This window comes from Alosa pseudoharengus, unplaced genomic scaffold (assembly GCF_046254945.1).
Source record: "Alosa pseudoharengus isolate Yale_2024_CS ecotype anadromous, Long Island Sound unplaced genomic scaffold, YU_APseudo_1.1 YU_APseudo_1.1_scf_16, whole genome shotgun sequence".
NCBI classification, from domain to species: Eukaryota; Metazoa; Chordata; class Actinopteri; order Clupeiformes; family Clupeidae; genus Alosa; species Alosa pseudoharengus.
Genome location: NW_027468630.1, coordinates 21,946,644 through 22,018,732, shown reverse-complemented (window position 1 = coordinate 22,018,732; position 72,089 = coordinate 21,946,644). Strand labels below are relative to the sequence as shown.

At 41.7% G+C, this 72,089-nt stretch overlaps 3 protein-coding genes across 3 annotated transcripts in view; 1 reads left to right on the top strand and 2 right to left on the bottom strand.

Moving 5' to 3' along the window:
* LOC143125736 (semaphorin-7A-like) overlaps nt 1-12,304 on the bottom strand; it is a 12,568-nt gene extending 264 nt beyond the window's left edge. The window contains exons 1-13 of the mRNA XM_076287464.1: nt 11,716-12,304; nt 11,431-11,460; nt 10,926-11,018; nt 10,333-10,399; nt 9,934-10,041; nt 9,517-9,653; nt 9,148-9,326; nt 8,671-8,773; nt 7,214-7,412; nt 5,584-5,699; nt 4,076-4,227; nt 2,927-2,973; nt 1-2,434 (exon numbers count right to left, since the gene is read on the bottom strand). The exon at nt 1-2,434 is cut by the window's left edge and continues 264 nt beyond it. Coding sequence (XP_076143579.1) covers nt 2,067-2,434; nt 2,927-2,973; nt 4,076-4,227; nt 5,584-5,699; nt 7,214-7,412; nt 8,671-8,773; nt 9,148-9,326; nt 9,517-9,653; nt 9,934-10,041; nt 10,333-10,399; nt 10,926-11,018; nt 11,431-11,460; nt 11,716-11,853 — 1,737 coding nt within the window. The 5' untranslated portion in view covers nt 11,854-12,304 and the 3' untranslated portion in view covers nt 1-2,066. The remainder of the gene's footprint in view (nt 2,435-2,926; nt 2,974-4,075; nt 4,228-5,583; nt 5,700-7,213; nt 7,413-8,670; nt 8,774-9,147; nt 9,327-9,516; nt 9,654-9,933; nt 10,042-10,332; nt 10,400-10,925; nt 11,019-11,430; nt 11,461-11,715) is intronic.
* Nucleotides 12,305-36,784: 24,480 nt separating this feature from the next.
* On the bottom strand, nt 36,785-54,085 carry LOC143125735 (semaphorin-7A). Its single transcript, XM_076287463.1, has 14 exons — nt 53,891-54,085; nt 53,177-53,328; nt 52,894-52,929; nt 52,524-52,619; nt 52,319-52,388; nt 51,535-51,630; nt 50,810-50,952; nt 49,965-50,143; nt 45,235-45,340; nt 44,702-44,900; nt 43,322-43,437; nt 42,768-42,919; nt 41,573-41,625; nt 36,785-38,454 (listed from the first exon to the last, which is right to left on the bottom strand). The coding sequence occupies exons 1-14, from the start codon at nt 53,982-53,984 to the stop codon at nt 38,117-38,119; spliced, it is 1,830 nt and encodes a 609-aa protein (XP_076143578.1). The 5' UTR covers nt 53,985-54,085; the 3' UTR covers nt 36,785-38,116.
* A 3,419-nt stretch (nt 54,086-57,504) lies between these two features.
* LOC143126256 (uncharacterized) lies at nt 57,505-69,132 on the top strand. The gene is made up of 5 exons (XM_076288157.1): nt 57,505-57,594; nt 58,867-60,005; nt 66,675-66,846; nt 67,136-67,302; nt 67,419-69,132. Exons 1-5 carry the CDS (start codon nt 57,576-57,578, stop codon nt 67,572-67,574), a joined length of 1,653 nt encoding a protein of 550 aa, XP_076144272.1. The 5' UTR covers nt 57,505-57,575; the 3' UTR covers nt 67,575-69,132.
* Nucleotides 69,133-72,089: the final 2,957 nt, after the last annotated feature.

The following is a 72,089-nucleotide window of genomic DNA, read 5'->3' as shown; positions in this document are numbered from 1 at the left end:
CGTCAACCCCTGCCATTCATACAGCTGTCGCCATCTCTTCCACCATCATCTCCTCCACCACCATGGCCATTTTTTATTCCTAACAACTTAACAGACCCTCATGTCTGTGTTTACGATGAAAACAGTCCTTGTTTTTCTGGTGCGAACTTTCCTTCCACTAGAGCCTAATATTCCCTGGACTGTTTTCTCTCTCAACACCTGACAGTCATGCAGGTCACGCCTCACACCACCCATTCAATAGGAATGCAGCTTTAGCAATCCACATCCTCATTGCCCCACTCCCTTGCTGTTTGATCTCGTTTTATGATACGATTATGAACACATTACACTACTTCTGTTTATTCTATCCCGATACAAACTCACGTTTGTGTAGTTGTGCAAATAAAATGCTCCCTAGAGGCTATACAGGCATTCGATTCACACTTTTCTCATCACTTGAAGATTTAGACTATGCAGATGATCTGGCTCTTCTCTCACATACTCATCAACACACGCAGGAGAAAACATCCCGCCTTAGTGACTTTGGTCAGAAGATTGGCTTAGAGATCAACCATAAGAAGACAGAAGTATTAACTCTAAACATTCCTAACCCCTCACCAATTGAAGTTAATGGAGAAGAGTATCCCCAAACTAAAGAATTCACATATTTGCACTATTAACAATGAGGGGGGTACAGACAAAGACATTAAGAATCGTCTCAATAAGGCAAGAAACGCTTTTTACATACTGAATAATACATGGCTCTCACAACAATACTCTACAAAGACCAAACTCAAATTATATCAGAGCTGTGTTTTATCCACCCTTTTGTATGGTTCTGAATGCTGGAGAAAGGTAAAAAGAGACCTCATCAGTCTGTCAACCTTCCACACCAAAAGTTTTTTTGGCCAAACACAATCTCAAATGAAGAACTGTATCAGATTTGTCAACAAGAATGCATCGCGACCATCTCTGCGACCATCTCCACCAAAGAAGGTGGAGATGGATAGGACATGTTTTGAGAAAAGATCCTACTGATATTACAAGAATAGCTCTACATTGGACACCAGAGAGGAAAAGAAAGAGAGGAAGACCTAAGAACACATGGAGAAGAACTGTGGCAAAGAAGATGCAGAGCCTAAACCACTCATGGGGCAATATTCAACGACTCGCCCAGGATAGGCTGGTGTGGAAAACGTTTGTTGCTGCCCTACATGCATGAAGGCATAAAGGGCAGTAAGTAAGTAAGTAGAGGCTATACGAAGTTATTACTAATATATTACATAGTATATTATTATCATTAGGCTATTATTATCAATATCAATATTATCATTGTTGTTTTATTTTAATGTATGTTATCATCATATTTTTATGTACATCATAAGTACCGGTATTTAGAAATATTTTCATGAGAAAACTTTTCAATGTGAAATACTATGTTATTATATTGCATTATTGGGCTTTGAAATATGCTATGTGAGAAATGTTTATATTTTGTGTAGACAAACATTCAGTCAATGGCTGTGAGAGGACAAGAATGTTCACCTGTGGTCAACAACTAGATTGAGTAAACCCAGACCAGGATTACCATTGGCCATCTTGTTGCCTCATGTCCAAACAGCTCTCCTATACCAACAGTCATAGCAAACAAGGGTGTGAGTTCATACGAATAAGGCCCTTAATCAGTGTTGGGTTACACATCATTGCAATGGATTCCTCTGTGCTCCAACACGGAGGCCAGCCTACCACACTGTAGTCATGCTTTCCTTGGAACAGATGATAAGCATAGTGTAGGAGATAGCAGATGACCTTAAATACAGCATTCAAATAGGATGGCCTAACAAAGGGTCACTATACTTTGTGGGCCTCTTCTGTGACACACCCAAGCCACAACAATATCAGCGGGTTATCAAGACTTATTCTCTCTCTCTCTCTCTCTCTCTCTCTCTAATAAATAAATAAATAAATAAGCTCCTCAAGAGATACATGCTGAACAGCTGTGAAGAACAACCTGATCTCAACACACGGATAAGGCAATAGAGAAGCACTCAGGACAGAACACAACACTGAGCAGGTGCAACAGGCCTCTAACATGTCAGAGTAAGCAGGAGCGCCAGCAAGGCTAACGCCAGTGGAGAGCTCTTCAGTCCTGCTGCCCCACTGGTCATCTTCAGCTGGTAGTAGGCCACTGTCCTCTGGTAGTCTCCCTCCTGTGCCACACACTTGTACCCGCCCTCATCTGCAGACCCCATGCCCTCTATCAGCAGCACTAACTGCTCCTGCTTCTCGTCCTCGAGTGACTGCCTCTCCTCTCCATCCTTCAGCCAGCGGTACGTGGCATGGTGGGAGTGAATGGGGCAGGACAGGTAGTGTCTGGACGACTCAGGCACATCCTTGGAAGGAGGACCAGGGACAGGCTTATCTACACCTGATCCAAAGGGAGCGCTGCGATACGCTACAAGGGCAGAGGACATATCTGGTTATTAATTCATCCATTTATTTATACATGTACTCGCTCATTCATTTAGATTCTGACTATCTTGTCTCTCTCTTCCTTATAATATGCTTTCCATCCTCCACGTCTTTCACCGTCGCCTTTCTCATCTGTTTCATATTGTCACCATGTTTCTTTATGCTAACAGAAATATATTGAAATGAAGAACATGTAAATCAGGTGCTTAAAAAAGCTGGTGACTCCTTACACATTCAAAAAAGATCATGTGCCTGCCAAGCAGCCTGCGTGGATGACTGAACACAAACAGGAACCAGACACCTAAATTCTGGTTAACACAGTCCCACCTGTGTGTTTGTGTGTGTGTGTGTTTGTGTGTGTGTGTGTGTTTGTGTGTGTGTGTGTGTGTGTGTGTGTGTGTGTGTGTGTGTGTGTGTAGGAGGGGGGTAATAAGGGAGAGGACCTGAGACAAGAGGGGGGCATGGAAGGACTTACGGGTGCAGTCATGGTAATTTCCGTTGAGAACATCCTGAGTCAGACCACTGTGGAGATAAAAGAGTAGAATTCCAAATTATGAGAAACAAAATGTCACTGTTTGCTTGTGGTGTTGGTAGAGCTTAATGGTGATGAATTAAATAGAATCACACGGTTGAACTTCCTGAACACTGAGAGGATGTGTGCTGTATCTTTGTGGGTGTTTGTGTGTCAATGGTTGTGGTTGTGTGTGGGTGTGTGTGTAGGGGGATGGGGCCGTATTCTGACAAAAAGTAATGTAGGCCTAAAGATAAGGTAGATTACTGAATATCCTCTTATATCATACTTCTCCTTTTCAGTTTCCAGAAACGTAGGTGTTAATTCCTTGCTTACAGGAGGAATTAAACAGTTCTAGAAGTTACAAATGAGTCATGACCATTATACAATGGGTCTCTCATTTTCACATTATTGTGATAAAGATCTGTAATATTATTATTATATTATAGAGGAAAAGGCAAATCACTAACGGGAAAATGAATGACGGAGTAATTAACCAATCACGTTGTCGGAATCGGAATGATGGACATTTTGTCTTACCATCACTATGGTAACATCCATGCTGCAATGGACCTCTGAAATTTGCCTACAAAAACGACTCAAAGCTGCCATCATTGCCCATATATGGAGATCCGTATCTCCTTATATGGGCAAAGATGGTACCCAGATCTCCTTAGATGGCAGCTTTAGGTTCTTTTTGTAGCCGAATTCAGAGGTCTATAACTGCCTGGAGGCGTTACCAAGATGGCCGCTGAGTGACACGACTGGCCTGAAAGGACTTTGGTAACAACCACTTCTCTTTGTCTCATTTCCCATGTGCACAACAAGGCAACGTATAAAGACTCACACATCAAGGTAACGTATAAAGACACACATCTCTTTCTGTAGCATGAATGCATTACTTCTGCAAAATAATTCTAATCACTACGGAAGCAGCACAACTCTTTTTGTGCCACCACTGCCAACAAGCCCACAATGTGACAATGTGTGATATGGTTCAGTTCTATGTAAGGACAACCACACATTTCTGAGTAATAAGACAGGACAACTAAATGTAGCAACTGTGAGAGAGAGAGAGAGAGAGAGAGAGAGAGAGAGAGAGAGAACTCTTACTCTGAATAAGGTGCACATGTCTTATGGCCGCTTTCCCAGCCACAGTAGGGATCTCTTGCTAAGACACAGTCAGCACACTGGTTCCCGTACACACTGCAGTTCCTCAGGTCAATCTGAACCACCTCATCACTGGAGCTCACGTAGAGTTTCTTCTGCAAAACGCCCAACAAATGGGGTGAACACTCTTATCTTCTGAGATGGAAGTGGAAGTGCACATTTATGTGTAGGGGTTTGTATAGCATTTAACTGGAAGCGAGAGAGAGGGAATGATAGACATAGCCAGGGTGAGATAAAGAGAGGGGTGTTTTAACACTGACACTCGATAAACAGATAAGAGAAAAGGCTAGAAATAGAAGTGGCAAACACATGACATACACAACAGGATGCTTTCTATCAGCTTTTTGTCACACACAATGAATATAATTAGTTTGATTACTTCAACACATTTGAGGTATTAGTCATGTATTAATTACTGGTGGACCAAGCAATTGTTCCTGTCCTCTCCAAAGTATAAAAAAGTGTGGGCTAAGACGATGGAGCCTTGGACTAACACTAATCCTTTTCACATGAGCGGGTGGTGGGCCACATGAGGAATGACCAGTGTGCTGGCATTCAAAATAGAGAAACAGTCAGACAGTCAAGTTGAACAGCACTGTTTTTTTTAAAAGGGCACTTATACTGTAAAACACATTGGCAAAAACATTGGCTTAGTACAGCCACCAAAACAATAACCATGGTGCGTCACATTTTTATCCCGAGCAACAAAATGCTTTTTTCCATATACCTTACTGTGCATAAACATCATTAAGGAGAGCCTTTTAATCTTTATTTACAATCGGTGTCTTTAGGAACGTGGTAAATGGTAAATGTGTTCTTCCGTGTTAACAGGATTATTACAGCTTTAAATGGGGCTTAGCATGCCCTCACTGTCAGCAAAGAGGTTTGCTGTATAGTTTTCGCAGTGATTAATTTAAAAATAGAATATTTCCCATTCAAGAAGTTGAATGCCCTATCGGTTATTCCTCTGGAGTTTTATTGACCACAAGTTTGGAGTTTTGGGTTATGTTTCGGTTAAAGGTCTTTATCTAGAAAGACCAGATTACAGTATCCTCTCCTCTTGCTCACTCCTCCCCCACCCTCAGTCTCGCTCTCCTAAGACTGGGCTCTCTCAGCTGACTACAGCATGCTACAGCAGAGTAGCAGTTTGTAGTCATATTTGTGGCCTATTATAGGTCAATTGTTTTGAGTGACATGATTATTTTTATTGTTGTGGAAATCCACTCCCAGATGATGACATTGACGTGAAACTAGAGTTTCCCAAGCATGTGTGTACACAAGTGTGCTGTGTGATACCCTTGCATTAGACATGTGGAAACCAGGGAATTATGAAATACGGGTTCCTGTTTCAGAGTTTCCTATTTACTGTCAGGGTCATAAACTCTAAAAGAACATCAATTGTAAGTAACCACTAGTGCTTTGCATGCTGGGATAGACTGTGGAGGACTCACCTCAGAACTGTCCAGTAACATGCTGAGGATCTGTGTTCCGGATTCAAATGGATGATACTCCGCGATGATGAAAGGTGAGGTGGAGTTCTCCAGGACTTTGTGAACCACACCGCTCTCTTTGGTGAACATCGGCAAAAACACAAACAAAAACAGCAAGTAACATGAGAGACATCACATGAGAAGACCACAGTTATATTGTTGTGATCAACTTGTGTGATATGGTGGTTTGGTGTTACACTGTCAACAAGCAAAATAAAGTGTTTAAAACGTCCTGAAGACTGGAAATGTTTCATGACTCATTACAGAATAACATGTGGGTTTGCATGAAGTTGTTTTCAAAACTGAGATTACAGAACATGGCAGCCAACATGGAAATTCTTTCAGGATTCAGGCATTACATCACACTAGAAAGAAAACCCTTCATACAGATACTGCTTCAAACAGAAAACATGTCACTGAGCTTTAAAGTCATATGCAGTGAGAACAAACCACAAACAGCTGATATCAATAACACAATAGTCATGACTGTCACAATCATATATGTAGCTTCTGTTTCATTGTGACTTGTGGACTCACTGGTCACCACTAGTGACAGATTACAGTTAAACGGGATAGTGAATTTGGCCACAACTTCAGAGAATACAAATGGCATGCTAGTTACGACTACTGTATGAGGGGGTCTTTGGAAAGTTTTCAATGCCACAATGGGTCCTCGGAACCAAAAAATTGAGAACACCTGGTCTAACAAGTATAGGAAAGTGGATGACATGAAGTGAAAGTACCACATTAAGATACACAAAAGTAAAAGTTCCCTTTGACATGGTTCAAATCCTGGTTCTGTTGTTTCTGAAAGTTTCTCCTATTGATGCACATAACCTCAATCTGGATTGTGTCTGCTTTTAAAAGGTGGAAGTGTGCTGGGTGGAAGGTGGAAGTATGCTGTTTTCATACATACATATGCCGGAATACCTTATCAATCGCTCTTAACACCTCTCACCTCCATGTTTTTGCACAATACTCCCACTTTTTCCTTAAAGGGACACCAGGCAAGCCTGATGCTTTTTCTCTACGAAACTCCCCCTCACTCAGTCTGAAGCTCTTTTCCTTTTCTTTGCATCTTCTGTCAAGGGTTTTCGCTGCTTCTTCGCCGGCTCTGCCATTATACACACGTTTGCAACAATTGCTAGCGTTTCGTTAGCCTGCCTCTGTGCTGTTGATGCAGCATGTAAACTGATCCTGCTTCGGTCGCCGGGTACGATACACTGAACTTGCAAGCGGGATATTCTTCCTACAGGCGAGAGAGTCTTCATTCGCCCTGTAATGAGCCATTTAACCATATACCAACTTATGAAGATGAGTAATTAACACGAAAACGTTGCCTGATGTGCCTTTAACCTACCCACAAATGCATGAGTAAGAGAAGCACAGCTTGCCTGACAGCTCGCCTTAGTTCCTCAAACCACCAACACTGTTGACTCATACATAAAATAGGCTTCTTGCTTCTGTACACATTGACCTTAACATGCAAAGATATACGTGCACTACAATAACAGCTGTTGTGACTAGTTTGGTACAGCTCTACGGCTATCTAAGTACTGTAGTGTTTTATGCAGGTGTTTTAGTCTCCTACCCATGGACAGCAGTAGGACGTTGTGTCCCTCCTGTCCCACTGTCCCTCCAACACGGTCCACCTGGATGTGGCTGTAGTGGCGGCGACTGACCAACAGGGGGTTGCTGTTTCCTATGGGCCTCACCCAATCCGACATCTCTGGATTCCTCTTCATGTACTTGAGCAAGTTAGAAGGTAGTCTCTTACTGTCCTGGACACACTGGGCAGAGAGAAGGCGTAGATGAGATGGTGATCTTCGACAATGTTTGTTAAAGGAACAGTCCTAGATCCTGGCTAAAGAATGTTGATATGTGAGATTAACAGCCAATCAAATGTACCCCTCCCTGTCATGATCCTGAAGCTACTTTGTTGACAGGCTTGGATACTGTGTGTGAAGAGCCTTGAATTTTAACAAACAAGTCAGCAGTGTAGTCAAAGGCAGTTTCTACCAATTAAGAACCATAGCCAAGCTGAAACCCATTCTGTCCGCAACTGATCTTGAAACCGTTGTCCATGCCTTCATCTCCTCCCGCCTAGATTACTGCAATTCTCTGTACATTGGCATGTCACAATCAAATCTAAATAAACTCCAGCTGGTACAAAACGCTGCTGCTAGGCTCCTCACCAACACCAAAAAGAGTGATCACATAACACCAATTTTAGCTCAGCTACTCTGGCTTCCGGTCAAATTCAGGCTTGAGTTTAAAATTTTACTTTTTGTTTTTAAAGCCCTTAAAGGTTTAGCCCCACCTTACATCTCTGAACTTCTGCCCCCACACTCTACTACCAGGTCACTCAGGTCACAAGACCAACTACTGCTTGCTGTCCCACGTACACGCCTTAAAACCCGTGACGACCAGGCTTTTTCTGTAGCTGCTCCAAAGCTCTGAAATACCCTCCCTCCACATATCAAATCCTCCCCTACAATTACCTCCTTCAAATCCAATCTCAAGACATATTTTTTCTCACTTGCTTTTAATACAGTATGATGTTTTTGGTCTTGTTTTAATTTTCTTATTTATTTGTATTTATCTTATCTATTTTCTTGTCACTGCTACTAATGCTGTCTTGCTACGAATAATCACACTTAGTTTGTGTAGATGTATGGCCTTTGTGTAGATGTATGGTCTTATTGTTATGACTTATTAGCTAACCTTTTCTTTGTGTTTGTTCAGCACTTTGGCTCAACCCCTGTTGTTTTTAAATGTGTAAATAAATAAATGACTTGACTTGACTTGAATAATATTTGTTGGTCTGAGCCTCTTTGTGTGTTTGCCATTTACAGAGCACTCTGTATGAAGGTCTTCTTGAGGGCACAACCAAAATGTTAACGACATTGAGATACATTCACAGAATTTTACAAAACATGTACTGAATTCATGTACTTTAATCAAGGGCTGCAGTTTTAAATATGTTTAGTGACCCTTGTGTAAAGGCCTAGAGTGCAGCATGGTCAAAAGTGCAAAAGGTCGTCCTACCTCTCCAGGATGTTTTGACAGAGTTTCTGTGGGTTCTGTTGTAGAGCTGGAGAAGGTGGAATCAATGTCCTTCATGGCATACACACACACTGCTCTCATGTCCCTGCATACACACACACACACACACACACACACACACACACACACACACACACACACACACACACACACACACACACACACATTTTCAGTCTCCATTTACAACCTGTTAAACCACTTCTTCACACATTTCTTTTACATATCAACATGCCCTCTAAAAAGGAAGTGAAAAGAATATCTAATTTAGACGTCAGGCGTCACTTGCTAAAATCGTCCACACTTCCCTCAAAGCAAGACGCAAACTAATCTTCTTCTTGCATGAACCTTGTAAACCTGAGGGCAAACTTCTGCTGCCTATTTTACTCCTCCTGTGAGTTTCTCTTCTCTCTGCTACTTTTAGCATGTCTGGTGAACTCAAATGGCCCCTGCGTAGCGTACCAGCCGTTTTTGAAGAGCCCGTAGACCCGGTCGTCTCCTCCGTCCTCAGACGGCAGCACGGCCACGTCCAGCAGCTCGGTGTAGTACAGCTTCCTGCTGGGGTCTCCGCAGGACAGCTGGCTGCTCAGCTGGGACGTCCACTGGAACTGCAGGGTGTCCTTTGAACCTCCGAGATCAGCCTGTAGAAAAACAGCTCAGATGAATCCCGTTCTGGGAAGCTTTGTTTGTGTTTCTCAAATGAAGGGCATTCCCTCTCCATGGGACAGATGCACTTTCTGGGATATTGTACTCACGTCACTTTCACTTGATTCTGTTCACTACTTTAATGGCCTGAGTAGTCATACAGTAGGTAAGGCAAGTTGTTCTTACCTTGCAGATCTGGGAGACACGTGGGGTGAAAATGTCAGATTTCTGGTCCTGATTCTTCTCTGTGTAGAATGCATACAGCTTATCTTGCAAGTCATCCTTTTTATTTCTTCTTTCTATAATCTTCACATACCTTTGATCTGTGGGACAGAAATGTATAGTTAATTTAGTTATTATGTCTCTTTGCCTTACTCAGTGCTGGTACAATGATACAGTTGTTCACTTTTTCTTTTTATGATCTTCACATAGGCCTATTATTGATCTACAAGGCAGAATTTGCATTTAATTTAGTTTCAATCGATCTAACAGCATCACTGATAGGCCACAACCAAAATGACATACTGTTTTCAGGAATACCAGTACAACACTGACATTTATGCTAACTTTATGCTTTTGTTGAATTTTACCCGAGCTGCTCACCTGAACGGCTTGAGGGAGGCGTCATATTGTCATTGTCAGTAGGTAAACGCTTTCTGTAGATGCCATCTTTATCCTTTACACCAGACAGTGTGGTGTAGAGAAAATCCCCTAAGGAATGAACACATCTGTATTGATTACTGTTCAATACACGCACACGCACACTCTCTATCTCTCTCTCTCTCTCGCTCTCTCTCTCTCCCTCTCACACATGCAAAAACCCTATCGTCATGTACTGACATAAGTAAAGTAGGGATTACAAAGTTCAGAGGGTTGCACCACAATGTTCCCTCTGCAGAGTAATTTATCTGTTTGTCAGTGGGGTTAGACTTGACACCAACAGAGCATTAGCCTACTTTATTTCCTGGAACAACAAACCCTAAGTCAGCAGCTTCAACCTACCAGTAAGAAGTGCTGGTTCTCCACCTCCATAGACGTCTGTACAATTGTGTGTTAAGCCATTGACATCCTATAAAACAAATACTCAAGTTCATGTGCATGGAGTTACCAATGAGCTAAAGTCCATTACTGTAACTTAGAGGTTATAGGCTGGGCACTCCCCTCAGGATTCTCTTCACAGTGCTGGTGAATTTGATGCTGTTACAAATATTTAAAATCAAGTAACTGAATTAAAACCAGAAAGAAAATAATGGATTTACTTGTGATACAGTCACAGTGCTCAACAAACCTATATTTATGTATGTGGGTAAACTAAAATACCGGACTCTGTCACAAGTTGACCTGTCCTAATTCACACTCTTCCAGCTGATGTTGCAAGTTTCACAAGTCTGAGTACGAGACTAACAGTGCAATGGTACAAGGCAGATAACATTTCCGTCTCCCTGTTATTTGAAGTATTCATCACTAATTGTCAACCAAATATTGTTTTACAAAGAAATAATAGTTGATGTTATCTATGATCATCCAACTTCTACCCTGTGCAGTTTTTCCAAATTTGCCACGCCATAATGAACCATGTAATTGTTACCCTGTACCTTGTAGCAGCAGTGAGCTCCCTCATCTTTCTCTGTGCACACAAACAGAGGGTATGCATCTCTCCCTGGCTGCATCACCGTGATAGGACAGCGCTGAATGGTGACACGAGATGGATCAATATTCAGACATCATCAGTTAAGTTATTGTACAGTCAAAAGTGTTTGCAATCAGTTAAACATTGAGGTAATTTCAAATGAAGTGAAATGTATGTATTTGGCACATTTAATATTTTGCAATACATTTTTATCAGTATGTGTCCTCCATGGGTGTTGAGCGGACTGCTCCTTTGGCTCTGTATGCCACATGCAGGAACCCTGTCCTCACATTATCCTTTGTTACGACCCTCCAGTGTTTTCAATGTGTATGTGTGTGTGTGTGTGTGTGTGTGTGTGTGTGTGTGTGTGTGTGTGTGTGTGTGTGTGTGTGTGTGCGTGTGTGTGCGTGTGTGTGTGCGCGTGTGCGCGCGCGTTTGTGACTTCTGGTGCAATACTTCACAATACTAACCTTGTCACACTCAATTGGAATTTTCTTCACCTAAACAGAACACACATGAGCAGAGTCTGCATAATCAAATCACTCATAATCAAATCACTCATAAGCAAATCAAATCATAATTTTGGAATGTACAAAAAGAAGTACAGTGCTTCTGTACAGTGCTTTGTCCTTTAACAAGTTGGCAAATCTCACACTATCACACAATGGAACTAGTGTCTCACAGGTTTCACAGTGCTCTAGACATGATCTCATGAAGGTTAGGTTACTGTGTATAAATACAACAAGTGCCCTCACCACTGCGTTCCTTTGATTCTCCGGAAAAACGAGGCGAGATAAATGTTGATCACCGCCAGCATAAATATCCCCTTGAGTTCCCAGAATCAGCTTCATCCTGGAGAGTGGTTTCTCCAGCTGCCCCCGTTTAAACGCCATACCTGAAAGGACAGGCACATATCAACACACCACAAGCTACGAGATTTATAAAGTGTGGAACCATCTGTATGTGAAGCCTCGCTGTAAAAACATATCTCATAGACAAGGTCAATTTTAAGCCGAGTTTGAAAGACTCGGGTAACTCAACTACGTAAAACAGTTGCACTCCACATCAATCCATAACATGCAGGCAATAAAAGTCCATTAGGCTCTCCAGTCTCCACGGCAACACTTCAACGCTTTAATTTAGTTTAATTTATGTACCATTAACAGTTAAAGGTAGGGTCCTCCAATCTCAAGGTACTTTAAAAAGCCTACACCTTGAGCCCCCTAGACCAAATACAAAGGTGATGTTAACAAGGAAGGGATCTTGAGCAGTACATGACTTCTAAGCAGTGATGCCAGTAACGCGTTACTTAGTAACGCGTTAGTCTATTTTTACCACTTTTTTCAGTAACGAGTAATCTAACGCGCTACTATTTACAAACCAGTAATCAGATTAAAGTTACTTATCTAAGTTACTGTGCGTTACTATTTTTGTCATGTTCCTTAATAAAAAGATATATTCTTTGCTTTCTTCTTGTCTTGGGTATTAATGTCATGTAGAGGCTATGCTCACGTTTTCAGCATGAGGACAATTCACGTGCAGCGACACAAACGTAAACAATGGAGGGATGCACATTTCATCAGTCATTACTTTGAGTTTGTGTCAGTTAAACATGACATCATTAAGGTACATTGTACATTCTGTGCTGGCGACAAAGTGCTGTCTAGCTAGACATCCCAAGTCTCCCGAAGTTTTGTGAGTCTCCCACATATTGATAGCGGCTTCCTGACGCCCGCAAATTACATAAAATCTCCCGGAACCTAGAGCGAACAAGAGCACGCAAGCCAGACCGGACTTCAAATCAAAGATTCTAGAATCTTTGCTTCAAATCGCGTGTGCATAGCTTAATGCGCACACAACGGAGAGGGAGAGAGAGAGGAGTGGTGCGTTTGTGTCTGAAGCGCATCCAAGACAGAGAGCATCCTGGTCTGTTTTGCTAAATCAACCAATCCGTTTTCAGTGTAAGTGCTTATATCTCTTTTCTCCCAAACATAATTAATCAGTTCAGTCAGTGTATCTAGGAACAGAAGCGTCATGGCAGCGTCAGTGCCCCTCAAAAAGATTTAAGACCCATTTCACATCAGACTACACAAAAGTACCCAATTGTCTCAAAAGATTAAAACATAATGATCATCTTGCACACTGCACTGTTTGTAACAGCAACTTTAGCATTGCTCACGGCGGGTTAAATGATTGCAAAGGACTTGTTGAGGTGAGTTTAACAAGTGTAATTTCATTTGCATATTATTCAGGCCTATAGGCTACAAGATGGCTAGTTGCCAAGGCTACATGAAAAAAAATCTACATATTTTACTATAACAGTTTCTATCAATAGGCCTTCCTTATTTGGTGTACTTAGACATTATTGAACAAATATCTGAATTTCAGTATCTAAGTAGGTTAGGTTGGGATGTCTGCTATACATTGCTGTTAAAATGCACTTCCAGTATATTGAGTATTGACAAAACCGTTATCATTTTTATGTTGAGGCGTTGGGGGTGTTGTCGGCAGCTGCTGAAAGTAACTAATAAAGTAACTTGTAATCTAACTTAGTTACTTTTAAAATCAAGTAATCAGTAAAGTAACTAAGTTACTTTTTAAAGGAGTAATCAGTAATCAGTAATCAGATTACTTTTTCAAGGTAACTGTGGCAACACTGCTTGGTTGGCATGTAACCCCACATGGATAGCATGGAACCTTCGTTTTTCGTTTTTATCTGTAGCCCCCCCGCTGGACTGGACCCCCCGAAAGGAGGGTAGGGCAGACACAGTTCTCTGTGAATATCTTGAGAACTGTAGGGACTAGGATGACCATTTTTTTCCGTATGTTTGCCTCCAGGGGTCATGTTAACCAATTTCATGTGCACACATGTGCACAAACAGATACACACACACACACATACATTCACAGTAATCATACGTATGACACATACTCACACAGTAGACATATGTACGCTTGCATGCACAGGCACATACGCAGGCACAGACACAAGCACACACACACACACACACACACATAACATAAACATGTACATGCACACATGCACACAATTCAAGAATTTCTCAGAATTATGAACAGGCAAGATGGAGGTGGGGTTGTATAAAATGAATTTTACATGTGAAATCTATGAACTAATCATGTTTTGGTACTTGTTGTCTAGCAGATATCAGTGAGAATTGAGTGTGGATAATGCAATTTAGTGAGACAGTTAGAATCATATAGGCCTTTTAGCGTGATTTATTTTTGTGGAAAAAATGTGCTGGACTGGGCGGCGGTCATATTTTGTACCGCTCTGCGGTACATCTAGTTTATACTTTGCATGCAAGTATAGTGCTTGTGTGTGTGTGTGTGTATGTATGTATGTATAATGTGTGCATGTTCGGATAGTTTGACTCAGAGCCATATAAAGGTAGAGTTGCGACAACTCCATTGTTCTATTTTGGCAGCTAATGGAAGCCTCAAATAGTTCCCCGAAGTTAACAATTACAGTTTTTTCTGATTGCTTAAGCACATTTTTTGTCACTATGGCTTTTTTTGCAAAACTCTACACACAAATGCCAAAACCTCTCACCCAATCAGCAAAACATTGTAGTTCTCTTGCAAAAGCTAACACACCTTGCTTAACTCTTCACACCTTCGTAAAAATGGTGTTTTCATATCTAACAGTAAACACAAGCCATCACAATAGTAAGCACACAATGTGCCAACAACACACTGATGGTATGAATAAAAAACACATCTGGCTTTTGCTTTCTCTGTGCACAAGGTAGACTATGTCAGTTTGAGGTCATACTTTTGTCATAGTTCTGTAAACATACAGGGATCCAAACTTCCAGTATTACAGTGTTTATTTACACACATCAAAACAAACACAAGTGTGTTTTTCCAAGTCAAAACACAAAATAGCATTTCACTGAGACAAAACAAATCAGTCTACATCGGGTCGTCTCTCTCAAAATTCTGTCTACATCACATGCAATGTCCTAGTCCAAGGCACCGGGAAAAATATATTCTGGAAAAATATATTCTGGAATGACGTATCCACGTATTTCTTTCCCTTCTCACTCTTCCTGCTCACTCCATTGTACCCATTGTACATTACCTGTGGCTTATTTATAGTGCTTAGGCTGATTGCAAAGTGAACTAATTATCTAAAACAGTTTTCACATGAGAAAGTGTGCCAGAGAGTTGGCAAAATAGTGTAAATAATAGCCATTGTGCCTACAGTTGTGCAAAGTGTGTGTTACAAAATTGCAAACTGAGTGCAAAGCAGTGTTTGTGCTTTTAGTTTTGCGAACTCAGTGAGTGGTTTTGCCATTTGTGTGTAGAGTTTTGCAAAAAAAGCCATAGTTACAAAAAATGTGTTTAAGCATTCAGAAAAAACTGTAAAGTAACCATATGTAAGATTGTGGCCAAAACCGGTATTGCAATCACTTTCAAATTACTGTAGAGCGGTGTATCCCCTCCCCCTCCCCCCTGACTCAAGGTTGCCAACCCAGGATGCCGAAACACTATGGACTTTGTGATTAGCAGTTAGGGGGAGGGTGGCGCATCAGGCCAAAACACGACATGACATGACAAAACACAACATCAACATCAGTTGAGGGCTGCAACTTCACTTTTTAAATGACAATATCCTGGCTGGACTACTGTTGTCAGTGATATAAGTATTTGAAATGAACATGATTTCTGTCTAGTGACATATCAGGGCTATTTTATGATGAATTGAAATACATTTCTTACATACGGTTCCTTTAACTAGATGTAAAATAAAAAATATGACCGCCGCTCAGTCCTGTACATCCATGCCGCGAAAATAAATCACACTTCAATTTGTCTCCATCTTCTACTCCATCCCCCACTCTTGAAACTTTTGTGTATGCTTGTTTGGCATGCCTGAGTGTGTGTGTGCGGCTGCACAGAAAGTAGCCTACTGGTGCTGAAAAGGTGAATAGATTGTAGAATAGCCAAAGAAGATGTAGCATTGTTATGAAACCTTTAAAATCTCTAAACAATCACAAGTAGGGCAGTTCATCACAGTTCATCCATTGCATCCACGCTCTTCCACGCTATTCTAAATGCAAAAATGCATCAGGGAATTATGACAAAACTGTAACTAACAAACTAGATCCTAATAGAAAGCTGTTAGCTTCCCTAAGCTACAGGTAGGCTTATAAGGTAGGCCTATTTACAACATAAATTGTCAATAGGCTATGCTGGCGACACAAATAAAATCTCCGTTGGAAACCAATGGCTTACGCCTTACAGTATCAAGCGGACTTAAACTGCCATATCGTGGCGAAAAGGTGTAATAAAATTCACGCACCTCCATGAGTCAAGGAAAGCGCGAATGAAGTAGCCACTTCTAAATGGGACTCACTACACAGTAGCTTAAGGTGTGTTGCTAAAGCAGCCATAATGAAATTAAGGTGTCATTGTTTGGATACTTCACACACACGTGCTTTTTAATTTCACAGACTACAACTACCAAGCTGGAATCAAAGCACATCGATTCCCCTCTCACACCCTGCACGCACTTAAAACAAAATAAACAGGCGTCTCAGTCTCACGCATGTATAGGCAAAACTGTATCAGACCGGTGTAACGTTGGTAAATCTTCCATTGCACAGAATGATTTTTGCAGCACGTGCAACAAATGACAGTCGAAAGATACAATTACAGTGCTGCTATCAATTTGCTTGGTATAACCGTATTTGTAGTTTTCTACAAATGCAATAAATTAAATTGGCCTCCATCACTCAACCAACGCTAACGGTAACATTACCTAGGTCCTTATTGATGTTATAAGATTAACGTACCTGCAGTAAAAACCAAGCATGTCCGATAAACATCCTCAGATTTATTTCGGCTTCAAGAAGAAATGGGAATTACATTTCATGTGAACATTGTCCTATCCTTATTAGACGTTCTCTGCGGTAAACAGTCCTTGTAGGAAGCGTCCATTGTTTTTCCAACCCACTTTCCAACTTCCAACAAAATTACGTCTCACTGCAACGATGCGCCATCTAGTGGACAAACGACTACTTATCGCCAATACTGGAAATGCAGCCATGATGATGATGATGAATATTTATTTTGGCTTTCTTTTAATCCTACTGAATTTGTAATTATGTATCGGCCGTTCTAATACCGATAGTATGTGGGTGCCTGTGTGTGTGTGCATGTGTATATGTGTGCACCGCCATCTACAGGCCAATGAGTGTGCAGTCACTAAATGTACACATAACCTAATTTTTTTAGGACCCCCCATGGATGAAATTCTACGAAACTTGGCATACCCCCAGAGAATGCCAGGTCAATCATACACATACACAGGTAGTTATTTAGGAAAAACTGCTTTTTTTGCGGTTCGGGGGGCCCAGCACGGGGGGAGTGGCCCCCGGGGACGAAACGAAATTTTTCCGTAAAAGTCTAGTGGGGCTACATACCCACCAAATTTCATGTGCCCCGGTGGTTCAGTGTCCCGGGTATCGTTGACCAAAAATTCAGGAAGTAGATGAGGGGAAAAAAAAAAAAAAAAAACTTTGACAATCCCTATATGACCGCTTCGCTAGCTTCGCTAGCGGCGGTCATAATAAACGATTTATGTATCGATTATGACTTTTCTGCTGCTCAGTCTATCAGTTTCTCATCAAATAAATTAAAAGAGGCTAAAAGCCCAATAAATGTGCCACACATAATAGCTGAATATAAGATAACCCTTGCCTATCCCATTGCAATTAGGCAGCACTACCACCACAAGCTGTCATTAAGTTTTTGCGTTTAGTAGGCCTACAACTTTTATGACGTGACGTTTCTTGGGCATTTAGCTTCACCATCACGTCAAGTTGTAACGTATGCGCAATGCTCATCTAGGCTATGGATTTAAGTGGCTTAAAGGCAGCAAAAGTGGGATATAGTGCAACTGCTTCCCCAAAACAATTCCTCCATAACTGTGTATTTAATCGTTTGATATTTGGATAACTTTCAGTGGACTAAACAAAAGGTAAAGATTTTGTTATCACAAGGCTAGCTGGTTCGTTATATGGCGAAGCATATAGCCAACTTTGTTTGCAGCAGTGAAGCTGAGTTTGTTGTTAACATTGTTGGTAACTGTCAGGGAATTTAAAACCAACAAGAACCACAACACATAGTATGAGCCTGCTAATGTAAGGAAGAATTCCTCACACCATCAGTCTCTGACTCTGCAGCCCAAAAGCTGTCTTTTATTGTAGGCCTACAGATGCACACAGAAAATAGGAAGCAAGACATACTGTAGCGACTTCATTGTGACATACTCTTATTTCTGCTTACACAATTGGTTATACAATGATGATAATTTCCTTACAGTAACGTAAACGTTTCTTCAGTTAGGAGCAGTAGCCTACTGTTTTTATTTTTATTTTTTATGTTGCATTCATTTTCATTGGCAAAAGCTAGCCTAATATGCACGAGAACATATAGATTTGAGGGAGCTGCATCAGCACGGTCATATTAACACAGCAGGCACTAGCCCAGTGAAGGATCGTGTAAACCCCATCCCCAGAAACCAGTTTCAAACCAAGCTTGCGCTGATATGATGCATGATCACTGATCAAATTGCTATTTTCTGACAGGATGAGCACAACATGCAGGTTCTCGAATCTCAAACTCTTTATGCTGTATTCACAGCACGGTGAATGACAAACGGTGACAAAATGCTGTTGTTTATGAGTTCATAGCCTGGTTATTTATCAAGGACTATATCACGTTTTATATGTTATTATGATCACTCGCATCGCATTACCATGGGGTTACTGTGCACTACTGCAACTGTGGCACAAGAATTTCACTATATTGCAAAGTATATGCAACAAGAAAAAACTTGAAACTTGATCACAAGACTGGACCACAAGGGATTCTGCTGATCTCATGTCAGTGTGCTAGTTTCTGCACTCTTCCTCAAGTCACATGAGGATGGCTATGATCTTTCATTTTTGATTCAGAGTCTGGTATGTTCAAACAGTTGGCCAACTGAAGGAAGTTAGTGGTAAATAATAATCCGATTTTGTCATGGACAATGGAACCGCTTTCCTTTGGTGGGGTGCCTAGGCACTCAGTCATTTAAAATTGATGCAGAAGTTTCAGTTTAATTTCTAAATGGATAGGGGTCTATAGAACCATTTTGGTTCGAGGGCCAAGCAAGCTTATCAAGAAATTACTCTCCAATTAGAAAATACTCTCCTGTAGATTTCCCATTAAAAATAATGTGATTTGTTGGATTTAGGCAAAAGTGTTTACAACCAATACATTTTAGTCTCTAAATAATGAAGGGGAAATTGATTCTACCATAGAAATCATATATTTCCCGAAAGCTTACACCCTCGGGATGTGATATGATATGAGGTATGTCCCACCTTCTCATTATTATGTAGCCCATAATAATAAATTGGCTGGAAAATTGGGGGTATGCCTGACAACATTTAGCCCAGCACCATAGGTGAAACAAATAAGACCTCATAAACATATATTTTCTGAAAGATTATAGGATACAGGATTCAGACCAAAAACATGTTTAACATGTCCCACCCCACTCTTATTTTTACAGTTTTTTCTGAATGCTTAATCACAACTGTGATTCTTATAGCACAATTTCTAAAACTATTAATACTTATAGCAAAACCACTCACTGAGTTCGCAAAACTAAAAGCACAAACACTGCTTTGCACTCAGTTTGCAATTTTGTAACACACACTTCACAACTGTAGGCACAATTCACTGCACTTACACTATTTTGCCAACTCTCTGGCACACTTTCTCATGTGAAAACTTTTAGATAATTAGTTTATTTTGCAATCAGCCTACAGTAAGCACTATAAATAAGCCACAGGTAATGTACAATGGGTACAATGGAGGGAACAGGAAGAGTGAGAAGAGAAAGAAATAGCCCTTTTACAGCCAAAAAAAAACAGTCTACATGTGGGGATATTGTCATGTCAGGCCAGGATACGTCATTCCAGAATATATTTTTCCCGGTGCCTTGGACTAGGACATTGCATGTGATGTAGACGGAATTTTGAGAGAGACGACCCGATGTAGACTGATTTGTTTTGTCTCAGTGAAATTGCTATTTTGTGTTTTGACTTGGAAAAACAGACGTGTGTTTGTTTTGATGTGTGTAAATACACACCAATACTTACAGTAAAGTTTGGATCCCTGTATGTTTACAGAACTATGACAAAAGTATGACCTCAAACTGACATACCTTGTGCACAGAGAAAGCAAAAGCCAGATGTGTTTTTTATTCAGACCATCAGTGTGTAGTTGGCACATTGTGTGCTTATTATTGTGATGGCTTGTATTTACTGTTTGATACGAAAACACCATTTTTACGAAGGTGTGAAGAGTTAAGCATGGTGTGTTGGCTTTTGCAAGAGAACTACGATGTTTTGCTGATTAGGTGAAAGGTTTTCCTATTTGTGTGTAGAGTTTTGCAAAAAAGCCATAGTTACAAAAAATGTGTTTACAGTTTTTTCTGAATGCTTAAACACAATTGTGATTCTTATAGCACAATTTCTAAAGCGATTAATACTTATAGCAAAACTACTCACTGAGTTCGCAAAACTAAAACCACAAACACTGCTTTGCACTCAGTTTGCAATTTTTTAACACACACTTTGCACAACTGTAGGCACAATTCACTGCACTTACACTATTTTGCCAACTCTCTGGCACACTTTCTCATGTGAAAACTGTTTTAGATAATTAGTTCACTTTGCAATCAGCCTAAGCACTATAAATAAGCCACAGGTAATGTACAGTACAATGGGTACAATGGAGGGAACAGGAAGAGTGAGAAGAGAAAGAAATAGCCCTTTTACAGACAAAAAAACAGTCTACTGTACATGTGGGGATATTGTCATGTCAGGCCTGGATACGTCATTCCAGAATATATTTTTCCCGGTGCCGGACTAGGACATTGCATGTGATGTAGACAGAATTTTGAGAGAGACGACCCGATGTAGACTGATTTGTTTTGTCTCAGTGAAATGTTATTTTGTGTTTTGACTTGGAAAAACACACTTGTGTTTGTTTTGATGTGTGTAAATAAACACTACTGTAATACTTGAAGTTGGGATCCCTGTATGTTTACAGAACTATGACAAAAGTATGACCTCAAACTGACATAGTCTACCTTGTGTACAGAGAAAGCAAAAGCCAGATGTGTTTTTTATTAATACCATCAGTGTGTTGTTGGCTCATTGTGTGCTTACTATTGTGATGGCTTGTGTTTACTGTTAGATACGAAAACACAATTTTTACGAAGGTGTGAAGAGTTAAGCAAGGTGTGTTAGCTTTTGCAAGAGAACTAAAATGTTTTGCTGATTGGGTGAGAGGTTTTGCCATTTGTGTGTAGAGTTTTGCAAAAAAAGCCATAGTTACAAAAAATGTGCTTTAGTAATCAGAAAAAACTGTAATTAATAATCGAATTAGTTCATAAATAATAAATAATTTCTAATCGGGTTATAATGATATGGAAACGTGAAATTAAAGGAAATCATTTGTAAACTCTATAGCAGGCTATGTTTTTGTTAAAAAATAAGCTACCCACAATGCATGATCTCCTGCGGGCAGCCAGAATAGCCTAATATCTGGCATGTTAGTTTCGTGGAAGTAGGCTATGTAGAAGGCTACGCAAACATGGAAAACTGGCTAAAACAGCGGCACTGTCCAAAAGGACTAATTAAAGCGATCGAAGAAGAGAAGCGAGAGAAACAGAGCAGGAGACAGGTAACGATTAAGAAATCATGTTCATTTCAGATACTTATATCACTGACAACAGTAGTCAGGATATTGTCATTTAAAAAGTGAAGTTGCAGCCCTCAACTGATGTTGATGTTGTGTTTTGTCATGTCATGTCGTGTTTTGGCCTGATGCGCCACCCTCCCCCTAACTGCTAATCACAAAGTCCATAGTGTTTCGGCATCCTGGGTTGGCAACCTTGAGTCAGGGGGGAGGGGGAGGGGATACACCGCTCTACAGTAATTTGAAAGTGATTGCAATACCGGTTTTGGCCACAATCTTACATATGGTTACTTTAAATGGTACTGGCCTAAATGTTTTTAGCCATACCCCAATTCACCAACACCCACTAACTGATTATGGGCTTCATAATGAGCAGAGATGTAAGTACAAATAAAAGTGCAGTATTTAAGTATGAATGGGGAGTATCTGTACTTTACTTGAGTTTTTATTTTTCTTCCTACTTTTACGTTTGCTTTACTACATTTTTTTTAATTAAATATATACTTTTAATCCACTACATTTTCATTAGCAGCTTTAAAGGGGAACTTGGCAACTATTTCAACGTAATAAACCCGTTTAGAAATCATTTGGATGGTTAAATGACCTTATCCGCTGCGCCTAGCGTCCTCAGGCGGAAAACCAACCTTGCAACATTGAGACTACCGTCCCGGAAAGAGAAGTGAGAAACAAGAAACTAGTTTTAAATCGTGTTTCTTACCTTGTAACATCCACATAGTTCTGCCAAACTTATGCTAACCGTTCGCTAGCTTGTAAACAAATCCATGTGCTTAATCCTTACCTTTTCCCACAGTTTGAAATAGCATAATGCACAATTTATCCAGCAGAGGGGGAAATCCTGCCAAGTTTCCCTTTAAGTACAAAGTCGGTTAAAATAATGCGCTAGTGAAAAGCCACAGTTTCCAATCAGCATGTTAATTTGTTGACCTGATGTCACCACGGGATTCAACAATGAATGAAGACAGAGTTAAGGCCTATATATGTATAGCTATAAGACATAGCACACCAACGCCTAATGTAGGCTGTTGTAAGGAGCTGAATTACAACCCCAAAACAGAAAAAGTTGGGACATGTAAAACGTGAATAAAAACAGAATGTAATAATCTGCAAATCTCTTAAACTCATATTTAGTTGCAAAAAGGACACAGGCAACATATCAAATGTTGAAAATGACAAATTTGACTATTTTGTGGAAAATATACACTAATTTAGAATTTGATACCAGCAACATGTTTCAAAAAAAGTTGGGACGGGGTAATAAAATGCTGGAAAAGTTATGTAATAATAAAGAAAACAAAGGGTAGAATGTTTCACAACTAATTAGGGTAAGTGGCAACACAATTGGGTAATAAAAAGAGCATCCCAGAGAGCCAGGGACTCTTAGAAGTAGAGATGTAGGGGTATTTATCACTCTGTGTAAACTTCTGTGCACAAATGATGAAACAATGTCATTTTAATGCTTCTTAACATGAAATTGTGAAGTATTTGGGAAGTTAATCATCTACAGGACATAATATTATTAAAACATTCAGAGAATCCAGAGAAATCTTTGCAAATAAGGGAAAGAGCTGAAAAACACATTGGATGGCCGTGGTCTTTTGGACCTCAGATGGCATTGCATTAATACCAGACCTGTTTCCAGACCTGTCATTGTATGGGCTCAGGAAAACCTCTGATAATCATTGTCTACGTGCAGAGTTTAATATCAATTCAAAAACTGCAGCCAACATTGTAACAGCTAAAATTGTATTGAGACATGATACAGAAAATACCACCCTCTTATCTGGGCCTGAGCTTGTTTAAAATGGACTGAGGTAATGTGGAAAAATGTCCTGTGGTTAGACCAATCAAAGTTTGCCATTCTTTTTGGAAATCATGGACTCATCTGGAGAGGGCCTATCCAAGTATCCAACCTATATAACATTTTTTTTGTGCTCAGTTGAAACCCAACATCTATGACGGTGTGGAGGAGCATTAGTGCTTACAGCATGGGCATCTTGCTCATTTGACAAAGCACAATAAATTCTGAATGATGTATACAGGTTTTGAGCAACATATACTGCCATCCAGGCATGTCTTTTCCAGGGACAACCTTGAATATTTCAGGAAAGCAATGCCAAAATGAATTCTGCACATATTTAAATAGTATTTCTCCATAGAGGAAGAGTCCAGGTGCTAAGATGGCCTGTGTGCAGTCCAGATTTGTCAAAATAGGTGCATAATCAGGGCATGAAATTGGCACCCGCCCACACGCCAAATGCGGGTAACTTTTGTGATTGGCGGGTGAAACTGTCAATCTACCTGCCACGTTGGCGGGTAGCCAATAAGACAACACAACACTGAGCAAGGAGATGCACTGTCGGGATTGCCGTAGGAAATGTACTCTTTACTCCGCTACATTTTCAATTGCCTTTCGTTACGAGAACAAGTTTATTATTGGAGAAAGTAGGCTATCTCAAGGGAGAAAAGAGCACCTCTCCCCCGGTACACAACGGCGTGGGAGAAAAGAAACAGGGCTTCAGAAAGCATTGCTACGTTTCCCCGCGATTATAAAAGTGATGGCTGGCCTATGTAGCCTACTACACAGAAGTAGATGTTCTATATAGCTAACAACTCAGTTAACGCAATGACGTCCTGCCAGTTGCTGCATCTTCTGGTGAGGCTGCCAGAGTGCCAACGAGACTAGAGGTAGGCCTATGGCATTACACGGAAACTTCCACATATATTCATTTCTGGCCAACATCGTTCAACAATCACATTGGACAAGGAAAGTAGGCCTACAACTTAATTTACAAGCAAAGCAAATGCACTGGAAATCGAGCATACAAGTTAGAAAAAGCCTAGCATTCATTTATGTAGCCTCAATGTTGCAGGACATGACATGAGACGGTCGGCTGAGAAAACAGATAGCCTGCTCTGTCGCTCTACCCGAGTGGATATGCCTAGGCTATTGTAGCCTAAATATAGGTCTACCCATAATATAGCCATTGTTTTTAGGTTACATTGTCTGTATGGTGAAGTTATAACCAGACTTCTAGCAATGCAAAGCAGAAGAATCAGCTGCAATGTATTGGAAGACTGCTTTTCAATCCATAGCCACGTAATGTTTATTCTGGCTATGACAAAGTATATTAAATAAAATATATTTGAATTGGGCTTTTAAAATATGTTTGACTATATGATTAGCCTACAGAGGAGGAGAAAAGCAAATAGGCATAAAGGATACTTTTGTATCCCTTTAAAGGTCCATCAAAAATATAAAAATGTAGGCCTACAAAAAAGTAACTTTTTAGGCCTACTTGAATACTGTAATGTGTATTCTGTACAAGTTCAAGAACCATTCTTATGCATTTTCTGAGCCGTTCACCTTTATTTTGGGCACAAAATAATTTTGGCTGGTAAAAAACCACTGTGGCAGGTGGATTTCAAAATTCACCTGCCACAGTGGCTGGTGGCCAAAAAAGTTAACTTCAGGCCCTGTGCATAATGGAATGAAAAACATGACTAAGAATACCCCATACTGTTTAGCAACTGAAATCCTATATTGGGGATTAATGGGACAAAATGTCATTCTCAAAACTGTAGCAAATGGTTTCCTCAGTTCATAAACATTTACAGAATTTTGTTAAATGAAGAGGTGAAGCAGCACAGTGGTAAACATGCTCCCGTCCCAACTTTTTTTGAAACATGTTGCTGGCATTAAATGAAAAATTAACATATATTTCCATGAAATAGTCAACATTTTCATTTTCAACATTTGATATGTTGTCTATGTCCATTTTGCTGCTAAACATGGGTTTACGAGACTTGTATATTATCACATCCTGTTTTTATTTGCATTTTACACACCATCCCAACTTTGTCTGTTTTGGGGTTGTAAATTAAAATTCTAGCTCCTTGCTTTTTATTAATAGAATAATTTGGTTAGGCTTTCAAAGCGTGTTTATGGAGTGTGATGTAGCTCTATTGTTGGATAAACTTCATAATAGGCCTATACAAAGAAGCAGCAGTGAAAAATGAATGGCAGCCATACCTTTATTCAGGCTTCAAAGACATTGGGCTGTATTTTGGGCCACCAGCGCATGGCGTAATACTCGTTATTCATTCGCGGAAAGTTGAATTCGTTATTTTGCACGTTTATTTTTTAAGCATTGCGCCCAGGGGTGTGGCAATTAACAACCTAGGGAGGGACCTAGCGCATTGTCTAAAAATCGCTATCATACACCACCTAAACCTGGCCAGAAGTCAATGGCGAGTTGTTCATATGCTATTTTAACATATGTCAACAGTCATATTGGCAGGTGCACGCACCATCCTTCTATCATTCATGAACGCACAGCAGCGCACGTCCATGCAAAGCATTACAAATTGCACAATTACAATGGGAAACATAATTAGAATAAAGATATTACGAAATACTGTACATCTATACTATTCACCATCATTTGCAAATTGGTAATGACGGTTAAAAGTGATTAGGGGAGAGGCGAGAGACACATATGGAGCACAGCTGAAGACGCACTGTCACGAGATATAAGCAACTCCTCTGCAGGATAAATGTTGTTTTATTCAGTCATTTGAGCAACATTAGGGTAAGTGTTGCTTTTTCCAGCCTATGTTTTCGATGGTAACCCATTGTCAGTCAATAGTGAAAGTAACTGCATATAACTGTCTTGTCGTTGACTGACTCCTTGGTGAAGTTAGTTTCACTTTGCCAATGAGTTCAAATAATAGACGAGTGCAAATGCGTGAAGGCTATGCTAGGTTTTAGTAAAGCATGGTTTAAGAATGACTATTCCATACGGTCTCGCAAGCAGCCTCCTTCAAATGCGCCGTTGAATGCCAAAATACCGATGCATTTATTTGACATATCGCACGTTGCGCCGTTAAAGGGAATGACAGATGTCATTCTCATTGGTTTAAAATGATGTTACGCCCCAAACACACCGATATGACTGATTAAAAGACCTAGGAACACCTTGTTATGCCATGCGCTCCACTTTTGAGAACGAAACCCCTCCCAATGTGAACTGGACATCCTACTAAATTTGAATAGACTTTTGACGAGTGACGATGCACTTTATGGGCCCTATCATGACATTCTAAAGTGCATCGTCACTCGTCAAAAGTCTATTCAAATTTAGTAGGATGTCCAGTTCACATTGGGAGGGTTTTCGTCCTCAAAAGTGGAGCGCATGGCGTAACAAGGTGTTCCTAGGTCTTTTAATCAGTCATATGGGTGTGTTTGGGGCGTAACATCATTTTAAACCAATGAGAATGACATCTGTCATTCCCTTTAACGGCGCAACGCGCGATATGTCAAATAAATGCATCGGTATTTTGGCATTCAACGGCGCATTTGAAGGAGGCTGCTTGCGAGACCGTATGGAATAGTCATTCTTAAACCATGCTTTACTAAAACTTAGCATAGCCTTCACGCATTTGCACTCGTCTATTATTTGAACTCATTGGCAAAGTGAAACTAACTTCACCAAGGAGTCAGTCAACGACAAGACAATTATATGCAGTTACTTTCACTATTGACTGACAATGGGTTACCATCGAAAACATAGGCTGGAAAAAGCAACACTTACCCTAATGTTGCTCAAATGACTGAATAAAACAACATTTATCCTGCAGAGGAGTTGCTTATATCTCGTGACAGTGCGTCTTCAGCTGTGCTCCATACGTGTCTCTCGCCTCTCCCCTAATCACTTTTAACCGTCATTACCAATTTGCAAATGATGGTGAATAACTACTCATCATGAGATGTACAGTATTTCGTAATATCTTTATTCTAATTATGTTTACCATTGTAATCGTGCAATTTGTAATGCTTTGCATGGACGTGCGCTGGTGTGCGTTCATGAATGATAGAAGGATGGTGCGTGCACCTGCCAATATGACTGTTGACATGCGCTCTTAAAATAGCATATGAACAACTCGCCATTGACTTCTGACTTCTGACCAGGTTTAGGTGGTGTATGATAGCGATTTTTAGACAACGCGCCAGGGCCCGCCCTAGGTTGTTAATTGCCACACCCCTGGGCGCAATGCTTAAAAAATAAAGGTGCAAAATACCGAATTCAACTTCGCGCGACTGAAAAACGAACTGTACGCCATGCGCTGGTGCCCCAAAATATAGCCCTAGAATGTCATGATAGGGCCCATTGTGTATGAAGAGTAGACACCAAGTTTAAAGGTGCTGCATGAACTTAATAGCCTATCCAGAGCAGGCTTGTGCAAAATTCCGAATTTTAGAATGGATCTTCATTCAATTCACGAATTGGAATTTGAGTTGAATTGGCTCCGCCCCACAGGAAGTTGAATTTGAATTGGAATTGGAATGACAGGAAGTGGAATTAAATTCATGGAAATTCAAAGCAATTCCAGTCACACAACAGGAACAATGTGTTGAATCTCACATGCATTCAGTTTTGGGAACGTTACTTTGCACTGTAAAATCGAATAGCTATTCTTACTTAAAATGTTTAGTTAGTATAACTCAGTTTTTGTCTTTTGTTGATTATGTTGATTTTGCTTTTTGAGATTACTTGGCTAAAATGAGTAATTTAATGTTGAGGTGGAAAAGTGAACATGATCATTTAAAAGTTTGTTAACTACCACAGTCACGAGTTGGGTCGCGATAGTCTGTCATTTTTAAAAAGTGGGACCCCAGAAAAAAAGTTTGAGAAACACTGATTTAAATCAAGTAAACTATACTTGAATTGCTTAAGTTTTGCTACACTGTGAAGTTAGTTAGTTAGTTAACCTTACTTAACCTGTTAGTTAAAGGACAATTCCGGCGCAAAATGAACCTAGGGTTAATAACACATTTGTACGAGTTCGACCGTTCGCTGGGATTTATTTTCATGCTAGTCGAATGTGACCAGTTTTATTGCAAACCGCTAATTAGCGTTTAACGCTAGCCTTCGGGGCACACGTCCAGTAGAAAGAAATCGCTATTTCTATACCACTAACAAGGCTCAAAATAGCACCACACTTACACAGTAGCATAATGATGGTCTCTACATGTAAACCGAAGCATTGAGAACTTTGTAAGTGTACAGGCAGTTTATTAAAAAGAAACACATTACCGTTCACGTCTGGTTGTTCACATATACAGGCAGGCGATGTGAACTAAAATCAAACGTAATTTGCTCAATATATGCCTATCAGAAGTAATAGCTCCGATGTAACATAACTTGTATAGTGTACTTACTTAGTGGATGTCCATCTGGTCTCTCTGGTATGGATCGCCGCCTCCAATTTCTTTTCGGGACATGGAAAAAAGTTTCAACTACAGCCCTGTTTATAAATGAGGGGAAATCTTCATACTCTACAAAACACTGCGTCTCTTGGGGATCGCGACGCAACAGGTCCCACTCCATGCAACACAGGCACTCCTCTTCGGTGGCTATAGCTTCACAATGTCCGCAGGTAGCCTAGAGTTTCCAGAAGTGCGAGGCTGTGTGCAGCATTGACTACAGGTAGCTCTCTCTCTCTCATAGCCCTTTCACGGAGCTCCGCAGCTCTTCGTTGGTAGGCTATATTCCGACGTCCAATAAGGGTTCATCCTCGATGTCTTCAAATTCGTTCAAATAGCCTGCCATCTCTTACGTCTCCTGTTGCGTTCAGTGCTTCTCTTTTGTACAGTCCTTTCTTTCAGCAACAACTTTTCACACGAGATTCACTTCACATCCCAGAGTTTCGTTTTCCCAAGGCGCCTGCCTGTATGTGAACCAGACTTGAACGGTAATGTGTTTGTATGAATGTATGAAGTAGATCCATTTTTTTGGCCGTATCACACTTGTATATTAATTCGCCGAACTCGTTGTGAAGTTTAAATGAACTGTCACGTTGCATCCGAGCTGTAAAATGCAGACGTTCAGAACATTGCAACATTGTAGCATATGACGGAGGTGGCTTTTAGCTAGATGGATGACAGCAGGCTAAGTAAAATAGCGATGTTTCAAAGCTAAAGTTCATCAGAATCTTTAGTCTGGTCAGTTTAGGGCAAATGGCTGCAAAAAATTATTAACATTTGAGCCAATGTTTTTCTGTTCATTTAGGGCCTAATAAACAAAAAAATGCAAGGAGCCCAAAAAATTAGGTGGGGGAAGACCCTGAAACGGCCACACCCACTTTTTAGACCCAGAATTCTGTATCTCGGCTCCTGAAGGTCACAGAGAGTTGGTTTTGAGCTTAAAATATGCAGAAACACCACTTTTTGAGATATTCACGAAAAACTAGTTTTCGCATGGTGCACAGGCCACGTTTCATGTATCAGCCCCTGAAGGTTGTAGAGAATCATATTAGGTTTTGGTATGAATCTCATCTTATATCAATGTTATGAAAGACCAAACTCCCTAAATGACCTTTCTTTATTTTAAATATTGATGCAAAAAAATGAATAAGAACAAACTGTCGCTGAACTGTCGCAAAAATCTATATTTTAGCTTTGAGAACCACCTAAATCTATTGAATTTATTCTGAGTTACCGAACTTACTTGGATCAGATGAATCTGGGACAGAACAAATGTAGTTGACCTCTACTGTTGAATTTTCATTCGAAACAGCTGTATTGTATTGTTTATCAGACTATATTTGTGTTTAACTCGTGTACTAAAAAATCAGTGAAGTTCTGCTTTTCTCAAATTTGATGATCTCCCGTTTGACTGAACTGGCATGTGCTTGACATGGATCAAACTGCAGAACTGGTGAATGACAAGACCCTGTGCATTGTCAGTTTTAACAGTTATTCCTTAAAACATGTCATGTAAATGAAAGCCCAGTGTGCAACATTTTCATTTTTAAATCCACCACAGGAACTTGGAGGAAGGTACATAACAGATAGATTGATAGATATATACGGTATTGATCACAAAGGGGAATTCAAGGTCCCAGTAGCTTAAGACATCACAACATACACTACAACATAAACAGAATGATAAAATAACAAATCCACTATAGACAGTAAAAGATACTAAATCAAGGATTCACGTGAATGTACGAAGGATGTATTTGAGCATGAGGCTCTTGACAGGGCAGGGACTGACCCTGTGTTTCAGTATGCAGTGGTAAGGTGCTCTATGAGGTGTGTGTCATGGTGGTAATGCAAAGTCCAACAGTGTAGGGATTTAAGTCTAGAGACCAGCAATAAAAATGGACAATATAAGAGACCAGCATTAAATATGGACAATATAAGAGAAAAATATAAGCATAGTAATATAACAGTTGTAATTAGGGTTGCCAACCGTTCCGTAAAATATGGAATTGTCCCGTATTTGAAATGAAAAAAGATGTGTTCCGTATTCAACTGATACGGAATGCACATAATTCCGTATGATTGAGAATAAACTCAGTGCAAATCCATGATAGATCAGTATATTAAGGCTGAATCCCATTTCTCTGTCTTAGGCTATCCCTTTCCCTTAGCCTACCCTTTGTTTTGTGCGTTCATGTGAGAGGTTAGACTATGAACAAAGAATGCATGATTAATATGAGATAAAGGGAAACCTTGCTGCTGGCATTTATCCCTCTCAGTTTGTCATCACTATCCCAACAGATAATGCTCTTTTCGTTAGAGCCACTGTGAGTCACGTAGCCTATATTAATTAATATGATAGTATCGTATCTTTTGACAATTCTCGCACTTCCTGAGTTATCAGTTACACAGCTTTTTGTTGTGGCTAGACAGGCAGCAGCACAAGAGCCATATGAGAGATGACAATGTCACTGTAGGCCTACTCACATTTAAACAGTTTCTGAGAATGATGTACGTGACACCTGTCAGGCAGCATATGTGAAAACAAGATCCGTATGTACTTTATGGGGAAACAGCTTTGTGCAAACCAAAAAGCATACGTGACATTGGTTAGTCAGCCAGCCAGAGTAAGTAGGAGACACGGCAGGGACCAATAAACCAGTGGTTTCCTGTGTAGAGAGAGTTTGTTTCAGTCACTGAAAGTTTTTCTCTAATTTTATTTGAAGGAGAAATGTAATGTCTGAGCAGTAATAACTAAAAACGCAATTCCAAGGAATAAACAGGGCATGAAAATGCAAAACATGTGATGTTAAATAATATAATAGTTAAAACAGATAGGCTAATGCAAAAATTAGGGCTGCACGATTATGGCCAAAATTTAAATCACAATTATTTTGATCAATATTGAGATCACGATTATTTATCACGATTATTCATTCATTTTAGTGACAAAAATATTTTTTTCCCTGAACATGTAGGACTTGCTATCTGGCCCAACCAAATTCTTCCCCCACATTTACTCCCCTAAATTACTGCAAATAAAGACTTGGCTGCGACTTTTAAACAGTTTTTGTGTGTGCTACTTTGTTAATATTTGGGGAGACTGCGAGTGAGGGGCTGCAACTGCACAGCCCAGGCTGAAGTGTCGTGAGCAAATTCAATAAATTCAATATATTTACGGCCGTCACACACGACCGGTGTTTTGTCAAACTGGGCTACCAGTCGAGTTATGCTACCATGCAAGCGCAGTGGAAAAGGAAACTCACAATCCACTGTTAGAACTTAGAAGTAACCACTTACTGTCATTTTTTCTGCTACCTCAATGTACAATATTTCATATTTCACATTTGTCAATCGCTGAAATCGCTAACAAACTCATTTTGAAACAAACTCATTAGTAAAACAAGCGCACATTTTCATATCAAAGTTGGCACTAGCTATAGTATAATTATATGGACAATATAAGAGATAGAAAAATTAAAATGTAAACATAGTAATATAAGAATTATAGAAGCAGTGCAAGGATAGCTTTGAAGTAATAGGATATCAGCCATTGGTCAAGTATGAAGTTAGACCACAGTCCATAGTGGAGGGAGGGGTTGTGCATGTGGGCTAATATAGCCCGTAAACAGTGTAGACAGTGCAAGCAGCAACGCAGTGGGTGAGTGGACAGTCCGTACACAACATTGTTATAGGAGGTAATAAAAGTGTAGAAGAGGGTGGAGAGGCAGGTAGACTAAGCAGAGAAGTCGATCTCTTCTATTCTCTTTTGTGAGGCATTGAAGAGTTGTATGTCCCTGGGGACAAATTACTTCCTCAGACTGTGAGTTGTGCATGGCAGTGAGTGTAGTCTCAAGTCTGGTCAAGCTCTTCTGCTTTAAGATAGTGCTGTGGAGTGGATAACAGTCATTGTCCAAAATGCTGATCAGTTTTTGATCAGGGATATTGAAGTGATGCACTCCAGTTCAGCACCCACAACAGAGTCAGATTTCCTTACCAGCCTGTCCAGTCACCCAGCATCCCTCTTCTTAGTGCTTCCTCCCCAGCATACCACAGCAGAGCAGAGGCTGTGGCAACAACAGACTGGTAAAACATCCAGAGGAGCTTTCTGCAGACATTGAAGGACCGTAGCCTCCTCAGGAAGTACAGCCTGCTCTGCCCTTTCCTGTAGAGAGCTTCAGTGTTGACTGACCAGTCCAGTTCACTGTCAAGGTGTATCCCCAGATACTTTTAAGTGTTTACCACCTCCACATTGACCCCCTCAATGGTGACTGACTGGCAGCAGAGCGGGCTTAGACCTACAGAAATCCACCACCATCTCCTTGGTCTTAGTAGTGTTGAGTTGTAGGTGGTTGAGTTTGCACCATTGCACAAAGTCCTCCACCAGGCTCCTGTACTCCTCCTCTTGCTCATCCCTGATACACCCCACAATGGCAGTATTATCCAAAAACTTCTGCATGTGGCATGCAGAATACTAGTTGAGCATCCCCACCCATCTGCAGGAGCTTGTTACCCAGTCTGAGGGGTTGGATGGTGTTAAAAGCACTGGAGAAGTCAAAGAACATGATTCTCACAGCACTTTTCCCTTTGTCCAGATGAGAATGCATCCTGTGTAGGAGATATGTGATGACATCATCCACGCCCACTTTCTCCTGGTATGCAAACTGTAGCGGGTCTAGTGCATGGCGTACCTGGGGTCTGAGTATCCCTAAAACCAGGCGCTCCATGGTCTTCATCAAGTGTGATAACTGCTGCCACCTTACAAAAACCTATAATTTTTGGACTTTCACTTAGGTTTACATTGTTTCTTAGAAGGTTATTGGGGTCCTCATCTTCTAACAAAGGGCCTTAATCAACTTAAGCACTAGTATGCCCCATGAGTAGGTTTAGAGCTTTTGCCCAAACAAACTGCATGGCTTTCATGAGTAGATTTACAGAAAAAGGTGGCTTGGGCACTGATTGATTCAGTGATTAAAAAAAGGTTTTTCACGAATATCTCAGAAATGAAAGGTTTTAGGGCCTATGTTTTCTTCATAACACTAATATAAATGTGGCATTTTCGCATCTTTTAAGCCAAAAACCAACTCTCAGCGACCTTCGGGAGCCGAGATACAGAATTTCAAGTCTAAAAAGTGGGCGTGGCCGTTTCAGGGCCTTCCCCCACCTAATTTTTTGGGCTCCTTGCATTTTTTTCTTTATTGGGCCCTAAATGAACAGAAAAACATTGGCTCAAATGTTAATCATGATTTGCAGCCTTGACCCCATTTTTGCCCCAAACTGACCAGACTACTTGGGATACGCCCGCTTGACAACGGGAGAGATAGAACTAACGACTGGCCTTTGGCCGTAGCAACCATCCATTTAGAACTAGTAACGGCAGTTTGTCCTGTGAGTTGAGAAATTAGTTGATATGTATCGGAAGAAATTAGTTCTACAAACAAGACCATTTTAGCGATTAAAATGTTTAAATTGTAACAGGAAATGAACACAACGCAAATGGCAACAGTGGAATAAGCGGGATAATGGACTCCACGGTGGTCTGTTCACAGAAGTTAATGCACTACGAGGTTTCTCCGCTTCGCGTCGGGGCCGTTTTACATCCTCGACCGTGCATTAACTTCTTTGAACAGACCACCGTGTCGTCCATTATCCCTTACTTACATTTCCCACAATGCATTTCCAGAATGCCACTGCCCTGGCCCACATATTTGTAAAGATATCACATATTAATCCTTACTGAAATTCAATCTTAAATTACAATGAAGTGACAGTGACACTAACGGTTATATATACTGTTGGTGTGTAATTTATGTGGATGCATCGCACCATCAAGTAGATGACTATCCAAAACACTAATTCTGTGGGTAGAACATCAGCAACATGTTACATTTGTATATTGTTTTACTACACTCTGAAAGTACTGCACAATGAAGGGGAGACCTCACTATGTACCACCAATACGTCAAAGTCAAAGTCAAAGTCAAAGTCAAAGTCAGCTTTATTGTCAATTTCTTCACATGTTCCAGACATACAAAGAGATCGAAATTACGTTTCTCACTATCCCACGGTGGAGACAAGACATATTTTACCAATTTTAAGTCCACAGACAAACATAACATTCAAGTAAACAAAAAAGTAAGTAAATAAGTAAATAAGAGGGCACATATAATGAAAAAATAAGAGCAGCAAAATTTGGTTGAAATTGTGCATAGACAGTCAATAAAATAAAATACTAGTGCAAAGTCAGGCCAATAAGAGGCTGAGGTAGTTCTGTTTGACCTAAGTAAGAAATACGTGGTACACACCTGGGTTTGTCCAGCGGTTTAGGGAACCCCCTAATCTTTGATGTCCACAGTGAGTCAGGACTTTGTTTTACCACTGCATTCAAAGGCCTGGTTTTGGCCATTTCTAGTAGCAACATAAGTTTGCAAGGAGAGCACCCATAAAAATCCTAATCAAGCTCACATTTAGCCTCAGTAACTTAGCAGAGACAGGGTGTATGGTTTCCAGCTACAGATCTATGTCTGTATATAACTGTCAGCACTAGTTCTACTCACAGGTTTGGTCATTGGATAGTCATTGATGGGGTGATGTATCAATGTAAATCACATATCAATTACACAACAACATATAGCCTTTAGTGTCACTGTCACTTTGTTATTGTAACTTAAGGTTGAATTTCAATAAAGATTAATATGTGATCCCTTTAACAATATGTAGCCCGGCTCTGTGGTATTCTGGAAATGCAATGCATCGGTTAGCTGAACTGTGACATTAGTTAGCACAACTTCAATACACCTGTTGTGTTTAATAAACATACAGTATACTTTACTTGTAATTGTAATGACCAAGTTAGTTGAAATGGTAAATAATTCTGTGTGCACTACACTAAGTGAGAATTTGTTTACACAACTTGACATTACAAACAAATCTGGAATGGGAATTGCAAGGACAATCAGTTTGCATGCTTTTCAAAACTAACAGGTTAAGTAAGATTATAAACTAATTTTACAGTGTGGCACAAACTTCAGCAATTCAAGAATAGTTTACTTGATTGTTTACCTTTCTAGCTCAAAACTACGTAACACATTATTTTTATGCAAGTAATCTCAACAAAAGACAAAACCTGAATTCTATTTACTAGAACATTTTAAGTAAGTAAAACTATTATGTTTTACAGTGTGGGAATATAATTTTAAGTTACAAGTTGTGTGTTTAATGCAATCATATCTGACATATACTGTGAGACTTGTTAAACACTACCCTTAAATTATGTATATGAATTTCTTCGAATTTCATTGAATTTCAATTCTACTTCCTTTAGTTAAAATTCGAATTGTAATTCTACATCCTGTTTTGACCTTAATTCAAATTCAAATTTAAGAATTGAATTAGAATTTAGGAGTCATTCTCAATTCAATTCTGAATTGTGCACAAGCCTGATCCAGAGTTCTGACTGCTTTCTTTTTCATTAAAAGCATACTTTGTACAGACTGTACTTTGTACAGACTGTGCCCTCACTATAATCAAAGAGCTGTTGAAACAGAGCTATTTCCTAACTGAGTTCACAGAACAAACAAATGAAGGAAAGGACTAATACAAAAAATACATCTTAGGAGAAGTTAAAGCGATGGTTTGGAGTAATTTCACCCTAGGGTCCTTTGCACCATGACCCCGAGCCAAACACCCTCCCAGAACCTTTTTTCCCTTGGTCGAACCTTGGTCGAGTAGCGCTGTCAGAAACTAATGACGTTCTGCTGTCGTGATGGAACCAACTTTTATCTCGTAAATTACCCCACTAATAATGCCCTGAATGGTACGAAACTTCTGCAGTAGTACAACTATGACCTTTAGTCCAATAACGAGGCATTAGAAAGTTTGTAAGTGCACCAGGAGTTTATTTAAATAAGACTTGCCTGATTATCTGCTACTATACCGCTGCATCGACGTTTCTTCCGTGATTTGGGAAAAGCCCGTAAAAGTCCTGGCAGGAAGCATGCATAAGGATGTAGATCCAGGAATGCACTAATATTTTGTTCGTAGTGCAGTTTGCAACAATTATTAGTTAACATTAAGTTGTAAACACTTCGGAAAAAAATATTTAAAACTGGATATACCAAAAAACTTTGATGTAATCGCTTCCTGCAAGGACTTTTACAGGCTTTTCCCAAATCACGGAAGAAACGTTGACGCAGCGGTATAGTAGCAGATGACTTCATGATAGTGAACTATGAATGCCATAAGTAGGATGGATGAATATGTCCCAATAGATGGGTAGAACCACCAAACAGGCTCCTCAATTTGTGTACCTTATTAGATTTAGATTACATTGCAGAAAAGTGCAATGTGAACAGTATAGACATAAATGTAAACAGTGCATGACATATAGTGCAGTGTGGACAGTAGTATACAGTTAGGCAAATGGCATGATTTACAGTGGGGATATGTGCAGTGTATTAACATTATAAGAGCAAAATAAATATGGATATTCAGTATGAACAATATAGACAGATATGTACAGTACAGTTGAGAATTGACGAAATGGGTCATAAGCTTTGTCCGGAGCCACAAAGCTACATAGTGCAATATCAGGTGTCCAGGAGGCATTTCGGTATTGACACAGTTCTGCCTATTATAAGTCTGCGTATCATCAAAATGAGTTTGAAGCCATTATTTTAAAGTAAAATAACCACACTGTGTTGCTTTACAGCAGAATCCTTATTAGGCATTTCCTGTGAGGGCCTGCCTCACATTACAGCTGATGATAAACGAGGCAACTTCATGAGCAATGTTGCAGGCCAATGTTCCTGAGTCGTGTTCTGGCAAGTTGCCATTGATATTGGGCTACACTTTTTTGGAGAACTTACATCATCAGTAGGCAAATATTCATGATCATCTAATCAGAACACATGGAACTGGTTATGCGGTTGTCCAGAAACATTGCTCAAAAAGTTGCCTCATGTATCATCACCTTAAAGAATACCTTTGTTCACGTAAGTCTCATAAATTAAACACATAAAACTATGGCTTGCGCTGTAGCAGTAAAACCTGCTGTGTGTCCTTTAGGAAGCTTCCCTAGTGTGCTGCTACCATAGAGCAGAAAACAAAAACGCCAGCAAGGCCAACGCCAGTGGAGAGCTCTTCAGTCCCATTGCTCCACTGGTCATCCTCAGCTGGTAGTGGGCCACTGTCCTCTGGTAGTCTCCCTCCTGGGCCTCACACTCGTACCCACCCACGTCTGCAGACCCCATGCCCTCTATCAGCAGCACTAACTGCTCCTGCTTCTGGTCCTCGAGCGACTGCCTCTCCTCTCCATCCTTCAGCCAGCGGTACGTGGCATGGTGGGAGTCAATGGGGCAGGACAGGTAGTGTCTGGACGACTCAGGAATGTGAACAGTCTCAGCAGCACCCTTATCTGGTCCACCTATGCTCGGGAAGAAAAGGAGCAAAAGCCATTAAATGTGTTCTCTGTTATTTTTTTGATAGACACAGATGTAAATGAAATATATCCACAAGCGGAGATTGTCAGGGTCCAAGCGAAATGGCAAGAAGTGACCTTTAGCAGAATGAAGGTGGGGGCTGAAGTGCACCCTATGGACTTTATTGTAAAAAATTTGGTGTGCTTTCAGAGAATGTAGTATGGATTGTGTTTACCAAGTTTGAATAGGATCAGACCTTTACAATAATTATAGGCCACACTTCAAAAGTGGATTGATGCGTAACTCAGAGTTTCCGCTAGAAAAAAATGGTGTCGGTCAAAGTGACCGGCAGAGGTTTCGTTTTCCGGACATTTTGATGATATGCCTGTCAAATATCCTATTATCCCTTCTTAATTAGTCAAACTGAGGAAAACTGGAGACAGGCTATGTAGCTTAAAGAATTACATAATCTGTATAGAATGCAACATGTTCATTAGCCTAACTTAAACATGCCAGATCTAGCCAGCAAGAGTCCGCTTCGTTCGTTGTTTTAAAAAGGCTACGTTGTTTGTTGCTGCTACCCACGTTATCTCAGTGGTGACTGTTTAACTTGCACAGATGTGCACAAGAATGAGCACTCACACCACTACCCCCTAATGCTATGCCTCTTTATTTGATAACAATAAATTAAGAAATGTTTCCTATTCTGGGAAATGTTTAGTTTCTTTTTCTTTCGGCCGCGGTTCAATGATACCGTTTAATTGTGCCAGAAATTATCCGCGGACCAGTAATCGCCTCGTCGAGGAGGCCCTAACCCTGCAGATCATAGACAGAGAACGCATAAACCTACTGTATGCTTTGGGTAAATAACACTTTGCATGTCCATGTACACGGAGAATGACAGTGTCTTGGAGCGGCCGCACCCCCCGCAACTCCACTTCCAATGTCACTAATTCCGACAGATACTCCCTACACTTCTGCTTTTTATCTGGTGGTGGTGGAGTTGACCGGACATCTGAGGCTTCAGACGTTACCAATTTATCATCATCCATCGCGTCTGGCCTCTGAAAAAACGTTTAAGGCTAGTCTGCCTGGGCCTGGCCATGTTTGAACCACCTCTCATTAAGCGTGCGCTTCCTATTTGAAATGCAGCATAGGTTATGCATGTTGTTTAATAACTTTCAAACGGTAGAGACTGTTCATTTAAAAACATAGCCAGAGGACGTATAATATAGGCTTAGGCCTACATATTAAGGCTTATTCTCAAATTCAGATTGCGTTAGGGGACGGGGTTATTAGCCAATTTCAATCGGACAATTTGACCGGAGAGATTTAATTTTGTCGGACATTTCATTTTTTTTCCGGCCAATGTCCGGTAATTACCGGACAACGGAAACCCTGGCGTAACTGAATCTGAGCGACGAATAAAAAATCAGGAAACACCAATCTGTTAGGCTTGGTTTGAAGGTGAGGTGTACCGAATTTCGTAGGAATCGGAACAACGGTCTAGGAGGAGATAGATTAGTTTTGCTTTTGAGTTTTGTGAAAATGGCAGGAAAATGTGAATGATGAAAATAGATGTTGCTCGATTCATTAGATGCCGGAACTCTAAAAGAACCCCCCCCATGGACATGAATTTCATGAAATTTTGTGGGCATCCTAAGAATGTCATATTGGTTGTCTGTACCCAGTTTGGATAAGATTGGACATAATGGAGATATTCACAGCGCCCCCTGTGGACAGAATATCACAAAATTCGCTGCGCGTCCAAAGAATGTCATAATGATTATGTGTATCAAGTTTGAATAGGACTGGACCTTTACAAGTTAAGATAAAGGCAAAAAAAATCATTATAGACCACTCCCCAAATGTTAATTGCACTTACAAACTTAAAAACGGGTGATAAATAAAAAATCTGAAAAGGTCACTCTGTTAGGCTTGGTCTGTAGTGTACCTAATCTGAGGGAATCGGAACAATGGTCTAGGATGAGATAGATTAGTTTCACTTTTGAGTTCGCACACTGAAAGAAATGACTTAAACAAGTCTTCAAAAAGGAGTTTTCATTTAATTTTGGGAGCAAGAGCAGACGTTTCAGCTGTCCGACTATTCTCAACGCTCGCTAAAGTTTCACAAGTTTTTTGAAAATGGCAGGAAAATGGCAGAATTTTATTTTACAGAATTTTACAGAAAAATACCATATGGTTCTGGAGATATGAGCAAAAACGTAAATGTGATTATTATAGCGCCGCCTAGACAGAAATGGGTAATTCCTGTTGTGTGAGATCATGCACTAATTTGGGACCTATGGTAAAGAATTTGAGTCTGTACCTATTACAGTTATGGTTGTAGAAACGGTTCTGCTACGAAAACATCATTTCATGAAAGGGTTAAAAATCAGAACAAAAACAATAGGAGTCCAGCTTGGACCCCTAACAAGTACACACATCAGATGATTACATCCCCTAAAGGCAATTACAGTACTGTAATTTGTTTGCCATATGAACACCACAAATGGCCCATTCTAAAGGTACTGTAGAACAGATTGCTCTGTATGGGGTATAGCAGGTTGTTTCATCCCCACAGGGTTTCTACTCTGAATCAAATGTAAAATTCCATGACTTTTCCCTGACTTTCCCTGACAAAAAATCTGAATTTCCTTGAATTACTATATAATGAATGGTACAATATACCGACCAATGATTTTAGAGCAGCCACGTAGCGTTCAAGAATCTTTTACTTTTTTAGAGCGGGAGATATAAACGGCCATTGAATAAACAAAGTTGGGCTACTCAAGCAAGCAGCAAAGCTAATAACCAGATATACACCAATTCTGCATGGAAATATTTGTACTAATGTATTATTTTTGGCAAGTAAATATTGAACTGCTACAACAAAATTCCCTAATATTCTATGACTTTGCCCCAAAAATGATAAAATGGCCTGACTTTGCATGTCTGGTATAGATTTTCCAAAATTCCATGACCTGTGGGAACCCATTCAGCCCTTCTATGTTGTGAGTTGGATTCGATACAGCTTTTGAGAGACAAATGCCTGTGTGTGTGTGTGTGTGTGTGTGTGTGTAGGAGTGTGTGTGTGTGTGTGGGAGGAAGAAAAAGACTTACTCTCTGCAGCGCATTTTTGAACATTTCCATCTTTAATGTCCTGAATGGTGTCTCTGTGAAAAGGCAATGAATTTCAGTTTAATTTAAAAGCATGTGTAACAATATGATAATATGCACTCTCTCAAAGAAGTGCATTGGGAGAAACACTTTTGGAAAAAAGGAAAAAGAGGGAAACCACCATCTTTCTCGCTTGTTTACTCTCTGTGACTCATTGATTCTTCTAAACGGACATGTAAATGGTTAAAGAAAATAGGTGGGTAGACAGTGTTATTAATGTATCTAAATGAGAATAAAAGACAGACAGGAGGGTGCCATGTTTGGTTCAAGTCTTAGTAGTATACATGCATCATATGATGGCTGTATTTTATTGCTTGCATGTAAATGTGTCTGACTTTACTCCATTGCTATATGTGTGTGTTGATGTGCAGAAATGTTCCTAGAGGTGTTGCATGATGCTACAGGTTATTGAAAAAAATAATACCGTTAGGTGTGTGTGAATTTGCACGTGTGTGTGTGGTCTGTGAATTCCTGTTTCTGCACGAGTTGCATTGAAGAAGATGTGAAGTCACTGAAGGCACACAGTCTAAGTGAAATGTGACAAAATATATTCTAAGTTCCCTTTTGTACTAGTTTACATTTTAACTGAAAGCAATAAGAAGTCATAAAAGTAGAGTAAAAGAAAGTGCCTAGCACAGAGTTTCTTAACTGATCTGACCTTGGCACCCATATTTTAAAGCCAACTGATACAGTGAGCTATGTGGTAAGATGCGTAAAGTGCCTGCACTTGTTTGGAACATGTTGACGTTAGGCATATTACGAAGTCCTCGTGATAGGCATATGTAAATCCATACTTCAAATATTGAGGGTCATTTTGCTATATTTAGGCTACAAGTAAAATTACGTCTAACATGACCTGTCACATAAACATTGTCTACTGTACATGGACTGTAGGTCCATGGCAACAACTGGCATAGACTTTATTCCTATCATAATAAAGGTCCGACATTAGATCTGATGGGGTAGGATTTTAAATGGTCGATTTTTTTTTTTTTTTAAAGTTGAGTTTAAAAAAAGTTGTCCTGTTAAAGGGTTTCAGGGTTGTTAAAAAATGAACCGCTTTAGGGGAAACTTCCTGAGAGACAGAGGCGGGAGAGAATCAGAGAGAAAGTGAAAGAGAGAGAGAGAGAACTCTTACTCTGAATAAGGTGCACATGTCTTATGGCCGCTTTCCCAGCCACAGTAGGGATCTCTTGCTAAGACACAGTCAGCACACTGGTTCCCGTACACACTGCAGTTCCTCAGGTCAATCTGAACCACCTCATCACTGGAGCTCACGTAGAGTTTCTTCTGCAAAACGCCCAACACGTGGGTTTTAAATAATGTAGTTATACTCACCATAGAGATGACATAGAATAGAGCTTGTGAGAGGCACACAGATAGATATTAGAAAGCTAGATACCGCATTGGGCTCCAGAACGTACGTAAATAGCGACGCCATCTTGGTGGGGGCAGCAATCACTGGAGGCCAATGGAGGAGCATGTGACTCTGACTGGAAATCAGGCAGGTGTCTGTGATTGCCTGCAAATGTTGCCCATTGACAATAAAGGTGCTGCCCTCACCAATATGGCGGCCGCGTTTACGATGCCACCTAATAGAACTCGACAGTCAATGTGGTATCTAGCTTTCTAATATCTATGGGCACACACACATACAACAAAGCATGCTGGGATAGACTGTGGAGGACTCACTTCAGAACTGTGCAGCAGCATGCTGAGTATGTGCGTTTCGAGTTTGAATGGATGATACTCCGCAATGATGAAAGGTTCAGAGGGGGTCTCCAGGACTTTGTGAACTGCACCCCTAACTTTGGAAAAAAACAAACAAAATCAGAGGGTGGAGTGTTCTTGACCCAGGTCCAAGTGAAAATGAAAGTGTTATACTCAGGGGTGGGGGATTAATGCTTTCTGATCTATCCAGATAACGGCACTGCTTTCATGTGTGTGCAGTTCAAAGAACTCAATAGTGGGGCGGTGGTAGCGTTGTGGTTAAGGGGCTGGGCTAGCAGAAAAGTTGCTGTAGCCAGAAAAGTTGTGGGTTCAATTCTCAGCTTTCATCGTTGTTCCCTTGAGCAAGACACTTAACCCTGAGTTGCTCCGGGGACATTGTAGGCCCTTGTAATATAATTAATTTACAGTATGTAAGTCACTTTGGATGAAAAGTGTCTGCTAAATGAATGTATCACAAACAAGAACAGGAAGTTTAGTTTCCTGGGAAGGGTTTAAATGGAAGTGAACTAGTGACCTACAGACTTGACACAAAACTCTCAGTAGAAACACTGAAACTTGGCATTTTCTTCTTGCACATTCTTAGAGCCTGTGATGTTGACATCTGATGTTGCACATGACCCAAGACAGAGACGTTTTGTAGAGCTGCTATCTCAGCTGGACGATCACAAGACTGTGATACTTCCCTCCTCAGCACAAGCTCACAAGGGATTCTGCTGATCTTTCTTTCTGACGCTAAATTGTCAATAACTGATGGCAAAAAACTCAGTAGGCTATGGGACACACAAAATAAACACTTCAGTGTGAGACCAAGATATACATATATCTTACATATAAGATATACATACAATACATTATTGTAGGCTGTGCACTAAGGCCTTTTCGATAAGAAGTGATAGTTTGCAATGGGAAGTTACTCAAGCTGTTATTTTCTGAAGTGTTAACACAAGGCAGGAAGGGGAAATAAAAACTGATTGACTGCATTATTTGAAAGGAAGTCATGGAAGGCCGTGATAAAGCAACCTCAATTTGGTTTCATTTTAGCTCAATTCATTTGTGTAGCATTGTGTCAAGGACTTCACCGAGCCTTGGGCCCGAGCTCCTTCAAACAAGCACAAGGGAAACAGAGTCGTTGGGATGGGAAAGAACCTTGATCAGAGGCCAGATCAGATGTGAGAACAGGCACCAGCTACTAATACTGATAGAGAGAGTGGGGTGGACAATGGTGAGGTGGGATGGAAAGTGTGAGACATGAGAGCACCATGGGTTATAACACATGGTCAAGAGCATGAAAAAGAAACACTCTAACTGAGTTATATTATTTGCAGTGTTTTTGTGTCATACCCATGGACAGCAATAGGACGTTGTGTCCCTCCTGTCCCTGTGTCCCTCCAACACGGTCCACCTGGATGTGGCTGTAGTGGTGATGACTGACCAACAGGGGGTTGTTGTTTCCTATGGGCCTCACCCAATCCACCATCTCTGGACTGTTCTTCATGTACTTGAGCAAGTCTGGAGACAGCTTCCTACTGTCCTGGACACACTGTTTAGAAATAAGGAATGGAAAAACATTGGACCACAAGTACAATCCTGTTTCTACATCAGCAGATAGGTGTGGTGAAATACCAAGTTAATGGTTCAACAGTCATGCTTTTCAAACAGGAGGGTATTACTGTTAAGATTATGATAACACACACTGCTTGGGCAGGAGTCCAGTGATGTTTAAATTCCTCTTTATAATATCTAAAACAATAACTATGCCTTTTTACAATACGGCAAGACACTGAATATGTATGCATGTTATGGTGACTGTGTGGTTATTAAACTGTTTTCTATTAAACTGTTTTAAGCAGACGTTTGTGTTGAAACTGTCCTACCTGACCGGGCTGTTCTTTCAGAGAGTTGGTGGGTATTGAGAAGGCAGATGTAGAGAAGACCTGACTGATGTCCCTCATGGTGTAAACACACACAGCCCTGATTTCCCTACACACACACACACACACACACACACACACACACACACACACACACACAATGCACATTTAAAATCCCAATCTCAGCTCAAAATATCCACAACAAGATTATTAAGAGAATCAAGACAAAGAAAGTGAGTCAACATAAGCCAATGGATGCAGTGTTTCCCACAGAATTGAATTCCATTTGTGGTGGTTGGTTTGCAGAATTAACTTGAATACAACAGTTTTTAACAAATTAGCACAGCGTGGTTATAATGCTAACCAGATTTAAGCACAGAATATACCCCGTTTTCTAGCCTCTCGGGGTACCGGCCAGTGGCGTAACTATAGTAGGTGCAGCAAGTGCAGTCGCACCAGGGCCCGTGACCTCCCGGGGCCCCTCGCTACCCCCGCAATGCAATTGCTGGAAAATCCTATACAGGTCCTTTCTGACTACCGGCGTGCCTTTGACCAGGCCAAGGCTACAGCGCAGACGCTCGCAAATAAATGGGGGTTCAGAGTAGGCTACATTTGAAAATGTTAGAGCACGGAGAGTGAAGCGTCACTTTGATGAACTATCGGAAGATGAGCGCTTAACCAATGCAGAGAGATACTGCAGGTTTTTAATGCAACTCTGGACATCATAATCAGTCAGCTCTCCCAAAGATTTGCAAGTATAAGGGAAACTTGTCATGTGTTTGAGTCTTTACGTCCTATGACCCTTCAACTCGCAGGTGATGATTAACTGCTTGAAAAGGCGTTTGTCAGACCATTATAGCAGGGACATTGCACCGACATTCCCAACACAACTCCTCTCATTCAGGTCTTGCTTTAAAGCAGATATTTCACAGAAGTCATCTATTTTTCAACTTGCCAAAATGCTGGTGGTAGATTATGACAGTGTAACATCCACATTCGGGGAAGTGTGCACTGCTCTCATGTTGTTCCTGACATTGCCTGTGACTGTGGCAACAGCTGAGCGATCTTTTTCCAAACTCAAACTTATTAAGACCTACCTAAGGAGCAGCATGGGGCAGGAGAGGCTCAGTGGGTTAGCTATCCTGTCCATTGAAAATACGAGAGCCAGAGCATTAAATATTGGGAACATCGTTGACGATTTTGCACAACGAAAGGCTCGTAAAATGGCCTTCTTCTAATGGCCTAATTCACGCATATTGGGGATTGTATGCACATGAATGATTTTATTTGGTCTGTGCACGGTTAAATAAGTTAGGGTACATTAAGTTTTGTTTCTGCACAGTGCGAGTTTATAAGCAAGCAATCTACGCTTGCAGTTTCAGCAGAGGGTTGAAGAGGCGCATTCAGTGTTCCCATAATTCCATGCGAGTTGATGTTAATGCAGTAATATTAGATTACCCTGGCCTGTAGGCTGTTAATAAAATAATTTTCAATGTTTTCACATGTAATGGATCCTATGTTGTCGTGTGTTTTTTATTTGAAATTGTAATCTGTAAACTACTTCGGTGCCTCAGCCCCTTTGCATAAACAATTGAAGTCACCCCTTAATGTGTATTGCATGTATCAGAGCTATCATCCTGGGCCAAAGTATGTCGATATGGGGCCCGCGTAGCGCTCTCGCACCGGGGCCCACCAATGGCTTGTTACGCCACTGGTACCGGCTATCAGTAATACACGTCCCCCATGCAAAACATTTGACCATGGTTATCCGTCTGGGTTTTTTGAGTTAATAAACTCCATAAATAACTATTCATTTGTCATTTTATGCCACCTCCCTGTTGTTTCCTAACCTGACTCCGCCAGATGGATTTGCTCCGCATATCCATCTGGGAACTTTTCATTGAAGAACTTTTGGGAAGGGGCGGACATACTGGTTAGCTGATTGGATAAACCATCTGGCTATCACCACCTTTGTTGGTTATCGACGGGCCAAATCAACCAATTAGATGAAGTATTCTTCTAATGCCGTTTAACATACAATTAAGTTAGGTAGCGTGACAAACGTTAAGATGTTTTAACTTACCATTTATGTATGAAGGTATATTGGGTGCAAAAGTGGCGAGCACATTTAACTGCAGATTTTGCATGTGCACACTAAAGTCGTAAATGTGTAACAGTAAAGTTGAAGTTGTACATATTTTTTTATATCTCGACGTGCACACATACAAATCTTTTTGCACCTATTATATCGATTATATCACCTAGCCAGGAGCAAAAGTATCGTCACTCGTAGAAGAAGATTCGAGCACTTGTATCAATTGTACGGAAGCTTATTGCTGCCACACTAAAAGAAATAAAAAGGCTCAGTATTATGTAATTACGTGAAAAGTTTCTTGTTATAACAATATCTTTTTCACGTTTTAACAAGATATGTATCACGTTATTACATGAAATTATCACGTTATTTCATGATAATGATATTTTCACGTTATAACATGAAAATATCATGTTATTTCAAGATATGATTTTTTCACGTTTTTACATGAAATTATCACGTTATTTCAAAATAACGAAACTAAACGAAACAAGGCCACGAGAGCTCATGGCTGGCATAAATGATAACTAGTGTCTATGAACTTGCACCCTGACTGCTATTACAGTGCTGCTTGATGAGTGTTTGTTTTTGTGCATGTGTGTATGAGTGTGTAGTCTGTGTGTGTGGTCAATTCCCAGCTGACTGAGGAGCAGCGAAGAGGGATGTGTGTGTATTGGCAGAGAGCTGCTGAAAAGGAGGCCGATAGAGAGGTTCTATGCAGGATAGCCTGCTCACACCATAGACTGTATATATATGGCTCACACAGCCTGATAGTTCTGCTTTATATTCTTATCAACACAATAAACAAAACTTTCGCTAACTTGACGCAAGAGGGAGAAAGGGCTTTGATAAATATGCAAATCTTCACGCAATGTGGGTGAATGTATAGCCTAGACCGCTCTGGCTCGGTAGCCTGCATGTCAGGTCATCGCTGTCATTTCTAAGGCTGTGGGGAAGGGTCAAAATATCAGTATCTAATCAGTATCATGAAATAACGTGATAATTTCATGTAATAACGTGATAAATATCTTGTTAAAACGTAGAAATATCATATCTTGAAATAACATGATATTTTCACGTTATAACGTGAAAATATCAGTATCATGAAATAACGTGATAATTTCATGTAATAACGTGATAAATATCTTGTTAAAACATGAAAAAGATATTGTTATAACAAGAAACTTTTCACGTAATTACATAATACTGAGCCTTTTTAATTATTTTAGTGTGGCAGCAATAAGCTTCCGTACAATTGACTTGTAGTCGTGCAAGAAAATCAAAGTGATCTGTAGAATTTTATTAATGAGAAATTATTTCACAGATGCACAACTTCGGATGCATTAGTTCACATTTGGGTTTACAAATGCACGAATGTTGTGCATGTTCTCAGATTATGAAACACGGATGTGCAAATGTGTTTCGCACCTACTGCGCTGCAACGATTGGAGCAAAAGTGTCGAGTGCGTGACTCTTGAAAGTTGTGACTCACAGGATAGGATTTGTGTACCTGTAAAAAGGATTTGTGTACCTGTAAAAAGGATTTGTGAACCCGTAGCCCCTATTTTGTGTTAACAAGATATAAAAAAATATGTACAACTTCAACTTTACTGTTACACATTTACGACTTTAGTGTGCACATGCAAAATCTGCAGTTAAATGTGCTCGCCACTTTTGCACCCAATATACCTTCATATTTATGAACCTAATCAACGACAATTCCCATCAAGTTTTCACGGTAGGCCCTACACTTCTGAAGATAGTATATTCCTCCATTATGAACTGGAATCAGCCGTGGAGGATGTCTGTGTCGTTCATTCCTCCCAGCTGCATGGCTGAGACTCATAGCTTCACAGTTTACCCAGGAATACTTTCTAATTTGAATAAAACTTGCGTGATAGCTATGCTCATCTCTGTGGATGCCGTCATGTTGTTCGTTGCGTCACACCTCAACCCGCCTCAAAGCCAACGCTGATTAGACGTTCGTTTGGTGAACTGCTCCAAATTTTCTTTAATGGAAAGTATCCAGACTGATCTGCGAGTGAAACCCTGAAGCTCGCGAGATCAGGATGGTCTCACGAGGCTAGTTGTTTCCTAGAGAGTTGTCCGAGCTGATGTCCAAGTCCCGTTGAGGCTGGTCTGTCATTGGCTCATCAGCGTTCTAAGGGTGGTGCTTAGCGACAGGTCAATTTAGTACAAAATCATTGTGTGGTGGTCAATGTTAACATTGTGGTGGGCCGCAACAAATAAGTCAATGTATGGGAAACACTGGGATGGCTTCTCTGTACCATGCATGTCAGTAGAAATTCATGTAAATGTTGTGTCAACGTGCAGCTTAACCTGTTTTGCCAGTTTTTCTGATCTGATCTGAGGCAATCTCACAGTTATCATATTGTGTTTCATGGGGGGATGACGCAACAGCCCCATACGTAGCGTACCAGCTGTTTCAGAAAAGCCCCTAAACCCGGTCGTCTCCACACTTCCCTCAAAGCAAGACGCAAACTAATCATCTTCTTGCATGAACCTTGTAAACCTGAGGGCAAACTTCTGCTGCCTATTTTACTCCTCCTGTGAGTTTCTCTTCTCTCTGCTACTTTTAGCATGTCTGTTGAACTCAAATGGCCCCTGCGTAGCGTACCAGCCGTTTTTGAAGAGCCCGTAGACCCGGTCGTCTCCTCCGTCCTCAGACGGCAGCACGGCCACGTCCAGCAGCTCGGTGTAGTACAGCTTCCTGCTGGGGTCTCCGCAGGACAGCCGGCTGCTCAGCTGGGACGTCCACTGGAACTGCAGGGTGTCCTTTGAACCTCCGAGATCAGCCTGTAGAAAAACAGCAAACATCTCAGATGAATCTTACACAGTCTGCAAAACCATGCACTTCAGTTCCTCATATGCATGAGATGGCCAGTTGTGTGCACAGCCTTTTGATTACACACGTTTGTTGTTTATATTCATAATTCAATGAGGACTTTGTCCAATGAACCAGGTAATTACATTAATACACAGGATTAGATGTTATAATCCCTTGTGCCAAAATCCAAGGTAAAAACACATTCAGAAGCCCCTACTCAAATTAACTCTGCCAACCAATGGTCACAAACACAAGACAAATGGCCCATCCAACAGCAGTATATAGTATGCGGCATGTCATTGTCATGCTATCAAGTGGGCACCCTCATTCACCAATGTTTCGTTAAGTTAGGCCCACGACACCTCATGAAGGCTTAACAGTGAAACAAGCGTCCTGGAAACACTCCCCTCCATGCTGCCACACGCTAACACTCGCACTCTGGCCTGTCAGCGCTCACGGAGAGGGCCATTCGGAAGACAAAACCCAGGGAAGGATCAAAGCACACTAATAATTTTAACAACCTTTAAGGGTGCTAGTGACCAACATTTGGACACAACAGCATCTTCATCAGAGTCAAAAACAAAGATTTTGTGCAATTCCATGGTCCATGGTCAATATTGTATGGAAGTGCTCACCTTGCAGATCTGGGAGACACGTGGGGTGAAAAGGTCAGAATCTGGGCTCTGGCCATCACTCTTCTCTGTGTAGAATGCATACAGCTTGTCTTGCAATGGATTCTCCTCATTTCTTCTTTCTACAATCTTCACATACCTTTGATCTGTGGGGACAGTATGATATATCTTTAAAAATTAAATGTTTTTGTTTTTGAACAATTTGCCTTTTATGTTTCTTTACCTTTCTTAGGGTGCTGGTAAATTCAAAGCAATAGGGTGGTTGACAGAATAACTTAGCCAAGAAAACCCATTTGCTTTCTATCTCTTTCTATGGATATGGATAAACTGACTCTCTGTCTTCTCCGTCTGTGTGCCGACAGACCACTGAAAGTTAAGTTAAGTTATACTTTATTGTCCTGTTGGGAAATTTGTTCTCAGCATTTTACCCATCCGGGGGTAGCGTGCACATTCACATACTTGGAGCAGTGGGCTCGGAGCACACACACAGAGCAGTGGGCAGCCTTTAATCCAGCATCCGGGTGCAAATAGGGGTTAAGGACCTTCAAGGGCACCTCATCCGTGGACGTGGATGTGGGAGAGCGCTGTTCAATCACTCTCCCCACCAGTCAGGGATTGAACCGGCCACACTTCAGTCACAAGTTCGATTCCCTAACCAGTAGGCCACGGAGGTCACAGTTTGGGGGTCTTTCCTGCTTGGTTCGAAGGCATGAGTTTGGGGGTCTCACCTGCTTGACTCGAGGGCATGAGAGGCGTGTTCTTGAAGGTCCTGTACACTCCATCTCTGTAACCCAAGTCCGAATGTGTGGTGTAGAGGGCATCTCCTGCAGAGAGTATACAGAACTACTTATCATGCCACACACACACACACATCACATGCATACACGCATACATACACACACACAGACACACACACACACACACAGAGACGCTCTCTGTTTCTCTGTCCATCTCTCTCTCTCTCTCTCTCTCTCTCTCACGCACACACACCCATACAGAATCCAAGAATACCACACAATCACAAGGACATCACAACAATAACCACATTCATGCTACAGCGTCAGAGTAAATGGAGAACTGAGAGCTAAGTCTTAAAGGAACCGTATGTAAGAAATGTATTTCAATTCATCAAAAAATAGCCCTGATATGTCACTAGACATTAAGAAATCATGTTCATTTCAAATACTTATATCACTGACAACAGTAGTCCGGCCAGGATATTGTCATTTAAAAAGTGAAGTTGCAGCCCTCAACTGATGTTGATGTTGTGTTTTGTCATGTCATGTCGTGTTTTGGCCTGATGCGCCACCCTCCACCTAACTGCTAATCACAAAGTCCGTAGTGTTTCGGCATCCTGGGTTGGCAACCTTGAGTCAGGGGGGAGGGGGAGGGGATACACCGCTCTACAGTAATTTGAAAGTGATTGCAATACCGGTTTTGGCCACAATCTTACATATGGTTACTTTAAAGTAGACCATGAAGATAACATGGATCTGAAGAAGGCTGAATTACCAGTGAGCAGCGCCGGCTCTCCTCCTCTGATAAAATCACTTCTACAGTCTGCTGATGAGCCATTTGCTGCCTGTAACACACACACACACACACACACACACACACACACACACACACACACACACACACACATACTCAGGTCATAATCCAGGTAAACCTTTCCCAAGATTATAATAATGTGTAGCTCCATAGAGAAAATCCTAACCCTGAAGCAGCAGCTTGTGTGGTCCCCATCGGCCGTGCACACATACAAAGGGTATCCATCTCTCCCAGGCTGCGTCACAGTGATGTTACCACAGTTCTTTTGGTGACAAGAGACAGACACAGTTATGTACAATCAATCACTGAAATGGTTTAGCTTGCACAGTACGAATAGTAGGTTAAATAGAGGTGGATTGCAGTTGCTCTCATGTGAATGTGTGTCACTGAGTTCTCCATCATTTTGACAGTCAAGTTTTTTTCTTCCTGTGTGGTGATTGTGTCTGTGTGGTGTGGTGTACGGTATGTGAGTTTAGTTTGCATGAGGAAAAAGCAATAGCTAACTACAGTGGGAAACATGAGCCAAAGGCACTTACTGAACCTGCTTCCTGTATGCACAACATCACAGGCTCCTATACAGACAAATGAAGGAAACCCACAGGAACAAGTCAGGAAAACAGCTTATATTTACCGTTCCTCCGTTTGACTCTCTATCTTCAAACATAAAAACACACACATTTTGCTACAAGTTTGGCAAACGTGTCCATACCAACCACTGTCTAACCAGTTTCACATTGCCACAGACTAGTATTACACAAAATTCATCATCCAGTGTGCGGTATGTTCTTGTATTTGCTCAAACACATGAAGATCCTTTACCATAGTCAGGGAATGGGTAGGCTTCGCCTGGAAACTGAGACGAAATAAATGCTGTCCACCTCCAAAATACATTTCTCCATTAGCCCCCTCAAATAGTTTCATGTTCCTTGACGCATTTTGCCTATGCAGGGAACTCCGTTGGAAAGCCAAGGCTGAAAATATTATAAAGCAATGTGTGATACTTTGTTCCTCCAACTTAGTTTTGAAGAATGGTAGATGGACATATCAATATTTTGCACAGTAGCCTATCCCTTACTAAAATAATTGCACTACTTCAAGTTTTCTTAATATCAATATCAATATGCAGTTTGAAGGAATTATTTGCAATTAAATGAATTTGCAATTTGCCATTATTTGAAATGCAATATTTTGGACATGAAAAACACCATTGCTCTAGGCTAGCCTACATAGCAATTTAGTGCAGAAATGCATATTTTATACATGACAATATTATTGTACTGCATTGCACTTCAGAAAGTTGTCTTATAACTGCAGTTATTTTTTGTAAAGGATACAGTAGTTATACAGAAAAGTAAGTGGAGTATTCTTGGAACTACGAAGGGTCAGGGTAGGGAATTTATTTAGCGACATAGTATTGCTCTAAATAAATCCCCACCCTGACCATTCGCGGGTTCCGTAGTACGCGCCAGCTCAACGGTCAGCTCAATGACATCAATCCCTGCCAAAAATATGTCAAGAAACAAAAACACTTACCATTTTCAACTTTAAATCTAGCTTTATGTGACCCGTGTCCCAAGCTACATGCGACGCCGACCAGAGAAACAATTAGAAAACCAATGTATCCCATTTTCCAGTAATGAAAGCTACTTGTATCGAAGTGACGTGTAATGGAGTGTGCCGGTGTTGTACAATTTTGAGCTGAATGGCTGGTAGTAGCCTAGTAGTAGGTGGGGTGGATTGCGTAACCGTTGGAGTAGTGTTAGTAGGCTAGGCTATGAAAGGTGCTTTTTAAACAATTGGTCATATTCAGAGTAAGAAGCTGTTTCTCAACTTCAAATGACACGTTATGTCGTAAACATTTATTGAGCAACACGGAGTGTATTGTAAATTGAAATCAATGGACTGGGCGATTGTGTTGCCAAAGAGTGTGCCAAAACGGCATTAGCAATTCGAGTAATGTCCTCAGGATATGATTCATTGAAGACAACCATCCTGTCAATGCAAGGTGTGTAACCTCTGCAGATTGGAGAGAAAAGATAGCCAGTTAACAGCCATCCGTCATTGGGACTGCATACTTGGCACTCACACCTTTTTATTTCATAAAGTTATTTGACCACTAGATAATGCCCACTAGATGGCAGCAGTATCATATTCTACAACTAACTCCGCAACAAAAAAGATACCAGGATACCATGATAGTAGCCTAAGTCTATAGCGGAAACAAAATGAAACCATGGTGTCAAATCCAATATTTTTGTCTGTGTTGAGTCTGTTATGGAATAACCCTTAGCCTATACCACTGAGGAGGGATGGAACACTTCCAGCTGATCATTTTGCACCTGTCACCTGCAGCAACATCAGGAAAATGCCAATACAGTCACAGGTGTGTGTGTCTGGGACTGTGGCCTGACCATTTCATACAACGCCCTGTAACAGCCAATGAAATATACCATTACAAGTATGACCAACATAGGAGATAGATATCTTGTCATGTCTGATCATTAAGCACGCTTGAGACTGACTCAGCCATTGACATAACAAATGTCAACAAAATTGAGCTATACTGTTTGTGAGGGTGGTTTACACAATAAGTTGGCTGAATGAGAACTTAACATAAACTGAGACACCCAAAATGACAACAATGGCTGGGTTCTTTTCTTCCTTCTTTTACTGTATTTGGTTTTTCATTTCCAGCAGTATGTGTTTCATTAACAAAATCCCCACACACTAAAATGAACCTTTCAGGCCGATGGGAAAGATAATACTCACGGAAAGAGAAAGTACTGTATGACAAAAAATATTGATTGCCATTTTAATTTTCCGAAGTGATTCTCTGTAATGTGCTGACAAAGTCAGAGTTCAGGGTGCCAAAGAGAAAATGAGCCTGCCGCTAATGAGCAGTTTAGCCTATGCTGGCACCAACATTGCTGTCAATTTGGCCTCAAGGGTGCCTAGAATAAGCTGAATGGTGGGCCATTTACCATAGAATTGATTAGCCAAATAACTGAGCCATACCTCAAGTTTCACTCCATTCCTTTCTGATATGAGGGGTGGTGGTGTTCTGTAAATGTTGAGAAATTAATATGTAGATACGAAACCTTGCTAAAAGAACTGCATTCCCATCATACACCCCAGAGCATCTCCCCCTTGACATATAATCAGCAGGCAGATCCATACCATGATTGGTTGGGCACCCTGTCCTGATTGGTTGCAGAGCACAGCACCAACTTATTTCCTTTTTTTCTCCCTCCATGCACAGACCCTGAACTCTTCACAAAGGCTCGAGTTTTTCTCTTCCTCACATGATACAGTGGCATTTACAGCCAGCAGGATGTGATGAGATTTTGCCATCCAAGGTTTTGAATTACCATTGCTCACTGTACCGTTCAACTTATTGATCTGGTCAACTTCAACATGCCCATTATGAGCAGTTATGGTGACATAAGCCAGAAAAAAGACCTTGTTTAAGTCAGACTAAAAAAGTCTTAACAAGTCTTGAAAGCAAGGTTGTGCACTGTATGTTTGTGTGTCTTTCACCTTCTTTTCTCTCTGTGTGTCTTTCTCTGTCATTTCTCCCCCTTTCTTCTCTCATTTCTTTACCTCTACTTGATTTGGACATTAAACAGAACTTTAAAATCCATGGGGATTGAGACATTTGCATGATGCTTGGGAGGATTCTGAGAACCATCTGGTTGTCGTGGCAGCAACGCTGCAGATGTGTGGGACATAATGGTGCACTTAATGGCTGAGGCTATCTGTGCATGACTATGCCGATTTAATTGGCTCGCTTTCCCTTACTGACGAGCGGGAAAAGGAGGCATGAGCACGTGAACACACAGCTCAAACAGGAGACAGAATGCCAAGCTGACACATCCAGACAGATAGATGGCTCTCTCTATCACACACACACACAAACACACACTTACATGCACCCACACACACACACAAACGGTTGACTATTCTGCCATAAATTCAGCAGAATCAGGCAAGCGTGGCCTAAGACAGACGAAAGATGTAGTTGGCCTGAAGCGATATGGTTCTCAAAATAGAAGATCTTCCATGTTTCCTCAGAAAAAAAGGCATGGAATTGGAAATAGAGATGGGGGAAAAGTCAAAGAAAAAAAGAATATTTTTAATGTAATTCCAACATTGAAGTGGCATTTACAGTTATTTTAAATGCATTCATATGTTTTTTGTTTGGATTGTGTGAGGCTATTGTAATTCATCATCATGTTATAAAGCATCTGCTAGGATACCTGCGGAGCTTCAAAGACAGTGACTCAGAGAGTGTGACAATGCATTGTTGGTGTATGTGTATTGCTATATTTTTCACAGAGGCAGTCAGAGGAAAGCTGATCTCTCTCTCTCTCTCTTACGCTCTCTGTGTGTTTGTGTGTCTGTGTGTGTGTGTGAGAGATGGAGGGATATAGAGAGAAAGGGATTTCATGCACATGTGCCTGTGTGTGGTGTGTGTCTGTGTGTGTGTGTGTGTGTATGTGTGTGAGTGTGTGTGTGTGTGTGTGTACACAACCATTTTTACTCACACTCTCTTATTGAGTCAGGTGCAGGGTAGAGGAGATAATGAGGATGACTGGCTGCAATGCGTGGTGTGTGGGCAGGTTGCATGCAGTGTAATAGTACAGCACGACTCTGTGAAGCTCCTCTGCACACATATGGTCCCATTTCAAATCTGGAAGGAAAAAAAAAATGTGTGTGAATGTGCATTTTGCTTACTCTGAAATGAAATACAGAGTGGGCAAAAGAGACATTGATGAACTGCAAAAATACTGCAATAGACCATTGCACCTTACACTCAGTCAGGAATTGTTATGTAGGATTATTTCCATTGTTGGTTAATCTGTCAATTACTTTTTCAACTGATTGTTTGATCTGTAGAACGTCAGATAAATACAGTATGTTAATCAGAGTTTCCTAAAAAACAAGGTTATGTCCTCAAATTTCTTGTAATAACTGCAAATTGTAAGATCAAGGACCTATTAAACCTAGCACATAATGCATCACTCTTGCACGCTACGTGTGACCATGCAGAACTCCCTCTCTCTCATTGGCTGGAAGTGTGGACGGTTGTGAGTCAACACGCTGAGAACGGCGACTCTACTGCGCTGGAGATTATGCAGACGGGATAGATGGAATGCTTTGAGAACAATTGCAATTACTGACTTTGGTTATCCGCTTTCTTGTGGGCTGCATTGGAAAGATGCCTTTGCAAATGGATGGTAAGAATGTCTACCTTACCTTGTATTAGTAGGCTGGCGATAGTGAAAATTGCGCTTTATTTTGTCGCAGTATGACAGAAGATGGAATCTACCGGCATTGTATTGCATTTGTTAACGTCTAAAATATTGCCGTTATTGGTAGAGACATAATCGTTTCCTCAGTGATTTATTTTTGTATTCCAGCTAGAATTTATTCGGGTGTAAGTTGTGAGGATTGTTGCTAATTTCCTTCTCAAGTTGGAAGAGCACCAAGCTACCTGTTGGCAGGTCTGTTTGGCAAATGGTTTGTCAGGGAACATGACTTCATCAGCATAGATGTTCTCTTTTAGCCAAGACACCTGCCTCTCAGCCAATGCTATGTCAATTCATCATAATTATAATTTGCTGGCAATATTATGCACTTTAAAAGTATGTATATTTTTTTCTTGAAACTCTTAACAATAAAAAGACACATTGTTTGTATAATCCCCTCAAATCCATTCTGGGCTCTTGAATGATGAATGTACAGAAAAAAAATGTTCACACCATTTTCCGCTAGACTGCATGAGGACAGTCACTGCAGCCTTGGAAGGATAGGTGTCAAACACACACCAAACAGGCTATTATTCCATTCTGATTCTGACCACATCCCTGCTAAATGCACACATAGGCTTGTTTTATGCAGTGGGAGGTAAGTCAGACAGTGCACAGACAGCATGCAGTGGCTGGACTGCTCTGCTGTGGATCAGAGCTGTCACGGTGTTGGAGAAGGGCTGGTTGGGGATGATTAAGACCTCGGGACATTTCCTGTGCCCCATAATCAGATAGTGGATGATGAGAGTCCCAGGAGGGCTGTAGCTGTTCAATTGAGCAAGACAAACCAGCCCTCTCCTTGCGTATAGTGAGATGTAGGGAAAACGTGATGGATAGTTGGAGGAAGATCGTTTGACTGGGATGTTAACTCAAATGCATGCTACTGCTGAACTTTCCTGATGGAACACTAACTGGATTACTCAGGGTTCCACCATGCTAATGTGTGTTACACAATTGAATGTATTTTCTTGAAACCCTAACACACTAATAACACTATTATGTTTGTTGTTTGGTACTAAATTACAGTTATATATGTCTGCATGTCTGTATGTATGTGTGTGTGTGTGTGTGTGTCTATGTGTGTGTGTGTGTGTGTGTGCGTGTGTGTGTGCGTGTGTGTGTGTGTGTGTGTGCGTGTATGTGTGTGTGGGTGCGTGTATGTGTGTGTGTGTGTGTGTGTGGTATGCATGTGTGTTCCAGTACATGTCCAGATCCTGCTAGCCGTGGGCTTGGCAATCCTCTGCTTCTTCCTGGTGCTCGGCTGCTTTCTCTGCTGGCGTCGCCGCAAATCCCGTCTCCTCAACGACAAAGAGGCGGCCTTGTCGCTCCCGCCCCTGACCTCTGACCCCACCGCCACAGCCACTGTGGCCCCGAGTGCCTGGCCCTCAATCGGCCTGCTCCCTGTCCGTCAGCAGTATGAGGAGCTGGAGGGGGACGTGCTGGACTTTCCCGCGCTCTCTCCATCGCCCTCGGCCACCAGCGCCTCCCCTCCCTCGGAGGACGGGCTCTCGGTCCAGGGCCTGGCCCCGCGGCCCCGCTCCTCCTCCGATCTGCACGAGTCCTCCTCCACCTCCGCCTCTGCCTTGGCCCGCGCGTCCTGCTTCCCCCTGCGGCGCCTCAGCTCCCCGGCCGCCCCCTGCTCCCCGCTCCGCTCCCCCTCCCCCTCTCCCTCCTCCTCCATCTCCCACGGCCGGGCCTCCCTGCCCTCCATCCCCAAACTGGGCCTGGTGTCTCGCACCAAACGGGCCCTGGAGCGCCGCTGCTCGGTGGCCGCCGATGGCACCGTCCCCTCGGGCGAGGGCAGCCGGCTGACCTGCCCCCAACCGGCGTCCACCGCCCTCTCCACCTCGCCACAGCTCACCTACGGGTCCGCGTCCTCCTCCAGCACCGACTCCAGTTCTACCTCCTCCTTCGCTCTAGGGCCGAGCGTTGTGACCTCCAAGCCTGGTCCGCTGCTGCACTTCACCCTGCTCTTCTCGCCCTCGTCTGGCATGCTCTCCCTGACCGTGCTGGGCATCAGCGGGGCACCGCGGCGGCTTGGCGGGGTGTTTGTGCGCGCCAGCCTCCCGCCGCTCCACCCCACGGCCGTGCAGGCGTCCACGCGCCGCCGCAGCCTCAGCCCCGAGTTCCAGAGCCAGAGCTTCCAGCTGGACGTGGGCGACATAGACGCGCTGAGGGGTGCCACGCTGCGGCTGGCCGCCTTCTGCAGGGACTTCTCCGGTCTGAGGGAGGCGCCGCTGGCCGAGCTGGAGCTGCCCTGTGCCGAGCTGGACTGGGAGCCCGACACCACCATCACCTGCACCAGGCAGATGGAGCTGGTCAAGAGGAGGCTCAGAAAGGTAAGCCTGGGTGTGTGTCTCCGTGTGTGTGTGTGTATGCGTCTGTCTGTCTGTCTCTCTGCCTAATAGTTTGTCTTTCTTTTTGTCTGGGAAAGGATGGAAAAGGATGACGGTGTGTGTGTGTGTGTGTGTGTGTGTGTGTGTGTGTGTGTGTGTTTGTGTGCATCTCTATCTATCTGTCGGTCTCTCTTACACTGTGCGTACTTGGAAATGACTGATTGTGTGTGTATGTGTATTTGTCTGTCTGTCTTTCTGTCTGTTTTTCTTTGTGTAAAGGAAAATAAAGCTTGTGGCCATTCACAGTCTGACGGTTTTAGCACAAATCCAGCTCCATATGCTGAATACTACATTCAGCCAGTCTAGCAGTAGACCGTGACAGCCATGAAGACACTCCAAAACTGCGCCTATAAAATGAAGAGCTGAGAGAGAGACAGACAGAGAGAGAGAGCAGGAGATAGAGAGAGCGATTGAGAGCCAGGAGGAGGTTGAACAGGATCCAAATGAGCACTGCTGTAAAGTTGTAAATCACGCTGTGTCTACACATCCACCATCACCTTCACCCACTTTAGCCAGCACTATCTCAGCACATTCCTTTACACACCACTTTCTTCAACAGTTTCCTCAACAACCCCCCTCACACCCACACCCCCACTCCCACCGACCACTGCGCACTATAAATACTCCTAATCATATCTGCCCAGCGTGAGTGGACACGAGCGCTAATGGGCGATAAGCACAGCTGAGCGGCCACGTCCAAGCCCAGTGTTTCTTTTTCCACTTCACAAGAACAGTGACGACGGCGTCAGCCGTGGAGTAGCAGGAGCGGGCGATGAGGAGCGTAAACATGTTGTGTGTGTTTGTGTGTGTGTGTGTGTGTTGCCTTGGCAGCCCGCCCGGTCTGTGCCCTCTGCGGAGAGCGGGAGGTAGCACCAGAGGGCACGCGAATGAGGCTGTCGCCACTGAGTGGGAGTGCTGGCGAAGACGAGGGAGCGGGCATCGGGTAGACATCACGTCTTGCTGGAGTAGTTCCTCCGCATGATGGCATAAATCTGAGGATGAGGAGAGGGAGAGAGCTTGAGGAAGAGAGAGAGAGAGAGAGAGAGAGAGAGAGAGAGAGAGAGAGAGAGAGCATAGAGAGGGAAAGAGAGAGAGGCAGAGATGGATTAGGTTGTAGGCTTCTATAAGGACACAGAGAATTGCTTTGGCAAGACCACTGATTTCAAACATTTATGTTTGTTTCAATATAGATCTGAGCAGTGCCCCGAGAGAGGGAGATGATGATCCCAGTTCTGTCTTGTGCTCTTTAGTTTTCACTTCTTTACATCTTAGTCTTTTGCTTATCAACATTTATCATCTATGTTGGCTGGTTCATTTTGATATTACTCTGGCGGTATAATGTGTTTCTTACAGAAAATGTCAAGAGCAATATTCATTTGACAGTCAGAGATGCAGTATGAGGAAAACCAAAGAGAGAGAAAGAGAGAGAGACAGAAAGAGAGAGAGAGAATTCTGCAGAGGGCTTAGCCCTGGGGAGATTACTGGTGACAGCCAAAGATCGGCCATGTCTCTTTATACAGAAGGGCTTATCCTGGCATTCCGAGGCGCCTGACATTAAGAATCTGCAGTGGGTATGAGTAAGGGTCCTGCCCTGATGACAAGGCATCAATCACTGTCAGGGCTTTGTTTCTGACACATGTTCGTAAGGAAGAAAATGGCACCTAGGGGTGAAACAGGGAAAGGTTCACCACTTTTGTTTTAACTGAGAAGTTACAAAGTTGTGATTTTATGCAGAGCAGCATATGAACTTGAACCACCTTTAACATCAGTGCCTCTACTTTGAGAATTCTGGAGGTTTTAGTGTTTCATATGGCCGAGTGCAGTAAAGTTGACTGGTCAAGTCAATAGCTTCTCTTTAACAAGCACCATGTTTGTTGAACAACACAAGCCTCAGACTATCTGCTCAAAATGGCAGAATGTAGATGGTCCTACATGCAGACAGTACAGAGATGCTAAAACTACACACAACCAATCACACAGACTTAAATGATGACAGAGACAAATGCTAATATTAACACATGCAGGACAACACGATTACATCCTGAAAATGGAATGTGCAGAGAATTAACATTTATCATAATTACTATAACTAACACACATGTAAGCCATTATTGGGGTGAAACCACATCACACAAACATTAGGAAGTGCATACCCCCCTGGCATGTTAAAATATACTGCTTTCTATAAAGTTGTAAATGTCCTTTCTTTAGTACAGACTGTCTGCCTCTACACTACGTTCTAACTGTGTGTTTTGCTATATTGAGCGAGAAACATGATGCAATAGCACTGCGTATTTAACGGATTCAGTTTGGACAGAGAGCATGCAATGCTACACGACAGTTGGATGCTCTCATGCAGTTAGTACAAGCTGTTGGAAGACTCCGGGGGTGGATTGATTCCTGGGATGTCTCTGCTGGGAGGATGTGTACATGGATGCACCTTCATGTATCCGTGTTTGCACGTGTGAGTGCAAGTGTACAAACGATGATTGATATTCTTATGTAACACTCTAACACTTCATGTGTCTGAGCAGTCAAACGTGCTCATGATGTAAGCGTTAGACAAAGCGATGACCACAGTGCCATGCGGGTCCACACGACGCCTCTCCTGTGACGTAACTCCACCAGCAGTCACTGTTGGGGAAGAGGAAGTCCACTGGAGACAGTCGCCACCTGCTTCACCACGAACACATCATTGTCAATGGAGAGGAGTGATGATCTATGATTGAGTCATCATAAAGCAGGAGTACCATGGACCCCTCCACCTGAGGTCACTCTCACTTCCCCCAGGATGTCCTGCCAGCCAGTCATGCTTTGTGTCACGTGTGTGCCCCCACTCGCCAGTACGAGGTACGGGGTCGTTCATGTCCACCTGTATCATGGAGTTATTATATAGAACTAGGAGAGAGGGGGAAAGTTCCAGCCCTGGTCATTTCAGTGCCCGATGCTAGGCTAGTTATAACTCAGCCTAAAGTATGCTCAGTGGGCTGCAGCCATCTTTAAAAATGACTTTCAACTTGTGCTCACTTCCACCCTTATGTTCACAAAAAAGTCAGTTAAGCAGTAATTAGGTGCCACATTACTGATGGCCACAAATTATGTTGGGCTGATCCTCCCAGCAGCTCATTCACCAACCACATAGACAACAAGCCTTTGTGTCAGCCAGTGATCAACTGTTAAAATGAGCACCAGTGGGCATGGAGCCAATTCCAGTAAAGATGGTGGATGCTAACTGGCTGGCATGGCTGACTGGCTTGAAGGTAACAATCCAAAATTCTGACGCCTTTCTCTGTACCGGAGTAATGGTTGCGTCACCGCCCCAGCCTGAAGAAGCGTGCTGAAGAGCCACAAGCCTGAGTCACGCAGGGGAAAATGCCTGGCCAAAAACCCAAGACAAAGGCCATTACGCAACAACACCCCCTTCAACCCTCAACCCCCCAAACCCCCAGCCTGCTCAGAACTCACTCAACATCCACTGCTCGATCCCACCAACGCTCACACGCAGGCCTTTGAAGCTCAAACACTGAAGGAAAAAAAATCATAGATGATAAGAAATGAACATCAGCGATTAAAAAGATTGATTGCTGCTTAGAAACTGTAGGCGGCTGCACTTTGTGTGATTATACAATCTGAGGCCGTGCGTTGCTGGAGCTGTCGCTGAGAACTCCAATGTGTGGAGTTTAGACTAGAGGGGAATGACTATTTGCTGTGCAGTAATTTACTGTGAAAACAAACAGAGGGTGATAATGAAATGAAAATCCCCTTTTCCACACACTGCTGCGTCACACTGCTCTAAAATGACAACCCTATTGGTGCTTGTAAATTTAATGTAAATACTTCTTCCTGAGAATGACGTTCAACCGCACCTCATTTACTCGGACAGTTGGAAAGAAACAAAGAAGAGAAATGAAACACAGAATGACAGAACCAGGGTGGGAATTTCACGGCGGCCATGGCCATCGTTGCCCCTTGTGGCCATGATGACCCTTTGAAAATCGGAGGTTCACAGGCCACTGTGGCCTTGGTGCCCTCTTCTTTCAATATTCTGCTTTACGTCTGACTAGCGTTTTTATTTAGCCTATGGCCTGGCAAATTAAGCTTAGAATTCACAGGGCAAATTAATTTAGTCTTTTACACAGTGGAGAAAGTGACAGCCAGTGTTGGGAAGGATACTTTCAAAACGCATTCCGTTAAGTTTCCGTTACAGAATACAGAATACATACATGGCCAAAAATGTAATTTGTAATGTATTCCGTTACGTTACTCAATCTGAGGCCAACTCAGGCCAACAGAAAATAAATGTTAAATATAGCCTAGATATCTGTAAATATTAAAATAAGTTCTATGATTTACAGTTCTATTAGTACAGTGGGTAACCATGAAAATTGTGCACTTTTTGAAAGAAACATGAAACTTCTACCATAGTTAGGTTATACCATGAGGTTTATTTTCAGATTGGGAGGGAAGTCAAATTTGACCTCTGAGGCCCGAGAGAGGTGAAATCCAAGATGGCCGCCAATAATATTCAAAAGTGCCTCACGTTGGAACCAAATACAGTAGAAAAACACTTACGGTGTCATTTCCCACTAACCTTTGGGTGCCCATTCTGTATCTGGTAACTTCGAAACCACCAGAGTTCAAGAAAATGCATTTATGTAAAGGTCAAGGTAAACAAAACATCAAAATATTCATTTTTTATGTATCCCAATAATTTTTTTTTGTTGTCGCTGTATTATTCAGTTATTAGTTGTTATTTCATGAGATGTGTGGCTAATTTCATTTCTTCACAGCACAGCATTATCCACAGGTGACCCCACTAGACCATTTTCACAGACCACCTGCCATACCACCGCTGGTTAAAAAAACCCTGCTTTAGAGAGTTGTTGCTACAGGCCACAGTACGCACAATGTAGAGAGCACTTCAATCGACATATTCTAACAGGTAAACATATTGACAATGAACAAACAATATTATTACATAATTACATAATATGTTCCAGACTGTCTTCTAGTTTAGCTAGGATAATTATTTTGATGAATGTCCATGATGTTTACCTCAAAAGCTAACTACCAAGGAAAACTCCTTCCTGGCTATGGTTAAATTAATTTGCAACATGAATAATATTATGTAATTATGTAATAATATTGTTTGTTCATTGTCAATATGTTTACCTGTTAGAATATGTCGATTGAAGTGCTCTCTACATTGTGCGTACTGTGGCCTGTAGCAACAACTCTCTAAAGCAGGGTTTTTTTAACCAGCGGTGGTATGGCAGGTGGTCTGTGAAAATGGTCTAGGGGGGTCACCTGTGGATAATGCTGTGCTGTGAAGAAATGAAATTAGCCACACATCTCATGAAATAACAACTAATAACTGAATAATACAGGGACAACAAAGAAATGAATTGGGGTACATAGGGTACATAAAAAATGAATATTTAGATTTTTTGTTTACCTTGACCTTTACATAAATGCATTTTCTTGAACTCTGGTGGTTTCGAAGTTATCAGATACAGAATGGGCACCCAAAGGTTAGTGGGAAATGACACCGTAAGTGTTTTTCTACTGTATTTGGTTCCAACGTGAGGCACTTTTGAATATTGTTGGCGGCCATCTTGGATTTGACCTCTCCCGGGCCTCAGAGGTCAAATTTGACTTCCCTCCAAATCTGAAAATAAACCTTATGGTATAACCTAACTATGGTAGAAGTTTCATGTTTCTTTCAAAAAGTGCACAATTCTCCTTGATTTGAGGGCTTAACTGCTGTACTATATGTAACATGTCATGTTTCATGTTTTTGTACTGTTTCATACAGTGATGCATGTCTGCTGCTGTGAATAGGCTAAATATAACTTTTATAATTTTTATGTAGCCTACTGTATAGTTAATTTTGGTCTTGGTACCCTGACTTGTGGCCTTTGTCCCCCCTACCAAATATGCCCAACTGAAGGCCAAGTGGCCTTGCCCCTAAAATTATGAAATTCCAAGCCTGGACAGAATGCTTCACTAGAAAAATCCACAAAATGTCAGGGCAACTTCAGGGCAAAAGCACAAACAAGCATTATGTTTTTACTGATCAAATTGCTTAATATAAATGTACGGCCTAAGTCTGCATTCATAGTGCAGCTGAGTATGCGCGCTGACTGCCAAACAATGAGCCTGGCTCTTGCAGCCAACCTGCTGGATGGCCCTCCTGTGACCCGGGTTTGAAGTGGATGGGGGTAATAGCTCTCTCGCTTCACTACACGTCTAATAAGGATCATAATAACATTGTTATTATATTTCTTTCCCTTCCTCTCCTCTCCACTCCTCCTCTCCTATCTCCTCCTCTCATCTCCTCTCCTCTCCATTCCTCCACTCCTCTCTGCCCCACTCCTTTCCTCTCCACTCCTCCTCTCCTCTCCTCCACCTCTCCTTTCCCCTCTTCTCTCCATTCCTCCTCTCCTTTCCTCTCTCCTCCTCTCCACTCTTCCTCTCCCCTCCTCTCCTCTCCTCTCATCCTCTCTTCTCCTCTCCTCTCCACTCCTCCTCTCCTCTCATCCTATCCACTCCACTCCTTTCCACTCCTCTTCTCCTTTCCTCCTCTCCTCTCTCCTCCTTTCCTCTCCTCAGAGTGTGAGTTCTCAGGAGACCCTAGGCGGTCGACGGATGTCTGTCTGTGCCCCACGGGCCCTTGGTCAGCTCTTCGTCCTGCTCCAGTACCAGACGGTGGCTCATCGTATCAAGGTCATGGTGCGCAAGGCGGAGAACCTGGCCAAACTCACACGTATGCCAGGAGCACCAGGTACAGCAGGAAACCCTGAGGGGTCAATTCAATTCAGTTCCATTCAAAACACTTCCCTTTTCCAGTTTGCATTGTGTATTTATTATACTATGAAGATTTTCATGACTGAACTCCATTTAGGAACAGAATACTTATTTACTTATAAGTTTACTTATGTGCCTGACTGTTCTGTAAATAACTGTAAATAAGACTGTCTCCTAAATGCATTAATGCAAATGTACATAACTTATCTTTATACATCTCGCTTTTTCTCATCTATAGCTTTCTCCCTTGTCCATGTCCTTGACAGATCACTATGTGGTCATCAATCTGCGACAAAGCGGTAAAGTGATCGCCACCAAGGAGACGAAAGGGGCGGCTGGTCACAATGCGGTTTGGAATGCACCCTTCCTGTTTGACCTGCCCTCTGGTGACATCATCAAGCTACCACTCGTCCTGGAGTTCATCGTCATGCAGGTGACATGCCATTTTTTTTACGTTCTATAAATTACTATTGTCTTTTTTATTTATTTTTTTCAGTATCACTGTGTGCATTATTTAGTTAACCAATCACACTCACTTATTTTTGGCAGGGTCGACTTTACACAAAAAGCAGTGTGCTTGGCTGTGTTCTGATTGGCTACGAGGGTCCAGAGTCGGGGCAGGTGCACTGGAAAGAGATGTGTGCTCGAGGTCAGGTGGAGACGGCTCGCTGGCACACTCTTCAGCCAGAAACACTGGCTGAGTGACATCACAGCATGCCGTCCAATCAGAAGCGGTGTTGGAATAACCTCGTAGCATGGTATCCAATCAGAGACAACTCACCATCCTTAGAACATACTCACTGTGTCCCTCAAAAAACAATTACCATCATCAGGAGAGGGAAGACACAACTTTTGATCTCCATCTTACAAATCCAATATGGACAGCCCGGTTAAGATCTTAGGAGTAGCTACATGGGTACAGTGGGATGATTCCCAAAGCTACAACCAGTTATGTTGTATATTATTCTCACTGCCAGGATTTATAACACTAAGAAAGTATGGTCAAGTTTTTCATTTTGGCATTCCTGTATCTGCCACTGCTACCACTGGATTGCATATGTAAACGATTGTTCTTAGGGACTCATGGGTATGGATATGATGTAGGGATGTAACGGTGTGAAAATTTAACCTCACGGTTATAGTGACCAAAATGATCACGGTTTTAGGTATTATGACGGTATTTCTAAAAGTGTGTTCAATATGTTCAGAAAGCACTGATAGGCCTACACAAGCTGAAATAGTTTCAAAAAGTATCCCGTTCACTTTTTTCTTCATGTTTAATTGGCTATGTGCTTATAGTTTACCCTACCATAACTTGGAGTTTGCTATTTCTGTTATTTAGATGCAATGAGTGAGACCAAAGTAAGCATTCAAAATAAAACTTTAGGCTACTGTATTCTCCTGATAACGTGAGTGGAATGGATTTAATGTGGACGCGAACATAAAAAGAGGCAGAGTGGCTACATGATACAGTGCACATTTTGTGGTGAAAAAGTTCCGCCTTTTAAAATCAGGTGTAGCCTAATTCGAATCGTAGTTAAAACCATCAATTAGACAACAGAATCAGTAGGGTACCAGTTTTGTTCCATTGTACCAGGCCTACTGTATGTCAAAAGCAGGCTCGGATGAAGCTGGGAAGGATTAAACATACGGTTTCCACACCGTGGTAATCAACAGTGATAATCATGATGTTTGAAATGAAAACGGTAGTTATTATCGTCAACATTTTTATCGCGGTTTACCATCGTTACATCCCTAATATGATGTCGTAAATAACATTCCGATGCTTTCAACTGACAGGTTAAAACATTGTGTTTGTGTCAGTAATATGTGACTGATTTTTTGCAGGTTTTGCAGGTAATTTTTTGCATGATTTTAGTCTGTCAGCTATTGTGTGCCCCTCACTGGATGACAATTCAGGTGCAGGATGACTGTAGTCACTGGGCATCATGTAGACTCAATATTCACTGGTACGTGGACATGCACTCCAAATGGCTTGTTTGTTAGTTTCCAATTAAACACACCCACACACACAAGCACACACACAGATGCACACTAATGCATGCACACACACACACACACACACACACACACACACACACACACACAAATAAACTAATAAAACCCCTAATAAATACATCTTAACAAATAAAACCACATTCATCAGTATTTTTACAAAAAGAAATGGTTTAATGAGGTGAAATGGTAATGTTACTTATCACTGTGTACACTGCGCATCAAAGTGGATTTCTGACTTAATGACTGACTTATTTATATGTATAAACCATGTTCCAATAGATGGGTTTGATTCACAATAGTGAAAATAAATGTGGTGAGCCTTATTCCTTGATGTTGACCTTGATGTTACTTGATAAGATTTGTCATGACATACTGTGACATTCAGTAGAGTGTCAGTTCGAAATTGAACTTCGCTGTGAGAGGGTGAAAAGGCTCCGATGAAAATGCATGACTTGATCTCATCAAAATCACTGACATCGCCTTCTGAACTGAGAGAACAAAACACACACCTCCTACCAGAACAAATTTACATGAAATCCGGAAAGCAGCAATGACGTAACAGCTCACTCAAAGCGTTCATCCGCATTTTACCAAAGGGTAATTACTTAGCTTGTTTCATCGCGCAAATGAAGGGTATTTTTATGCTTAAGATGGGTTCATGGACTGGAAGAAAAATCATGTTCTGGATAATCCAATTCAAATATATGTGACAGCGTCACAGCGGATCCTGTTCAAATGGTCACTGACGCATACATCATTGGCAATCGTAGTTTGCTGAGATCCAGCTGAGTTTGTTTCAAGGAAACCTCATTCATTTTCGAGCTGGGAGCGAGCGCTGGAGGTTTGCCACAAGTAAACACACACATACACACACACACACACTCACACACACAGTGTGGCGACGTCAGAGCACTAACTGTGATTGAGAGATGGGCTGTAATTAGGTTTAATGGAAAACAGTCTGTGTCGTGCACAAACAACTCAGTATGCCTCCCTCAAAGGCAGCACACTTGTTATGTTTCTTTGACCTCTATAATGACCTTCATCAACTGTCAAAATAGGCTGCATCACCTCTGACAAAATGTATGCAGGCTAGATGAGGCTAGTTTATTTAGATAGGAAATAAACACAGAGGCAATGCAGTCTGCTTTACATAAATGAAAGCAGATAGGACAGAAAATAGTTAAAATAAAATAAAGTACATACAATAGAATGATTCAAAGACCATACACTGTGCAACAAATATAATTAAAAAAAAACCTAGAATAAAAAGATTGTGGAAGTAGCCCTGAGTCCTGTTTGTTGCATAGTCTCCTCAGGATCGGGGAATGTGTGAGGGTTCATTATTTCACAATGTCAACGTAAGTCATTTCTATTCCAATCAGAGGGGACTGTCACTGTGTTTGTGTGGCTTGACTTGCCATAAAAGTTTCGATAAAGAAACACAATACTGTTGCACAACAAAGGCACAGCAAAGAGCCGAGCTAAAAAAAACTACCCTGTGGCAGCTTCCTGGTGTCCCTCAGCTGAGCAGGAAGAGCAGGCGTTGCAAAACATGGGGTTTAACCGAAACCAACCAGGCGCACTGGGAGAATTCCACCACACCTCAGCGCTCGTCACGTTTCATACGTCGCCTCTGGGGCTGGGACGGTGCGTGCAGTCCAGCAGGTAATCCAAGAGAAGGTTGGAGCTGGGGTGTGTGTGTAACAGAGGGCGTAATTCGTCCGCCGCTCACGGCCTTCGAACTCGCCACCTCGACACACACCGGCATGGGAGTTGAACGCTCTAACCACTGAGCTAAGAGCCCAGGCTTCCAACTCAGCGGTTAGAAGCGTTCTTAAGGTTAGGGCGGTGAGGATTTACACAGGCAACTAGCACGCTAGCTCAGTTCGCCTCCGTTACACGTGGAGGTGTCTGTAGAGGAACGGATGACCGATTCCTGCCCACTAAAGCGCAGGCACAGCGTATTAGTATTGCTCTCCCGAGTTTGATTCACTTGCCATCGATTCGCCAAAAGCTTCCATCCAGAGTTCATTTGACATCCTGGAATTGTGTGTGTGTGTGTACTGTATGTATACTTTGTGTGTGTGTGTGTGTGTGTGTTTATGTTCATTTCTTCCAATATTCCTCCTTTACTTGACTGACTTTGGGTTGAGTGGGTTCAGTGTTTAACCAGAAACAGAAACACATACACACAAACCTAAATGTACACACATTACACACACACACACACACACACACACAGACACACACCCACAAACACACACAGATGCACGCGCACGCACACACACACACACACACACACACGCTCTCCTGAGCTTTGCTCTAGATTGAAAGAGTCAGAGAGAACACACACCCACCAAACTGTAAAAAAAGTTGTTGTGTAAAACAACTGAGAATATGTACAAAGGGACTTGCAAACATTAATTCTCTAGCATTAAAAGGATGTTCTGACTTAAAAATGACGTGTATTCCAGTATTCCTGCCTTGTTGATGTCCCACATCTTGCTTTCTGCAAGAAACACAACTCCACTGTTGTTCTGAAGAAAGCAATACTTGCCAGCATGTAATCAAACTTCCATTACTGGAATAAATCATTTTGTTTGTTTTTTAACAGAGGCCTTGTGCCTAATCCTTGCTAACATACCCTCATGTACCCGTATCACTCCCCACATTACCCAACGCTCTACTGCCTGTTTCATCACCGCATCTATCATACGCCACTATGGCACGTTCCATTAAACCGGTTACTCCTGTTGCTACTGGCTACTATTTTCCCCCACTCACTTCAGGCCAGCCAGTTAGAGTTTGTGAGAGGATGTATGCATGATGCTGTAAGCTTTCCTCTCTGTGTCGCCTTTGTCAGTCTCCTAGTCTTTCTCTCTCTCTCTATTGTTTCTTTCTTCTTCTGTCTTTTTCTCTCTCTCTTTCTAGCCCTGTTTGTCACTTTTCTGGTCACTAATGGAGGCCCTGTGTTTGTGTGTGCGTGTGGAGCGGCTGGCCGGCGGCTCGTTAGGGTCTCCTAATGAGGGCTTAGTCACGCTGCCGATGGACCTCCACCTCTCAGGGGGCGACGAAGGGAGTCGAAGGGAGCTGGTGACTCACACCCCTCTCTCAGAGTCACCTCTGGTCTCACAGAGTACCTCCCACTCAGTGACATTTACCGCTGCTCCGACCAGTCTCCTCCGATTTGGACATTTC

What these genes read in the sequence shown, in the direction of transcription:
- LOC143125735 (XM_076287463.1), bottom strand. Translation starts at nt 53,984, where the DNA reads ATGGGATACATTGGTTTTCTAATTGTTTCTCTGGTCGGCGTCGCATGT. An exon ending in TAGATTTAAAGTTGAAAATG is followed by an intron (nt 53,329 to 53,890) that starts GTAAGTGTTTTT and finishes TAATATTTTCAG; the next exon opens with CCTTGGCTTTCCAACGGAGT. An exon ending in AGAGCCGGCGCTGCTCACTG is followed by an intron (nt 51,631 to 52,318) that starts GTAATTCAGCCT and finishes TACTCTCTGCAG; the next exon opens with GAGATGCCCTCTACACCACA.
- LOC143126256 (XM_076288157.1), top strand. An exon ending in TCAAGAGGAGGCTCAGAAAG is followed by an intron (nt 60,006 to 66,674) that starts GTAAGCCTGGGT and finishes TCCTCTCCTCAG; the next exon opens with AGTGTGAGTTCTCAGGAGAC. An exon ending in ACGTATGCCAGGAGCACCAG is followed by an intron (nt 66,847 to 67,135) that starts GTACAGCAGGAA and finishes TGTCCTTGACAG; the next exon opens with ATCACTATGTGGTCATCAAT.